Source organism: Papaver somniferum, chromosome 1 (genome assembly GCF_003573695.1).
Source record: "Papaver somniferum cultivar HN1 chromosome 1, ASM357369v1, whole genome shotgun sequence".
NCBI classification, from domain to species: Eukaryota; Viridiplantae; Streptophyta; class Magnoliopsida; order Ranunculales; family Papaveraceae; genus Papaver; species Papaver somniferum.
The window spans coordinates 71,788,808-71,860,896 of record NC_039358.1 but is presented as its reverse complement, the minus strand read 5'-3'; the positions used below and the strand labels follow the sequence as shown (position 1 = coordinate 71,860,896).

General features: G+C 36.2%; 8 protein-coding genes, 1 non-coding gene and 2 pseudogenes across 9 annotated transcripts; 2 read left to right on the top strand and 9 right to left on the bottom strand.

The window, feature by feature from the left end:
- The first annotated feature begins 17,419 nt into the window (after positions 1-17,419).
- On the top strand, positions 17,420-18,325 carry LOC113333013. Its single transcript, XM_026579534.1, has one exon. It carries the CDS (start codon positions 17,420-17,422, stop codon positions 18,323-18,325), a length of 906 nt encoding a protein of 301 aa, XP_026435319.1.
- Positions 18,326-23,030: 4,705 nt separating this feature from the next.
- LOC113290491 lies at positions 23,031-27,970 on the top strand (annotated as a pseudogene).
- Positions 27,971-31,270: 3,300 nt separating this feature from the next.
- TRNAE-UUC lies at positions 31,271-31,344 on the bottom strand. Its single transcript has one exon. It is a non-coding gene; the product is annotated as a tRNA-Glu (tRNA).
- A 570-nt stretch (positions 31,345-31,914) lies between these two features.
- Positions 31,915-33,218, bottom strand: LOC113290477 (dirigent protein 23-like). Its single transcript, XM_026540080.1, has one exon. It carries the CDS (start codon positions 32,582-32,584, stop codon positions 32,018-32,020), a length of 567 nt encoding a protein of 188 aa, XP_026395865.1. The 5' UTR covers positions 32,585-33,218; the 3' UTR covers positions 31,915-32,017.
- Positions 33,219-33,230: 12 nt separating this feature from the next.
- LOC113290470 (dirigent protein 23-like) lies at positions 33,231-34,007 on the bottom strand. Its single transcript, XM_026540074.1, has one exon. It carries the CDS (start codon positions 33,901-33,903, stop codon positions 33,313-33,315), a length of 591 nt encoding a protein of 196 aa, XP_026395859.1. The 5' UTR covers positions 33,904-34,007; the 3' UTR covers positions 33,231-33,312.
- Positions 34,008-34,045: 38 nt separating this feature from the next.
- On the bottom strand, positions 34,046-34,899 carry LOC113290484 (dirigent protein 21-like). Its single transcript, XM_026540088.1, has one exon. It carries the CDS (start codon positions 34,759-34,761, stop codon positions 34,195-34,197), a length of 567 nt encoding a protein of 188 aa, XP_026395873.1. The 5' UTR covers positions 34,762-34,899; the 3' UTR covers positions 34,046-34,194.
- Positions 34,900-35,463: 564 nt separating this feature from the next.
- On the bottom strand, positions 35,464-36,023 carry LOC113332922 (dirigent protein 22-like). The gene is made up of 2 exons (XM_026579442.1): positions 35,890-36,023; positions 35,464-35,836 (listed from the first exon to the last, which is right to left on the bottom strand). Exons 1-2 carry the CDS (start codon positions 36,021-36,023, stop codon positions 35,464-35,466), a joined length of 507 nt encoding a protein of 168 aa, XP_026435227.1.
- Positions 36,024-36,364: 341 nt separating this feature from the next.
- LOC113290455 lies at positions 36,365-38,553 on the bottom strand (annotated as a pseudogene).
- Positions 38,554-38,642: 89 nt separating this feature from the next.
- On the bottom strand, positions 38,643-39,582 carry LOC113290460 (dirigent protein 23-like). The gene has a single exon (XM_026540065.1). The coding sequence runs from the start codon at positions 39,365-39,367 to the stop codon at positions 38,810-38,812; it is 558 nt and encodes a 185-aa protein (XP_026395850.1). The 5' UTR covers positions 39,368-39,582; the 3' UTR covers positions 38,643-38,809.
- Positions 39,583-40,521: 939 nt separating this feature from the next.
- On the bottom strand, positions 40,522-41,079 carry LOC113332856 (dirigent protein 23-like). The gene has a single exon (XM_026579374.1). The coding sequence runs from the start codon at positions 41,077-41,079 to the stop codon at positions 40,522-40,524; it is 558 nt and encodes a 185-aa protein (XP_026435159.1).
- Positions 41,080-41,817: 738 nt separating this feature from the next.
- On the bottom strand, positions 41,818-42,381 carry LOC113332789 (dirigent protein 23-like). The gene has a single exon (XM_026579320.1). The coding sequence runs from the start codon at positions 42,379-42,381 to the stop codon at positions 41,818-41,820; it is 564 nt and encodes a 187-aa protein (XP_026435105.1).
- Between the last annotated feature and the right edge of the window lie 29,708 nt (positions 42,382-72,089).

Here is a 72,089-nt window from a genome sequence, read left to right as displayed (position 1 = left end):
TTTATTCACCCGAAAAAGTCCGCTGAGTTTGGAAACTAAAACCAACTCAGAATCCGGTAGCTAAGGTACGCATACCCGTATGCGTACCCAAGCTAGTTATTTCTCAAATCGGTAGTTCATGAACTTAAAACAATAAATTATAAGGAATGCAATCTTTGCAAACCGTGGGTATATTGTTCATGAATTGATTCAAATGAATCAAACCAATTTTGTTTCAATTGTGTCTATGTATAAAGACCTAAGCAATTGAACAACTCTTGAACTAGTTCTTATGAGTCATTTGAACTAGTTATGATAAATATGAATACGGTTAATATGAAAGCACTCATATGGCTAACCATTGGTCAACCATTTGTGAATCAACCAATGTACACGTTTAGGTACGGTTACTCAAACCTAAATGAATACATTTCATTTGTGCGTGACAAGCTAAGTTTCGATCTAACGGTTGAAAGATATTAGCTTGGATAAATCAGGTTTTTCATCTAACGGTGATTATTGAATGCTTTGTTACCAAGGTAACTTAGATTGCAAATCCTGATTTGAAAACTATATAAGGAGACGTCTAGCAATTGTGCAAAACTAATTCCCACACCTCCTGTGTGATACTAGTTGGTTTGCTAGAGTCGATTCTCCTTTAATCGTATGTTTCTTCTCGAGACCCTGTCGATTAACGAATGAAAGACTTTATTGGGATTGTGAAGCCAGACGAAATTACTTCTCTTGTAGTTGAGCGATCTGATCTTTCCATTTTCTATCGTACGAGTTCAATTGAATAATTGACTTGAGATTATATCTATGAAAGAGCAAGATAATAAAAAAAAAAAACATCTTCGTCTCACCGTTATTGTGAGGTGATTGATAATACTAGGTTGTTCTTCGGGAATATAAGTCCAGTTTATCAATTGGTTCTTGTTCACCTTGATTTTTATCAAAAGACAGAACAAAACATTTAGGTTTATCTGTGGGAGACAGATTTATCTATCCTTGTAGATTTTTCTGTGTGATACAGATTTGTTTACTAAAGTCTTCGACTTTGGGTCGTAGCAACTCTTGGTTGTGGGTGAGATCAGCTAAGGGAATCAAGTGCGTAGTATCCTGCTGGGATCAGAGACGTAAGGAGCGCAACTTTACCTTGAATCAGTGTGAGATTGATTAGGGTTCAACTGCATTCCAGACCGAAGTTAGTTTGTAGTAGGCTAGTGTCTGTAGCTGCTTAATACAATGTGGTGTTCAGTCTGGACTAGGTCCCGCGGGTTTTCTGCATTTGCGGTTTCCTCGTTAATAAAATTTCTGGTGTCTGTGTTATTTCTATTCCTCATTATATTTTGTTATATAATTGAAATATCACAGGTTGTGCATTTGTATCGATCAATTGTGAAATCCAAGCTTTGGTTGTTGATTGGAAATTGATTGATCCTTGGATATTGGTCTTTGGTACCATCCAAGTTTATTGTCCTTGTATTTGATAAAGACTCGCAGATTTCTATTTGCTTGAGTAAAATCAAATCAAGAGAGAGATATTAACTCCTCGATATACTTTTCTCTAGATTAAGTCTGACTGTCTAGTTGATTCTCTACAAAGTATATTGGAGTTAGTCCATACAGATTGCTAATCGAAATATTAGGTGTGGTTGTTAGACCCCCGCATTTTCAGAAACACTCATTCATTCAGCAAAACTCTTCCATACATTTATTCATGTCACAGCAGAGACTAAGAGGCAGAAATCAGCCACTTAGGGGGAAAATGCCTCGAGCGGCTGATTATTTACCTTTGAAGCAACGTCTTAGTTTTTTTGATTGATTCAAACCTTTTTGACTTGGGTCCCATACAAATTTAATTGTTAAACTAACAAAAATGTAAAGTTTATTCACGGGCCAAAATTCATAATTTGCTACAAAATTAAAGATCAAATAAGGTCAAAACATAGAGATTTTTAAAAGATAAGAGAACAATAAAATAGTAAAACTAATATTTATTGCCTCGGCATGTGTGCACATATGAAATTTAGTATATAGGGGACCTCGTCACAGTAAGATTCTTTAGATAAATCTTTGATCATCTTGGACTTTGGTTTGATTACTATTACACCGTCTTCATAAAAGCTAAAACCAAAAACCCCCACTGATACCCAATCATGCAATTGATGTATTAATCGACCGTGAGCAATAAGCTTACCATTTTCAATAGTAGCAATAGTTGGGTCTGTTGTCATTACACAAGTAGGTAGAGGATGAAAGGTTCACAAATGATGGATTCTTTTTCTTCTCCATTGTTGTTATCGTTGGTTTCTCCTGTTTCACCTTTACTGTCATCAGTTCCTCCATTATTGTTATAAATATCTTTGTTATCTTCATTTTCTTCATTGTTAATACCATTACTACGATTGGGGTTGAGAGAAGCCATGAGCGATGTTGAGTAAGGAGTTTTGGAATTATACTTCAAACAAGTTTAAGATTTGGGAATGATTTTGTCTAACTGAAACACGTGTTGGTTCTTACTATTTGAAAATTAATGTTGAACTTGTTTTAAATATAGGATTATTCTGATTAATTGGGAGCTTATTGTTTAGTGAAATAGTGGCTAAAAGTTATGAAGCTAATGTGAGTGGTTTGGTGTTTTAATTTCATGTAATGCATATTTATGACAATTTTTTTTTTTATAAATGTAAGTATGCAGAAGTATTTTATCACTGTATTTTTTAGTATTATTTTTGATTCATTCTCTCCCTCTCTCTGTCACTCCTCTCTGTATCATGTTGGATTTCCCATATGATATTAGAGTTGGGGCAGAGAAGTAATATGAGAGAGAGTTACAAAGAAGTAAAAAAAAAAATTGAAAAGAAGAAAAAAGTTATTTTGATTTCTTTGATGTTTGTTTATTATATGAGCGAAAAAAATTGAGAAGAAAATTGTTATGATGAAGATTTTGTTTTTGGTGAAACAAGATGATTTTGATGATGGAAACTTGTTATGAGGAAATTTGATGAAGATTTCTTTTCAAAATATATAGAGGGTTTCAAATATTTTGTACAGGTTATATGGTTTTGATGTTTTGTCTTACATGTGTTGGTTATTTTGCCTGAAAGAAAATATTGATGGTTTTATGTTACAATGAGGATGTAGATGCAAATATTCAATTCTCATAATATATTAGGTTAGTTGTGTTGGAGCACTGCTCGGTCGAACTCGCAAGCGTTGCTATCTCAAGCTTGTTTGTCAATGTTAGTGATCAAAACTATAAGTCTTGATTTCTAGTCTACTTATAGTGATGTCTCGGACTAGGATAGATTGTGTAGTTGAGCATTAGACTTCACGGCGTTTATCAATTGAAGACGAAGAAATTCTAAGGAGAGCTTGTGTAACTTCATCAACAAAAGGTATGTGGAGACTAAAACTCATCTATCACTTGGAAAGTCTATTTATACTCTATCTCCTATATTGAGACAAAAGTTGTATTACTATATATTTGTCGATTATACACATTTGAGATTTCGAGATGAGATTAACTCGCTTACATATTTCCTCGAGATATGTGTTAGTAAGCTTTCGCTACAACCAAGTTCATCTTATATTCTTGACGAAAGTCAAAAGATGATCATGTGAAAATCGCCGAGTAACATCTTACATGGTTTGTGTGATACAATCATTTGGTGTAGACTTGGAATGTTTCGTTATGATTATTTCAATAACTTGAAAATTGATTTGATGCTAATAGTGTGTGAAAACGGCTATTGTCATCCTCTAAGAAAGTTTCAATGATTGAAGTAAGAGTTTAGAATACTTAACCATCACTGGATTGTAAACATAGTGTGCATTCTTGCATGTATGTGATCCATGACCGGAACTAAAGTATGCATACCCATATGCATACTTGAAGTTGTGAAATTCCATGTACCAAGTACACATACCGGTACGCATACTTGTTTAAGGTATAGGTCCGCAAATTTCTGTTGGGTTTTGGAAGTGTACTTAGGTACGCGTACCCGTTCGCATATTGGCGAACCCAAACTCAGACCGGCTACTTAGGTATGCGTACCCGTATGCATACTTGAGTGGTTAAAGTTCCAAAATCAGTTGGCTCATGAACTAATACATTTATATATATTAAGGAATGCATTATTTACAAACTGTGGCTATAATGTTCATGAATTGATTCGAGTGAATCAAACCGATTTTGCTTCAATTGTGTTCTTGTATACTTCTATGAGGATATAGAAATTGAACAACTTTTTAACTAGTTTCATTTGAGTCATTTGAACTAGTTATGGTTAAGATGAATAAGGTTGATATGGAAGTGTTCATATAGCTAACCTTGGTTAACTACGGTTGAGCCAACATGGTGTACACGCTTAGGTGCGGTTACTAAACCTAAATGAAGGTACATTTCATTTGTGTATAACAAGCTAAGTTCGATCTAACGGTTGAAAGATATTAACTTGAAACTAATCAGGTTTTAATCTAACGGTGAATATTGAATGCTTTGTTACCAAGGTAACTTAGATTGCAAGCCCTGATTTGAAAACTATATAAAGAAGAACTCTAGCAACTGGGAAACCTAATCCCCACACCTTCTGTGTGATACTAGTTGTATAAGATAGAATCGATTCTCCTTTAACCTTAGGTTTTTCACGAAACCCTGTAGGTTAATGACTTAAAGACTTCATTGGGATTGTGAAGCCATACCCAACTATTTTCTCTGTAGTTGCGTGTTCTGATCTTACTTCTTCTATCGTGTTTGAGTACTAGATTCTCTAAGATTTGCTCGAGATTATATCTCCAATAGGTAAGATTAAAAGTAGTCACAAACATCTTCGTCTCATCGTTTGTGATTCCACAATATCTTGTTTCGCTAACATACGATTAAGATTATTGTGAGGTGATTGATAATATTAGGTTGTTCTTCGGGAATATAAGTCTGGTTTATCAATTGGTTCCTATGCACCTTGATTTATCAAAAGACGGAACAAAACTCGTAGGTATTTCTGTGGGAGACAGATTTATCTATTCCAATAGACTTTTCTGTGTGAGACAAATTTGTTTATCAAGTCTTTGACTTTGGGTCGTAGCAACTCTTGGTTGTGGATGAGATCAGCTAAGGGAATCAAGTGCGTGGTATCCTGCTGGGATCAGAGACGTAAAGAGCACGACTGTACCTTGAATCAGTGTAAGATTGATTAGGGTTCAACTACATTGCAGTCCGAAGTTCATTGGTCGTAGGCTAGTGTTTGTAGCGGCTTAATACAATATGGTGTTCAACTCTGGACTAGGACCCGGGGTTTTTATGCATTTGCGGTTTTCCTCGTTAAAAAAATTCTAGTGTCTGTGTTATTTCTTTTCCGCATTATATTTTGTTATATAATTGAAATATCACAGGTTGGGCATTGAATCGATCAATTGGTAAATCCAATCTTTGGTTGTTGATTGAAATTGATTGATCCTTGAACATTGGTCTTTGGTACCGTTCAGGTTATTTCTGTTATATTCAATCGGGCTCGCAAATTCCTATTTGTTGATTGCATATTGAATTGTAAGATATAAATATAAAACTCTTTGATATACTTTTCTATAGATTGAGTCTGTCTGTCGAGTTGATTCTCTTGAAAGTATATTGGAGTTTGTCTATACAGATTGCCAAACGAAATATTAGGTGTGGTTGTTAGACCCCCCGCTTTTTCAAGTTGAAATGATACGGGATGCTGATATGCTAATATGATGATCATCATGACAACGACGACGATGATGATGGTGAAAAATAATTTAAGATGATGATATTTATGATGTTGACGATGATATAGTGATGAAGCCAATGATATGTGAATTACAAGTGTTTGAATTAAGGTAAGGTATTGGAATTATAATTCAAACACGTTTATGATTTGAGAAATATTTGATTTGGTCTGTTTGGAATATGTGGCTCCCTAATATTTGAGAACTAATGTTTGTTAGAGCATCGCTTAGTCAAACTCACAAGTTTTGTTATCTCAAGCTTGTTGCCAATGTTAGATGTACAAAACTATATCTTGATTTCTAGTCTGATAAAGTCAAGTCTCGGTCTAAGATTACAATATGGTAGTTGAGTATCATAAATCACTGAATACCCTTGAAGATTGAAGACTGAGCGACAACAAAGATATCAACGAGAGGATTTCATCAACAAAGGTATATTGATACTGATTTCATTTGCAATTAATTATACCTTTCTAATCTATTAAAACAAGTGCTCACTCAATGAAACAATTCTTATGACGGTAAATATACATTTATGTATACACTCGAGGATATTTGAGAGTAAGACTTTAATGAGAAGGACCTTTGTCCATGGAAATGTCCTCATGTTGTAGTGGATGAAAATTCTAATCTACCGAGCCATGAATTACTCAATTCCAATAACAAAGAAGTTATGAGTGATTTATTAAAGAAACATTTATGATGTCTTGCTAAGGCAGTTCGTGAATAAAAAACAGTCCACGAACTTTCAGCGACGGCTCACGGACTAAACCGCAAAAACGTGAATGTATCCTCTTGTAGGAAATATGGCTATTCTTCCACACTCAATCTATTGCAATATTATAGTGTGTGTGATGTTTTATAATCATTCCTAAGTTAAATTGTGATTTATCTTACTAATTAAGAGACAATTACAAAAATACAATTTACGCTAAGTAATTATTTATGCTTGAGTTGTAACTTAGGAAAGACTCTCAAAATGAAAAGAGTCTTGAAAAAGAAAATAACTCACGAACTTGTTTAGGATTCGAGCTACCTTACTTTGGTTATTCACTATAAATGGGTGATTGTTGGGATGTATGTTCTTAAAATATTTCTTTTGTACATTTATATTAACAAATAGAGCTTGGCCCAGTGGTTAAATATTTTGTGCCTTAAGAAGTTTTAAAAGATATCTCTAGATTTATTCTAGTTGTTCTTGTTGTATAATAAGTTAGGCATATGTACAAGTTTTGAAAAGTACAACCCTAATTATACAAGTTTATTTTGATATCTACTTTTTAGCTGGTACCATTCGAAGAAACACAATATCTCCAAAACATTGATTCACATCTAAAGGGAAATCATACATGTGTTTTGTGAAAGCAAAATATCAAAAACAAAGTCTTCACTGAGGTTGAAGCATCTCTTAGGTTGTAAAGGACGCCAGCTGAGCTAATCAAGTGCGTACAATCTTGCTAGTTTCAACAAACGTAAGGATCACAATTGCAGCTGAATTTCTTGGAGGGTGCATTCGGTCCCAACTACATTCCGGTATGAAATCCGATAGTAGGTTAGTGTCCGTAGAGGTTTAATATAGTGTGGTGTTCAAAGATGGACGAGATCCCCGGGTTTTCCTGCACATTGCAGTTTTCCTCATTAACAAAATTCTCCGTATCTTTCTTTACTTCTTACTTCCGCATTATAATCGTGTGTTATAATTAAATTTATAACAAGTGATTCGATAATCAACCTAGACAGTTTTAACTCAAACCGTGTAGAACCTACAAGACTTGTTCTTATGAATTCATATTTTAAAATATAGATTACAAGACTTGTTCTTGTTCGGTTCGTGTACAGTTCAGGTAGATACTAAGTTTACCTTGTTGAACAATCCTGTATACAATTTCATAACTATATACATTGTACAAGGAACTTGTTTTACAATTTAGGTACAAGATCTCAATTGTTGATCTATACTACTGATTGTAACAAGTTTGTCTTATAGATTCACAAACGAAGAAGTTGGCGGTATATTTTGTACCCTTTCCTTTTCAATGTTGAATGTGTTATAAATGTGGAAATAATTCCTATTAATTATGAGTTTGATATTTAATAAATGAAACAGAAACACTAACCCACTCACATTAACTCCCTAATTTTTAGACACTATTTTATTAAATATCAACGAAATCTAAGCAATTAATAGGAATTAATAGAATTAAATATCGAAATTTAGAATTGTTATAAATGTGGAAATAATTCCTATTAATTGCTTAGATTTCGTTGATACATGGGTACATACTCAATTATTCAAAATTCTAAACAATTCTAAGCATGTAAGATCAGTGGATTGGTTGTTATACACTAGATGGCTTAATATAGGGGTGTGCAACGGATTAATGGATGCAATTTGGTACCACCCGCATCCAATCCATTAAAATGACAAATTTTAGAAATGCACCCGAGTCCAATTCATTACCCGACGGGTTTGATATCCGCATGGTGAGCTGATGAATCGAATAGATGCACATGGATATGCATATTTCAAAACAATACATAAGTAGGTGATCTCTCATAAGCAAGATATCCCACAATACCATCAAAATAACCCAAAGTCCAGCCACTATCAGTGTTTATGCTTATTTGCAAACATACTGTTTAAATAGAGGTATTTCAACTTTGATTACATAATTTTACCCCGCGTTATTCTTTTACTCTCTAGGAGTTACAATATATTCTAATTTGTTAAAAGCGAAATGTAGGTTTCAAGTATTTGGCATTTGTTATTTAAACCGAAGCAGAGACCAACTGTTTTTCTGGAAGGGATAAACCCGTACCTTAGTGGTTGAAAACTTGAAATGATAAAACATAACATATATTACAGTGTTTGTATATTGTCATTGATGATGGTTACATGAATGTTCTTGTTTGCAGTTGTTTTTTTCTCGGAAATCATTAATCAAGACCGTGACATCTGACAAGAAGTGCGTGATTTCAGGATGCATGGAAACCCAAGGTTAATCCATGAAGATTGTCGATTTGTTGTTATCTGTTTCGAGCCTGCGAGAATAGTAAGAATTTGATGCAACCTCCCGTTATGTTGTCTAGCAGTCTAAAGCTAGGAAACCATATACGTATTACCTAAACAGTAAGGAAATATTTTTCAATAATATTCTTCCTACTTATGATGTATGTGTCACGTAGGAATATCCGTTAACATATCCGTTATCCGAAATTCTAGAGAATATCCTAAACATTCAGAACGGACTCGGACGGATCCCGAATATTCGGTATTCTGTTGACAGGTTTACCAATCACATATAGCATTCCCCAAAAAGGTTGGTCATTTTCACCGGGCCAAGTTTAAAATTAAGAAACTTGTTTGGCCCAGCTTTGACCTATAAGTAGAGAATAAAAGAATTGAATTTTGAAGAACTGTGTTTGGGGCATACACAAAACTTTTATATGTTCTACAAATTAATAACCATATCCTAGAATTGGTGATAAGAGGTGTCCTAGATCTATGCAAACTACTTAGTTACCTATGGTTATTTTGTTTATTTACCTTTGTAATTTATCTTAGTTTTTTACAAAAATAATAATAATTATTGTTAGAGCACTGCTCGGTCGAACTCGAAAGCGTTGCTATCTCAAGCTTGTTTGTCAAGTTTACTTGCCAAAATTATAAGTCTTAATTTCTAGTCTACTTATAGCTAAGTCTCGAATTTGGATAAAAAGTGTAGTTGAGCTTTAGACTTCACGGAGTTCATCGATTGAAGATAAAGAACTACTAAGGGGAGCTTGTGGAACTTCATCAACAAAAGGTATATGGAGACTTGAACTCATATATCACTCAAAAGTCTATCTACTCTATCTCCTATTTGAGATAAAAGTCGTATAACTATATAGACTTCGATTATACACATTTGATATTTCGAGCTGATTTTAACTCGCTTACATATTTCTCGAAATATGTGTTGGTAAGTTTTCGCTCTAACCAAGTTCATCTTATATTCTTGACGAAAGTCAAAGGATGATCACGTGAAAATCTCCTGGTAACATCTTATATGATTTGTGTGAGAAAGTCATGTGGTGTAAACTCGGAATGTTTCATATTGATCTATCGATCACTTGAAAATTTCTTCGAAGCTAATAGTTTGTATGAGACAACTATTGTTGTCTTCCAAGAATGTTTCAATGATTGAAATGCGAGTTTAGAAAAATTAACCATGATTGGATATAACACAGTATGCGTACTTGTATGCTAACTGTTGCAAGTTATTCCAAGTCCGGGAACCATAACATGCACACCCGTATGCGTACTAAATGGTTTGATGAAAGCCCGAGAACTTAGTATGCATGCCCGTATACGTAGTGGCGTAAGTTCATGTCCGGAAATTTAACTGAGTTTGGAAGGTATGCGTACATGTTCGCATACTGGCGAACTCAAACTAAGTCCGACCACTTAGGTATGCGTACCCGTTTGCATGCTTGGGTAGGTTATGTTCTAAAATTGGTTTGTTCATGAACTAATACATTTATATAATAAGGAACGCAATCTTTTGCAAATCGTGGCTATAATGTTCATGAATTGATTCGAGTGAATCCAGGGGCGGAGCAAGAATCATAAGAAGGGGGTGCAAAAATTTACTATGGGTGCAACCAAAAATTCTAGGGGTGCAAAAGTGCAAAAATGGGTTTGTTTGTTAAAAAAATCTTATAAGGCTTAAAATGGGCTTTGGAGCCAGCTGGGCAGGGGGTGCAAGTGCACCCCCTTGCAATGGGCTTGCTCCGCCCCTGAGTGAATCAAAATCGATTTTGCTTCAATTGTATCTTGTATACTTCTATGAGAGTATAAACAATTAAACAACTCTAGAATTAGTTTCATTTGAGTCAATTGAACTAGTTGTGTTAAGATGAACAAGGCTGATATGAAAGTGTTCATATGGATAACTTCGGTTAACTATTGTTGAGCCAACAAAGTGTACACGTTTATGTACGGTTACCCATATGTAAATGAAGTCACTTTTCATTTGTGTGTAACAAGGTAAGTTCGATCTAACAGTTAAAAGATATTATCTTGAGTCTAATCAGGTTTTCATCTAACGGTGAATATTGAATGCTTTGTTACCAAGGTAACATTGATTGCAAACCCTGATTTGAAGAATATATAAGGGAGAACTCTAACAACTGGGAATCCTAATCCCACACCTCCTGTGTAATACTAGTTGAGAGTCGACTAGAGTCGATTCATTGGGATTCTGAAGCCAGACCCAACTATTTTCTCTGTAGTTGCATGTTCTGATCTTGCTGTTTTCTATCGTATCGAGTACTGTCTTCTTAAGATTTTCTCGAGATTTAATCTCCGATAGGAAATATAAAAAAGTAGTCACAAACATCTTCGTATCATCGTTTGTGATTCCACAATATCTTGTTTCGCTAACATACGATTAAGATTATTGTGAGGTGATTGATAATATTAGGCTGTTCTTCGGGAATATAAGTCTGGTTTATCAATTGGTTCCTATGCACCTTGATTTATCAAAAGACGGAACAAAACTCGTAGGTATTTCTGTGGGAGACAGATTTATCTATTCAAATAGACTTTTCCGTGTGAGACAAATTTGTTTATCAAGTCTTTGACTTTGGGTCGTAGCAACTCTTGGTTGTGGGTGAGATCAGCTAAGGGAATCAAGTGCGTGGTATCCTGCTGGGATCAGAGACGTAAGGAGCACGACTGTACCTTGAATCAGTGTGAGATTGATTAGGGTTCAACTACATTGCAATCCGAAGTTCATTGGTAGTAGGCTAGTGTTTGTAGCGGCTTAATACAATATGGTGTTCAAATCTGGACTAGGTCCCGGGGTTTTTATGCATTTGCGGTTTTCCTCGTTAACAAAATTCTGGTGTCTGTGTTATTTCTTTTTCGCATTATATTTTCTATATAATTGAAATATCACAGGTTGTGCATAGTTCAATCAATTAAATAATCCACCCTTTGGTTGTTGATACAAATTGATTGACACTTGAACATTGGTCTTTGATACCGTTCAAGTTGTTTCACATAATAATCAGGCTCGCGGATTTCTATCTGTTTGATTTTCTAATTACATTGTGAAACAGAGATACAACTCTTGGATATATTTCCATTGATTGATTCTGACTGTCTAGTTGATTCTCTTGGAATTATATTGGAGTTTGTCCATACAGATTGCCTAAACGAAATATTAGGTGAAGTTGTTAGAACCCCACTTTTTCAATTATTTTTTAATTTATTTAAAAAATCTTTTTTGTTATTCGGTGTTCTTCGTATATAATAAATACCCAGACGTTGGGCAGACAAGTTATCAGCCGAACTTCACTTTGTAACTGCCAAATTTAGGTTTGCACTGACAATTATCATTCAAATCTAGGCATGTTTTTAATATACTTAGGTTCGGCTGATAACTTGTCTGTTCAGGTACATACTAGGTTGTTGCTTGGATATTGGTTTTTGAAATCCTCCAAGTAAAACACGTTTGCATATCTGGTATCAGATCTTCACTCTTGATATGTGCTACCGATTATGACAAGTTTGTCCATATATATTTCCGAACGAAAAAATTGGTGGTATATTTGGTACCCTCTCATAGAGCAGGCAAACATCAGAAAGACCTAATAAGTCTGTGTTTATACCAATCCAAACCTGTGGTATACCGTACAAAGATGTTTCGTAGTAATCCAAACATGTGACATATCGTACAAAGATGGTTTCCATTATAAAATGGATGGAGAACTCACTTGATTCACCCGCTGGTAAGGCTCTTAGGCCAGTCATGCTAGCTTCTATTTGCTGGTCTATTTGGAATAACATGAGTAAAATTTTCTTTGAGGGTAAACTGCAGTATCTACAAATTAATTGATCAAGTCAATCCTCAAGCTTACTTCTGGAAGAGAGAAACTCAATGAATGATGTTAATCTTAACTTTGTACTGAGCAGTTGAGACAAATTTTTCGTAATCTAATTTTAGCTTATTTGTTTCCCAACTTAAAACTCTGGATGGTGGGTGAGGGATTGCTTTATGTGTCATCTTGTAGTCTTTTTGCTGGGATTGTATGTTATTTTAAGTTTTTCTTGCTTCCTGCTGGTAAGCCTCGGATATAATTCCTAATAAGAAAACAAATCACTACTTAGGGATGTAATAATGCCCTAAATTATTCAACCTGCCTATACCTGCCAGGGCCCGTCTGTACACAGAGAAGCCCAAAGCCTGTTACATCCCGCTATGAGCCTCCTGGTCTGGTTAGCTTAATTGGGAGGGCTCGGGCTTTCCCTAAAATTTAATAGCCTGGTCTGATACCTTCCCAAACAACCCGTCCTGATACCCGTTTGAATTATCATTAGAGTTTTAGTTTTGCATTAAAGTAAATTATTACGTATCTTAGTTATATTTTGGTTTAAAATTATTATTTTCATTTCTATTCTGCATTTAGAAGATTAATTGCATATTTTTTTTAAACTATAGTTCATTCAGTCTCAAAATTCCAAACATGAATTAAAACAGTTATTACAAAACTTTAAAAGTACAAAAGACCCGTAGCCTGTTTGGCATGCCTGACCTAACCTGGTTAATAAATGGGCTTTGGACGGTCTTTGGGACTCAAAATAAGTATCTTTATCTGGACTGCCCGACTTGACAGAATTTTTGGGTAGCTGAATATGAAGCCCGCCTGGCTTGGATTAAAAAAGAACGATTTTTGGACACTACCCCATTTTGGTGGGGGACTACTATTTCTTTTTTGGGTGGATATTTGGAAGTAAAGTGAAACACCCCTTATCCATATATTTATTTTAGTACCAAAATTACCCTTTCTAATTAAGTTAGTGTAGTGATTAGTGAGATTAAATTAATAAGTTGATTTTTTTCAAAAAAAGAATTATTGAGATGGAGAAGAAGAAGATGAAGATGAAGATGAAGATGATGATGATGATGAAGATGAGGGTTTTAGGAAAAAAAAAAGTTAGATCTTTTTCTTTAAGAGCCACAAAAGTTCGGTTTTATTAAAAAAGTTCGGCTTGATTAAAAAAGTTCGGCTACGACATCTGAAGAACAGGTAGCCGAACTCATATGCAAGTGTACTTCGGCTAATGTCTCAGAAAACATAGGTAGCCGAACTCAGCTTTAATGGAGTTTTTTCTTTCAGGAAAAAGTTCGGTTAGGATAAAAAATTGCGACGTAACCGAACTTTTTGCGATGTAACCGAACATTTGTGATGAAACCGAACTTTTGCAACATAACCGAACTTTTTGTGACGAAACCGAACTTTTTGTGACATAACTGAACTTTTTGTGACGAAACCGAACTTTTGCAACGAAATCGAACTTTTCACGACGTAGCCGAACTAAACTAAAAGTTCGTCTGAGACATTTTTTTTGCGATGTAACCGAACTTTTCTCTGAAAAACGAAAAAAACTCCATAAAGTTGAGTTTGGCTAGTTCGACAAAGTTTTTCACATAATTCCTAGCCGAACTTCTCTCTACAACTTCCATTTTCAACTCATTTTGATGATTACTTCTCATTTTTCAACAAAAAACGAACGGCAAGTAATGGGTTTGTGAGAATATCTTTGTTGATGATTTAAATTAAGCTATATATATAGAGGTGGTGGTGGTAGTCGGAGGTGGTAAGTGATTGTCGGTGGTGGTGGGCGGTGATAGTGGTGGGAGCAGATGGTGGTTATATATATAGATGGTTATTAGGTTGGCTTTAAATTAAATTAGATTAAGGATATGTTAGTCATTTCCACACTTTAAGACACCCCTTATAACTATAGGGTGATATTTTTGTCACATAGTAGTCCCCACAAAAAAAGGATAGTGCCCAAAAAAATCGTTCTTAAAAAACGGCCAAGCTACCCCGCCTGGCACAAATTACGCCCCTGACACTATTGTAGGTTCTCATGGTCCTGGACTCTTAAGATGAAGGAATCATGAGATTCGATAGGAAGCTTCTCAAACTTCCGATTCCAAGAATATCCTAAAAAAGAAATGCAAATAAACTTTTGGAGTAAATTCGAAACTTGAAAAATAAACTTCCAATTCTAAGATGACCCACCAATTCGGGTATGCTCGTGGTTGTGTTAATGATTTAGTCGAGGCATATCCAAGGAATTATACGTGCAATGTACGTACTACCAAATTGGACGGTAACACCAACCCCCATTAACTATCACTGATGAAATCTCTACACTCTGTATAAGCAAGTATAAATTATGCACCCGACATGCAACACGAGCAAACTGTGGGCGGAGATCATAAAAAAACCGATTCCACCTTTTATAATTAAAAAGGTTGAAGGAAGCTCTAAAAGTTTGGAATAGAACGGTCTATGGTGATTTGAAATTCCATTTGAAGCAGGCTGAACTAAAGTTTGAACCCGAGAATGATTTTTTGGATTTTGATGCCGTTAATGAAATTCAGTTTGATAAGGTAATGGAGGCAAAAAAAAAAAAGTTGATGATGTTCGTACGACCCTGGCTGTTCAACTCAAAACGAAATCGAGAATTACTTGGTTGGAGGATGGCGATCAAAACACTAGATTTTTTCACAGTAGTATTCGGATGAGGAAGAGCCAAAATACAATCTTAGAACTTAAGATTTCCACTAACTCTACTTTGTTTTTACAGGATGAAATAAAAGACTATATAGTCAATTATTACAAGGACAAGTTTAATGGTGGCACCACTGATATTGATCCAAGTTTATTTGATATTGAACATGAAAGCATGTCGGCATCTGAAAGTGCTTTTATGGACGCAATGTCGACTATGGAGGAAATAAAAGAGGTTGTTTTCGACTTGGGAGGTGATTCTGCGCCTGGCCCAGATGGTTTTTCAGGTTGTTTCTACAGACATTGTTGGGATATTATCTCAAGTGATCTTTTTTGTGCCATTACAAATTGTTGGGCGATAAGAAAAATTCCTAATGACATTATTTCTAGTTTTATTGTGCTCATTCCAAAAAATAATGCTTCTGATGCAATCAAGGATTACATGCCTATTGGATTGAGTAATTTTTTCTTCAAAATCATTACCAAGATTTTGGCTACCAAACTTGGTACGGTGATGAACAAATTGATTTCTGAAGAGCAAGTTGCGTTTATGAAGGAAAGAAATATTCATGAGAACATCGTTTTGGCTTCAGAGTTAGTTAATGAAATTGTGACAACAAGGAAGCATGGGAATGTTGGCCTCAAACTTGACATTGCTCAAGATTTTGATACAGTAAGTTGGGATTTCGTAATTGGAGTTTTTCGTCAGTATGGGTCTTCGGAAAATTGGTGTTCTTGGATTCTTAACATCCTCCATTCGGCTCGGATTTCTATTTTAATCAATGGCAGTCTGAAAGGTTTCTTTAGCATCACTAGGGGCTTACGCCAAGGTGATCCTCTCTCACCTTTGATTTTTGTGCTTATTGAAGATATTTTAAGTCGTAATCTCTCGAAATTGTTTGCTAATAGAAGCATGAACGTTATGGTTAGCAAGAAATGCGTGGCTCCGACTCATCTCTTATTTGCAGATGATATCTTGATTTTCTGCAGAGGTAATCATCATTGTTTGCACAATTTAATGAATATGCTTGGTATGTATCAAAGGGAATCAGGACAGTATGTTAACCGTACCAAAAGCAAGTTTTATTATGGTGGTGGCACACTTTCTCGAGGAATTGCTATCTCTAATTTCTTAGGCATGGGAAGAGCTCTATTTCCGGACAAGTATTTGGGAATTCAATTGAAGCATGGTATTATTTGACACATACATGTTAGAGGTGTGGTTGAGAAGATTATGGATAAACTTGTCGGTTGGAAAGGTAAACTTTTATCTTTTCAAGCGCGTTTGGTTTTGATTCGTTCAGTTATATCAAGTTATGTTATTCACTCAATGGTTGTATACAAATGGCCAGCTACGATTATTAAGCAAGTTGAGAGGGCCATTCGAAATTTTCTTTGGTCTGGTGATGCGGAAAAACGAAGATATTTTATTGTTCTTTATGACAACTTATGTTGTCCAAGACGTGAAAGTGGCATGGGCATAAAACGCTTGGCTATGGTGAACATGGCTATGCTGACGAAGTTATGGATTTCTATACGTGATTCAGACAAGACTTGGGCTATATTTTTGAGATAAAAATATTTCAAACTCAATGGGAATTTGATTGATTATAAACTGGGATCTACGGTTTTTCCTGGAATTCGGTGGGTGTACAACTTTGTGCAAAGACATACACGCTCTATTATTGGTGATGGTGCGAATACATCCTTATTTTTTGATAATTGGTGTGGTGATTTTTCGATTGCAAAAAGGCTTCAGATTACTTCTTTGGGCCCAAATGATATTAAGTCCAAGGTAGGTGATCTTATCGTTGATGGAGGTTGGGTGATTCCGCCTAAAACTCGTGCTTTGATGACTAGGTGTAATATTGATGTGGATAACTTTCCAATAATTTATGGAGGAAATGATTATAAAATTTGGGATTTGGATAGCAAAGGTATTTTTTCTGTGAAGTCTGCCAAGGCTGCAATTAGAACACCTTTTGAAGATCAACCGGTTGCAATGCTCTTTTCTCGTTCCATTATTCATCCTACTTTGGGTGTGCAATATTGGAAGATTTGGAGAAAAGAATGCTGCGCCTCTGAAGTTAATGTGATTAAGAAGACATGAAAGCCTATGCCAACTCGGTGCAACATATGTAAGAAGGCTTCAGAATCTGTTAGCCATATTGTTTGGCATTTCCGTTTCGGCAAACAAATTTGGGCTTGGGTTGCTGGCATTTTTAAGTTACGGCCAAGTGAAGACTTGGTAGTCTCATACAAGGCTGCCAAGGGATGTAGTAAAATGATTAAGGACTTGTGGCTGGTAGCTAATTTGGCAATCACCACGGAATTATGGAAACTTCGGAATAAGGTTTTTTTTGAAGGTGCGGTTATCAACTGGATGGGTTTTAAGGGCCGAGTATATCAGGTAATTCGCGACAATTTAATTAGGTTAAAGGGGTATATGTTCAACACTGTTGAGAATTTGTGTATACTGAATTACTTCAAAGTTCAGCATAGATCATGTAAACTTTCAATGCCAATTGAAGTTTCTTGGTCGCCTCCTGAAGTTGGTGAAGTTATGATCTGCTGTGATGGAGCTTCTTTAGGAAATCCAGTCCAAGCTGGCGCTGGTGTTTCTTTTAGAGATTTTAATTCAAGGATGCTTGGAGCATTATGTGTTAACCTCGGTTGGAGATCAAACTTTTATGCGGAAGTCTGTGCTGTCATCTACGGCCTTATGATAGCAAAAAGGTGGAACGTGCCGAGAATTTTCATTAGGTCGGACTCGATGAGATGTATCCAAGCTCTACAAAAGGGAGAAGTTCTGTGGGACTTGGCTCAAAAGTGGAGAATGGCGCGAGATTTTTATAGCAAAATTAGATACATTCATAGCTATAAAGAGGTTAATTTTTCAGCTGATTCTTTAGCCAAACAAGCGTGTTTGTTGGCTGAATATGTCTATAAGTTTTATGAGGGTAGGACTTTGTTCATGCGAGCAATTGAATGGCCTGGTGAGGTTTATTTCCGTTTCAAATAGGTCTTTTTCTTTCTAAATGGCCTTGCGACCAGTTGGAAAGTTTTGGTCTAATCTGCTTTGTAATTAATTTTTGCTTTTTTACTTAATAATTATTGACCGATTAAAAAAAAAAAGTAAAGTAGATGATCTGACACTTGTTATTTTCACGAGCCACAGATTTCTACCTACTAATCACCCATTTGCCATCGAATCCTAAGTGTCTAAACTAATCGTCTTGCATGAGATAGCTTAAGTATCCACTTCTCGTTTATCACTAGAAGTTGTATTCGTTCAAAATTAAGCGTATAAACGATGTATAACAAGACCCCTTTCTTGATAAAATCATGGCTAACTAATGGAGTCCTAATGGAGATCATATAATTGAGAAGTTTGAAAAAGCTATTGACGTCGACTCTCCTTATATAGGTGTAGTTTCTGAGGTGGAAGAACTAGTTGTTCCTGAAGAAAAAAAGGAATTGTTGGGGAACCAGAGATAGCGGAGGAAGTTATGGACGACCACATTCATATGAAGGATATTCCGACAGATGAACCAAATGTTGTTGAAGATGATGTGAAGGAAGTATCCGAGGTGACAAATGATGAAGAGAAAAAGTCTTTGAATGATGTTAAAGAAGATTGAATGGTAGTTGTGATGTCATTGACAAATTCTGTATGTTAGTTGGATATTAGCTGGTTTAGACAAAACCAAAAATTGACGTTTATTACATATCTTTAGATATTTTTGGTTATGAAAATTCCTTACTATCCAGTCTATCTTGGTCTATAAATATTGAAGTTTATTCTTCTGACAAACTTATCCTGACACATGCACTTCATTTTGCAGTCACCATGGAAGACGACTAATAATATTACTTGTCATATTATCTTAGAGAGGATAGTAACCTAATTGGGCGAAATTTCTTGCATCCGCTAGTTTAAAGACTTCAGTGGGATCAAAAAGCGTCTAGATAGTACCGTTGGTGGGAAACTAGAATTTGCATTGTTTTTAATTTTTTATTGTTGATTTGGTTGACTAACGGTGGTTAAACCTTGATTGCACCTAGTTTGATTATTCTTGAGAGCCTTCTCTTCTGACATAAGGTCACTCAAACTAGATCAAGGATTGACAGGAGTTCATATCTGTCTTTAGATTTGATGATAGACCTGTGATCATCCATTATTAACAGACTCCTTCTGTGCTTGATCGATCACAGGGGAATCAAGTTTTTTTGTGAAAATATATTGAATACATTGAAGATTTGAAGACAAAAAGATTTCTTATTGGTTTATCATCTTTGTGATTTACTTCGTGCACAAACTTCATCGACTGGGATCCGACATAGCTTTGTTTATCTATTGATAGACATCTTATTGCTAGTCGTGTGGATCGACGATCTATCATTTGGTGGTATTCTTCAGGATCTGAATCTGATAGATTGTAGACCTAGATCTGATTATCCTGATAATCTAAATCTTGGATTGATCTAACTGAACAAAGGAGCTTATTAGTTTAAAGAGCCTTTGTTTGACTCAACATAAATCTACGATTTACTTCTTGAGATTAATAGAGCGGTTACCGAATACATATTAAACCTTTATTGTTTCGGAATACGATCCAAAGAAGTTGAGTGTAAGAAGTCACCCGGCTGGTGAAGCAACTTAAGATAACAGGCTCTATCTTAGGAATCTTGTTGTGTGCTTTTTTACTTTCCTCATTATAATTATTGTTTTAGTTATAATATAGTAGATGTACTTGTACGTTAGTCAAAACACTTGGGTAGATCCCTATAGTTAAGTTCGGTCTCAATACTTATTCTATATCCCAAGTGTACATCTTGTGGTTGCTATCTTCTTGACAGTCTCTGTCTATATTAAATCACGCTAGTTGTGTGTCGTATAAGTTGATATCGAAAAGATTGTGGTGTACTTAGTGCCCTCGTCATTTCAGAAAATGCAGATTTCCACATGGTTATTTATCAAGTCAAATCCCAGGCTTACTTCTAAAAGAGAAACTAAGTGGTACTAATCTTAACTTTGTAATGGGTAATTGAGAAAATTTCTTTGTAATCTAATTTTAGCCTCCTTGTTTTGTCGCCTTCAGGCTCTGTACAGTGGCCAGTGGATGAGGGTTTGTTTTGCATCTAGTCCAGTCTTTGAGCTTTTCTTACTTAGTGCAGGTAAGCCTTTAATATAATTCCTAAAAAATAAACAAATCACTACGGTAGATTTTCACATGCAAAATAATCTTAACAATGTTTTAATAACCGGACCGGAGGTCAAACTAGTAAAATTACTGAATCAGGGTCAATTGGTTTAACCAGTGGTTTACCTGTCAATATATATATGTATGTACATAAGAAACGACAAACTGTAGTGTAGAATATCATGTTCGGATTTCCAATAGTATCTTCTTCTGTGTCATCTCCGCCAACTTCCAGGTGTCCCCCTATCCCAGGTGACCTTGCTTCACCTATTCGTACTTCACTATCCAAAAATAAAATAAGTAATTATTACTATATTTTACAAGATCTCAGTTTGAGAATATCCTCATTTGGTCCTTCATTTTCTTTCTTCTTCTTCTTCTTCTGTTTTCTGCTTCTGTGTCATCTCCGCCAACTTCTTCTGTGTCATCTCCGCCAACTTCCAGGTGTCCCCCTATCCCAGGTGACCTTGCTTCATCTATTCGTGCTTCACCATCCAAAAATAAAATAAGTAATTATTACTATATTTTACAAGATCTCAGTTTGAGAATATCCTCATTTGGTCCTTCATTTTCTTTCTTTATTCTTCTTCTTCTGTTTTCTGCTTCATACCCCCTGTATAATCCAAACCCACTCACTCTCATACGCAATCCCTAACAATTTATCAAATCATACCCTTACTTACTCTTACCCGATTGATTGAGAAATGGAGGAGTAGAAGAAGCGGAAATCTAGTTCTTCATTTCAAGGTTAATTTATGTATTTAGGGTTCATGAATAAATAGATGGATATCAATTGACGATGTTGATGAGAGGTTTATACATACATTTGTTTCGTTAATTTGGTGGTACATTGTTGATTGATTTTGTTTCAATGATTTCAATGAAATCAAGAAAATTAATGAATTCAGATTCAATGTTTATAATAAAAATAATAATTTGAAGTATAGATTCAATGTACCATTATATATATATATATATATATATATTTTATTATTAGATAAAGAGTATTAAATTAACTAGTTGGAAGCCTAACAAGCTAAGCCCCAACGACGTACTATTACATGAATTGAACATGTTGCCGTGATAGCCTACCAACGAGCCTCATGGGTAACCTAACCAAGTGAGTCGAAGCGGATGGGGAGCTGAGATTGTGTCACAAGGGGGACAAGCTAACTCTACCTTCCATGTTAATTCCTGCAATATTACGTCATTAGGGGCTCGAACCTGGGACCTCTTGGAGCGCATGAAATTATGAAAAACGGGGATGACCAGCTGAGTTAGGTGCCCGTTTTAGAAAGGACTGTGTCAAACCAATTTTGGACCGGACTAGGTCTCATGGATTACTGGTCCAACCATCCGACTCACCGGACTTACTGGTTATTTAATATGTTAGTGGATCAATATTGAACCAGACCGTTTTTTCCTCCGGATTCAATGATTTACCGGTCGAACTCTTAAAACACTGGATCCCTACACGGGGTTATGAGAGTCGTGCAAAATCGGTAACATAAGGAGCTTCTCAAGCTTCCAATTCCAAGCACATCCTAAAAAGAAGTGCAAAGTAGACTTTTGGAGTAAAGTCGAAACTTGATCACCAACCAATTCTGGTATGCTTTTGGTTGTGTTAATGCTTTAGTCGAGGGATATCCAAGGAATTATGCGTGTAGTGTACGTACTACTAAATTGGACGGTAACATCAACCTACATTAAACTATTCTCTACACTCGGTAAGCATTAGCAAGTAGAGATTATGCATCCAACGTCCAACACGAGCTCATTGTGGGGCGGGCATCATAGAAAAATGGTTCCCCATTTTTTAATTTGTAAAGAAGATGCATTGAAAATGATCCCACAGCTGTTATTTCACGGGCCACGGCTTTCCACCTACTAATCACCCATCCTTGCCATGAACAACTAATCGCCTTGTGCGATGGCTTAAGTGCCCACTCCTCGTCAATCAACAGAAGGCCAGTGTGCAAATGAACAACTTGCATTCATTCAGTTCAAAAAAATTAAGCGTATACACGATGCAAACAGAGACCCCCTTGATGTAATATGGCTAACTAAGTTTTCTTTGTCGTTGACAAAATCATGGTTAACCGAGTCAAAAAATCAATCATGTTGAGAAGTTTTTTTTTTCTTTTTTGCTACCGGCAAAAAATTTGGTGTTGGTGAGTTGCAAATTCAGATTACTGATATTATCACTTAGTGACTTTGCCACCGTATTACTGTGACGCTGACATAAAATCGATTTTTACCTGTTGACAACGTGATCTACTTTCATTTCTTTGAGATTTTTTTCTTTTAATACAAGACTTTTTTTATTTTTTATATAAGTGATTACACATCAAATTACTTAACAATCAACGGCAGGGTTCTGTTTGGAATATATTACTAAAAACATAAAAAGTCTTCATTAAAAAGTTTAATATCTTTTTCTTTCTTAAAAAATCAATTAAAAATGGTCATAAAATTAGCAAAAACGGGAAAATATATATCTCAGACCATTTTCCTCGTGACACAGTCGATGCAACAAACTCCCCGTAAAACAATAACATATCACATCACATTTTAGCCGTCGATATAAATTTCTTATCCAAATCTCTTCTTCTCATGAATCTCTTTTTGAAATTCAATTCGAGAGTAGAAAGTAGAAACCCTTAAAAACGAGAGAAATAGTCAAAAAGCACGAGATTTTTAGATATATCCAACCAAACCAGCTCTCCAAGAAGCTGAAGAAGACGAAGAAGAAGAGGGTTTTAGATCTTCTTCACTCACTCTATCAATACACACACCTCGTATCTCTACCAACACCAGGTTCGATTCGATTCTTTTCTTGATTTTGGTTTCGATTGTTTTTTTTTTCCTTTAAACCCTAATAATGAACCTCATAATCGATTGTTCTCAGATCTGTAAACTTGTTTGATATGCATTTCTAGATTTTTAGGTGAATATATGTTGTTTGTTTTTGAATACGTAGTTGTCGTATTTTAGGGTTTTAGTAGATCTTAGTTTGATTGGGTGATATCTTGGTGTTTTTTTAGGTTACTGTATAAAATACTGTGATGGAAAACGGTGTTGAGAATATTGATAGAGTAGCGCTTCCTGAAGAAGAAATAACAAAGACGGCTGATGGAGGAATTTCTCAGTTGAAATTAGTAGATAATGTTGTTCAGGTTTTTCTTGAACCGACTGTTTCTGAAGCAGATGCTGATGTAATTGAGGAGAACGGAGGTGGTGGTGAGAGTATTGATATCGATGATAAATCTGTTCCCGTAGTGGAAACGAAGACAGCTGATGGAGGTATTTCTCAGTTGAAGATTCCAGAGAATGTTATTCAAGTGTTTCATGAAAGAAATGTTTCAGAAGGGGATGAGGTTTTTGAAGAGGCGATGGATGGTAGTCCTGAAGAGATAAATGTTCGGCAAACACCACAGTCAGATGAGGCTCTTGATATTGGGGATGGGAGTGTAGAGAAGAACAGGGATTTGAATGTGTTGGAAGTTGATGAAAGTCCTAATGGAGATCATGCAGTTGAGAAGTTTGAAGAAGCTATTGATGTCGGCTCTCCTTCTGTAAGTGCAGTTTCTGAGATGGAAGAACTAGTTGTTCCTGAAGAAAAGAAGGAATTGGTGGGGGAACCAGAGATAGTGGAGGAAGTTATGGACGACCACAGTCATCTGAAGGATATTCTGACAGATGAACCAAATGTTGTTGAAGAAGATGTGAAGGAAGTATCTGAGGTGACAAATGATGAAGAAAAAAAGCCTTTGAATGATGTCAAAGAAGATCTGAATGGTAGTTGTGATGTCCATGACAAGTCTGAAAATGGGGATGTGGAGAAGCCTCCTGTTACAAAATCATTGGATGCTGACCATGTAAATTCTGATGGGTCTGATGTTTCTCATGGAAATGAACAGATTGTTCGTGAAGATGACAGAAGTTGGGAGGTCAAAGATACCATGGCTTACGAGGATACTTCTGTCAGTGATGAGAAGGAGATTTCAGAAATAAAAAACACTACATCCAGCATTGGTGATTCCATCAGTGAAGCGACAGAGGCTCAAGAAGATCCTCTTAACGTGGAAAATTTCCCTACTGTTGTAGAAACTAGAGCCGACGAAGTAGAATCTGATACAAAAGATGGCAAGAATTCTGGGACTCAGCATTCAGTTCAGAGTAATGAGGAAGCTTCTAACAGCCATGCTGTCCTTGAGGCGTCTTTAGGGCATGAAACACAAAATGAGCCAGAGAAAGAACGTCTTCAGACTAACGATTCCAGTGAGGTCATCATGGCAAAGGAGGCAAATACAGAACCCGAGGTTAAAAATCTCGCAGAGCATGGAGTTGAGAATGATCAAGAGAAACAAGACTCTGAAGTTAAAGCTTTCAGTGAGTCAAGTATAGCCGAGGAGGAGACAAAACTTGTGGTCTCACACCCAGAAGAAGATGGTGCAGAAATTGAGCAAGAGAAGCAAGACCCTGAAATTAAAGATTTAAGTGAGTCTAGTATGGTGGAAGAGGAAGAAAAAATTCAAAGTGTGGTTGAAGAATCCAAAGAGGCAAGTACAGAAAATGTACAAGAGAAACAAGACCTTAATACTACAGAGTTGGGTGAGTCGAGTATTGCTGAAATGGGAACGAGGGCTCTGGTCAAAGATGCCGAACAGCATGAACAAGATAAGAAGCAAGAGAAAGAAGATTCTACTCCATCAATTCGTCCTGCTGATCCTGTTCATCCAGCTCGTCCTGCCGACCCTGTGCTTCCCACTCGTGCTGCCAACCCCATACTTCCCACTCGTCCTGCCAACCCCATACTTCCCACTCGTCCTGCCAACCCTGTTCTTCCCGCTCGTGCTGCTGCCTCTGTTCTTCCCACTCGTCCTGCTGACACTGTACCTCCCGCTCGTCCTGCTGGCCTAGGAAGTGCAGCTCCATTGTTGGAGCCTACTCGTGCACCTCAGCAGTCTCGGGTGAATGGAGCTACACCACAGAGGCAGGCGCCGCTTGTTGAAGACCCTGTGAATGGTGAGGCTGAAGAGAATGATGAGACACGTGAAAAACTCCAGAATATTAGGGTGAAATTCTTGCGACTCGCACACAGGCTTGGGCAGACTCCTCACAATGTTGTAGTAGCTCAGGTGCTATACAGGCTTGGACTAGCTGAGCAGCTTCGAGGGAGAAACCAAAGTCGTGTTGGAGCATTTAGCTTTGACCGAGAGTGCCATGGCAGAGCAGCTCGAGGCAGCTGATCAGGAACCTCTTGATTTCTCTTGCACGATAATGGTTCTTGGAAAATCTGGAGTGGGTAAAAGTGCAACTATCAATTCAATATTTGATGAAGTGAAGTTCAACACAGATGCATTGAAATGGGTACGAAGAAAGTGCAAGATGTGGTGGGAACAGTCCAAGGTATAAAGGTGCGGGTGATTGATACACCTGGCCTTCTACCATGCTGGTCAGATCAGCGACAGAACGAGAAGATCCTCCATTCTGTCAAACGGTTTATCAAGAAGAATCCACCAGACATTGTTTTGTACCTTGATAGGTTGGATATGCAAACCCGCGATCTTGGTGATATGCCTTGCTGCGTACTATCACAGAAATATTGGACCTTCGATTTGGTTCAATGCAATTGTGGTTCTTACGCATGCTGCATCTGCTCCACCTGAAGGCCCGAATGGAACTCCTTCTAGTTATGAGATGTTTGTCACTCAGCGCTCTCATGTTGTTCAGCAAGCTATTCGCCAGGCTGCTGGGGACATGAGGCTAATGAACCCCGTCTCACTAGTGGAGAATCACTCGGCATGCCGAACAAATAGGGCCGGGCAGAGAGTCTTGCCAAATGGCCAGGTCTGGAAGCCTCATTTGTTGTTGCTCTCTTTTGCTTCTAAGATTCTTGCTGAAGCAAACACACTTCTAAAATTGCAAGACACTCCACCAGGAAAACCTTTTCCAACTCGGTCAAGATCGCCTCCCTTACCATTCCTCTTGTCATCTCTTCTGCAACCAAGAGCACAGGTGAAACTGCCTGATGAGCAGTTTGGCGACGAAGATGGTATTGATGATGAATTGGAGGAGCCATCTGACTCGGATGATGAGTCGGATTATGATGAGTTACCACCATTTAAGAGTTTGACGAAGGCCCAGCTTTCTAAGCTGAGCAAATCTCAGCAGAAATCCTACTTTGATGAACTAGAATACAGGGAAAAGCTTTTCATGAAAAAGCAGTTGAAGGAGGAGAAAAGACGAAGGAAGTTAATGAAGAAAATGGAGGCTTCGGCCAAGGATTTGCCGAATGACTTCAATGACAGTAATGTAGAAGAAGAAAGTGGTGGTGCAGCTTCCGTGCCTGTTGCCATGCCAGATTTTGCCCTACCGACGTCTTTTGACTCTGATAATCCCACTCACAGATATAGGTTCCTTGATTCAACCAACCAATGGCTTGTGAGGCCTGTCCTTGAAACTCATGGCTGGGATCACGATGTTGGTTACGAGGGTATTAATGTGGAAAGGTTGTTTGTCGTGAAGGAAAAGATACCAGTATCTTTCTCTGGCCAGGTTACGAAGGATAAGAAAGAATCCAATCTTCAAATGGAGTTAGCTGGTTCTGTAAAGCATGGGGAAGGAAAATCAACTTCTCTAGGTTTTGACATGCAGGCGATTGGAAAGGACATGACATATACTCTGCGCAGTGACACAAAATTTTGCAATTTTAGACACAATAAGGCAGCTGCTGGTCTTTCAGTTACTCTTCTGGGTGATGCCTTAACTGCTGGAATGAAGCTAGAAGATAAACTGATTGTCAACAAAAGATTCCGGTTGGTTATGACTGGTGGTGCTATGGCTGGTCGTGGTGATGTTGCATACGGTGGCAGTCTAGAGGCAACATTGAGAGACAAGGATTATCCTCTGGGACGTGCTTTATCAACTCTCGGTCTCTCTGTCATGGATTGGCATGGAGATCTAGCAATCGGGTGTAACATACAATCTCAAATCCCTGTAGGTCGGAGTTCGAATTTAATTGCTCGTGCCAACTTAAATAACAGAGGGTCTGGACAGGTAAGTATTCGCTTGAATACTTCAGAACAACTTCAGATAGCACTAATTGGACTGCTTCCCCTAATTAGAAAGGTAGTTGGTCAGTATCAACAAATGGTGCGTGGGGAATGAGATTTATACACAGAATGCTTTTTTGTTAGTTATGGCTATCTCGAGATCAATAAAATCCTTATGTCAAAAAATTTGGCCATTTGTCAATGGATGCATCACATCTGAGTGCAATTTAAGCTGCTGCTCTTGGTTCTCTTCTCTTTACATCTCAAGAATACTCCTTTGATGTTAGTAGTTTCTTTTGCGATATATTTTTTTTTTTATTTGGTGATTTCTTTTTGAGCTTCTGGTATAGAATCTGAGTATTGTACTGTGTTCCAATGCCTTTGAAGGAAATATTTTTTCTATCAGATTGGTTTCAATTTTATAAATAGTGAAGAGAAGTTCTATCTGCTGTTCAGCCATGAGTTCCTCCAGCATGGAGTTCAATGTTTACTATATAAGCAACCTAGGTTTTTTCCGATACGAAACAACTGATTTATATTCATAACTTAAGTTGACAGACTTGCTGATCATCCCTAATTGCAGTTCTAAATTTGTCCGGGATGTTATCAAAATAAACAAAAGACTGTCTGTCAGACCTACTAGAGCTGGCTATTACATGGACGACATTGTCTGCCGATCTTTTAACATGGTTTATTGAAATATAACTAGTAAGAGATAACGTATGCCTTATTTCATCTACAAGACCTTGATTCATCCACTGAACTGAAGGTTTGGCGGATCTGATAGAGTTCATAAGATTTTGCAGTCATTGTTGAAGCCGCAATCCCTAGCTCAAATGATAGCTTCTTTCATGGCCAGGCATTCAGCTTGTTCTGGGTCTATTCCTCCATTGAAGTGTTTGCCTCTGATGCCGTTGCAGTTCCCTGTCGTGTCACGAATGATCAAACCAATAACAAATGAATGAGTATTATTATCAAAAGAAGCATCCATATTAATTTTTAACTGACTAGGTTTTGGTGGAGACCAAACTTCATGTAAATTGTTTCTAGGACGTGCTTGACCATGTTGTTAATGTAGTGCACCGTATAAGGCAAGTTCCCTTTAGACATCTGTTCTTCCACAATGACCAAGCAGTGATCATGAGAGTGAGTATTCGGATTTGTCTGTTCTCTTTATTCAAAGTTGAGTTTAAGTCTGTGTTAAACCAACTAGCAATCCAGTCACAAGACTACTATCCACGCATTTAGGCTATATAAGCAACCCAGGTATATAAACCTTCTTTCTCCTGTTAAGAGTTTTAAAGTTATTGTTTTTTATAATGTGATTGCGTTCTCTAAACATGCCACCATAGTTATGCCCTGAAATCCTGATTACCAGAACGACAAAACTAGGGTTGCACAACGGGTAGGGTGGGTAGGATATGGCCTATACCCGCCACCCTACCCGTTTACTGGCGGTTAATAAAAATTTTACCCGCCACCCTACCCGCCATTAAACGGGTAATATCCTACCCAACCCATTCTCTGGCGGGTCGGGTAGGGTAGGGTGGCGGGTATAACCGTTTTTTTTCCCATGACTTTCTGAAGTCTGAAGTTCAGACTCTGAACAAGTTCAACTCCGGCCTCTTGTTCTCTGTCTCTGCTCACGGCTCTCTGGCCGATCCTCCTCCAAAGAATCCCCGTCCGGCCTCCTCTTTCTGAAACTTCTATCGAGTTTTTATATCAAGTCCTGCGATCACAAGAAGTCCAACGATTAATACCTAGCAAAGTTGCCAGGCACAGTCCGAACACCAACTCTAGTTTGCAAATTCAGGCTCTCCTGAAGTCCGACCACTCCGGCCTAACCCGACCATAGCCTCTGCTTCGGCTAGTTTCAACTCCTTTCCATATGCAAGCGTCAGTATCTTCCATTTATTCTTAGGCCCTAAAACACCTTCGGTTCAGCTGCAGTACATTAATTCGATCACAACAAGAAATCCCCAGCTTGTGTTCAATGCAGAAAGCCTTCTTGTTCTTCTCTTCCATTTAATAGATACGGATAATTTCCTGGCATGAAAAAGAAGATCACAATCAAGGAACCCTACAAGTAACCAATAAAAAAAGATATTGAAGTACAAATACAAAGCAGGTATTTTTTTGGCATAGGTTTTGTGGTCCACTATTATATACTGACCAGCAGAGGGAACCAGATGGTCAGCCTAACCAACAATATGGCTAACGAGGATTTAATGTCTTCTATAACTACAACGATATAGTATTGCATTTTTAGGGGAACAATGGAAACTATTATTAAAAGCTTTCTTATGGATCCATTTTTAGTGCAACAGATTCATAACTCGAAAGTTATGGCTCTTAAAGAAGATTACAGGCTTCGCCAGACGTGAATGAAGTTTAGAATGCAATAACGGAAGAGGGTATGATATGGGTTTTGTTACGCTGGTAAAGCAGAACTGGTTAAGATGAGAAATAAAGTTCAACCGCTATGAAATGTGATTGCCTATTGATGAATCAAAAAGAATACAACAATGCAAAAGAACGCAGAAAACAGTCAATCCAACAAATATTGCAGAATACAACTTCCCTTAACCCAAATTTCAGGACACTTACTAAACACAGTCTATGCCAAGATGCTAAGATAGTTCAAAGTTATATGAACAAAATCTCACTGAAATTGTTTGAAACATTAAAACTTTTTACATTTAAAGACATGGGTTTTAGCTAGAAGTCATGAATTAATGAAAATCTATACAACCATGAAGAGACAATTTATCAATCAGTTAACATATGACCTGAGTTTTTAAATCCCATTCAATTGCCTTTTTGCTCCCATCCCTAACAGAATCCTACTGAAACTCGTCCTCCATGTGGAACAAACTAAATTTCTATGAGAAATTCATCATTCAGTTAACATGCATGTTAATTTCTCAACTAATTCCTAAATCATATTACTCAACTGATTACTCATATGAAGAAAGTAGAGGAAAGCTCTTGGCAATCGTTGTAAACTCTAGTTAAAAACACTACGAAGTCATCAAACACTAGTTTTAACACGCCAAGAATTACTTGGTTTCGGAGGTAAAAACAACAGCATCAATAAATCGATTTCCGATCTGAAATTTCAGTTTTTGAGGAGTTTGAATAGTACCTGAAGATGGGGTTAGAGAAATGTGAAACCACTTAGAACCAAATTACTTATATGGAGATGAGACTTTTTTGATCTTCTTCTTCAATGGAGAATTTTGAATGGGGTTTTCACTTTTCATTTTCAGACGACAAAAGAGAGAGTAAATGGTTCGATTTGGGGTTGAGTTCTCTGAAGAAAAGATGAACAAAAGTGTGTTTATATTTTACCCCTGATATCTTTAAAAACAACGAAAAAATGTGCAGGAGAAAAAAACAATGGAAGGGTTACTTGGTCTTTTCAATATATCATGCGGGTAGACGGGTAGGGTAGGATAATTTCGAGCTTTACCCGTCACCCTACCCATTTAACGGCGGGTAAGAAATCTTTTAACCGTCACCCTACCCGCCAAATAGTGGATAGGGTAGGATACGGTTAAAACATTGGCGGGTATGGGTAGGGTATGTGCACCCCTAGGCAAAACCAAATCCAATCCACACCGAAAGGAAAGGTGGACCATGAGACACAGTACATACTTTGGGATCAGTAGTATGACCAAAAACTTTAAACAAAAAAGAAAAATTTTCCATTGCCGGGATTTGAACCCGGGTCGCCTGGGTGAAAGCCAGGTATCCTAACCGGGCTGAACTACAATGGATTGATGTCTACTTGTGCATTCATAATATATTCAAACAAATAACAGTTACCAGGTGGATGGTGAATTCCCGAATATACCGACTTTAAGGACTTGTTGGAAATTGGACATTTTAAGGACCCCATATCATAAACTTTTGGAGCTAGAGTTTACTACTGGTGAAATGCTTAAGCTAGTTCCACTATTATTAATTCAAGCGAAGTGCTGGAGCTGACATGCCGGTAATTGTTACCGCTATCTATTATAATGGTACCGGAAAACATGACATAACGGCCGTCTTAGTCTTCCATGTATGTTGTTTTGTTTGTGAGAAGGGTGCTCAAAGTCGGAGGGTAAATATGAATCGTATAAACCTCTAGATCTATTACCACCCCTTGATACGACAATAACGTCATACATCATCATGCACTCCATATTGTTACACATCATGGTCAGACTTTAAAATGCAGATCTTAACTGAGCGTCCCACTTCAAGGAAGTGACGGACCACTTCCAACGACCTCTTAATTGAAGGTCCCCCACCCCAAATAATTTTGATTTCCTCTTGTTTTTTGATGGAGAGATCTTTATGAATTCATGTAAAATCAAGGACTTGGTTAAACTTAACCAGTTCAAAACACAGATTAATAAAACACTAATCAATACAAATAATTAGTAATAAATTATACTACAGAAATCAGTAGTGAAGAACTGTAACATTATACTCAACAATGGCATCACCAGTAGTGCCGTCAAACCAATGGGTCTTAGCCACAGCATTTCCACGCGCCAACTGAAACACGCCGGTTCCACCAACAATCGGCATCTCACGCACCGGCTTCATAGCTGCATTCCTACCCATAACGCTAAGTGTACTACCATTGTAAACACCTTCAGTGAATCCAAAACTCATAGACATAATCAAGCCCAAAGACTCTTGTCCAGCCGAACCGTACAGTCCTTGTGCTCGGCCGATAAGTTTAGAAGTTGGTTCAGGTCCTTCAGTTAATGCATCATCAGCCATCATCAGAACTCCAAAGAAAGTTGGAGATTTATCAGTGTCTTTACCTTGTGCAATTTGTACCGCACTTGGTTTCTTCCCACTCAATATGTCATGGAAGTAGAAGTGAAGCTTTGTCATCTTTTCTTCCCCTAAACTTAGATTATCTTTCCAGTTTTTCACCTCTTCAATCTTGCTTTCAGCAATTGCTGCCATCGCAATCCAAACAATGAGCACTACTATTACACAACTCATGTTTGCCATAATAGCAGACCAAAGAAAGAATTCAAGTTGATATGTAGTTTTTCACAAACAGAACTCAAGACCTAACACCCTTTAAATACTACTGCTGCTCACAATAGTTTCCTAACACAAATCTACCGACTTCCTGACATAGAGTTTCCTAATAAAACCAACTTTATTAAACTAAACCAAAATACCAAATATTGTTCACTATCCTGATATAACTGAGATTCTAGAATTTATCTCCAGATTTCTGAATTGCGACTATAGAAATGTAGACAGCAGGCTGTATATGTAGATCTTCTAAAGAGCTAAGTCAGTCATGTGATGACATGATTATAGCGTATTTGAAGGGCAAAAATACTTTTCATAATTGTTAGTTTCCACACGTTGCTTACCCAACTTTTCTTTGTTGACCCACCTTTAAGATTACAGAGAAGGACAAGTCTCTGAAGTAGGTACACGGTCTGATAGACGAAAATTAGCTAAATGGAGAATTCTCTGTCTTTGATTTGGTTCAAGCACATTTCCTTTTTCTGGAGTCTTAGGAGTAAAGCGTGGTTCAGGGTTCGGCAACTCCTATGATAAGTCTACAACTTGGTAGAACTTCTTACATGTGAGGATGCCACCCTGTTTCGAGTCCTGCACGTTGTTACGGTCAGCTATGGAAACTGAATGTCCGAGAACTTGTTTTCTCATAAACATGATCAAACATACAACGCTTTACCAAATAGATGTTCACATCAATATCAGTAGTGAACTACAGTTACATAATATTCGACAATGGCATCTCCACTTGTAAGATTGAAGAAAAGGGTCTTAATTTGTGCAAATCCACTAGCAAAGCGAAATGATCCAGTTCCTCCAACAACAGCTAATTCTCGAACGGGGTTTAATATCGGGTTATGGGAAAGAAGACTGAGACTGCTCCCGTTTTTAAGCTTCTCATCAGTGAAAACATAACTTACCACTGCAATTAAAGATAGCTGATCTTGACCTGAGAATCCGTACAGCCCTTGAGCTCGACCCACGACTTTTGAGCTAGGATCCGATCCTTCTGTCAATGGGTCATCTATCATTCGCAGTGTCCCAAACATTGTCGACGACTGATTTGTAGTAGAAGCTTGAGCAATTGGAATAGCAGTTGGATTCTTTCCACTCACCCTGTCATGGAAATAGAAGTGCAGACGAGTCACCTTGTTACGGAATTGCTCTTCGTATGGTACAGTCTCACTCCAATCAACCTTTTGAGCTTGGATTTGGTGAATTATGCTCTTTGAAACCACTGCAACAATAAACAGTATGGGATGTAGAAAAACTCTGGCTGCTACAACACCCATCTCTTTTGATCTCGCTCGCTCTCTCTAGCTCTTGGTATAGTGCATATCAAAATTTAAACTTATCAAGGAACTAGTGACACAAAGAAAGAAAGAAAGAAAGAAAAGACGTGATGAGTTGAAGCATCAAATTATTTTTGGTGTATTTTTGGACTATTAGCATATAATTACTTTACTTGAAATACAATTTTTATTATGTTTTCCACAATTGAGATGATTATGAAAGCGCTCACACAAGATTAATTAGAAAACAATTAAATACATTGTATTAACCGGGATGACTCCTATTGTTCGCTAATAGTGAATAATGGTTACATTGTATTCGACAATAGCATCTCCAGAGGTGACATTAACCCAAAATGTCTTAACATTTGCAAATCCACGAGCAAATCTGAACACTCCGGTTCCACCAACGACAGCAAACTCACGAACTGGGTTCATAATGGGGTTCCTAGTGACAATATTAATTGTACTCCCATTGAGCTTACCATCCGTGAAGACATAAATAAGTGCCATGAGTGAAGCAAATTCTTCCTGTGATGCAAACCCAACTAGACCTTGAGCTTGACCAATACGTTTCGAAGTGATTTCAGGTCCTTCTGTTAATGGATCGTCTATAATTGCCAACAAGCCAAACGCCGTCGGAGATTGAGCTGTTGTATTAGCTCTAGCAACCACCACCCCAGTCGGATTGTTTCCACTTATTGTGTCATGAAAGTAAAAGTGCAGCTTTGTTACCTTCTCTTTACCGAAAACCTCCGTTGGTTTGGATGGTATTGTGTCATGCCAATTCTTTGTTGCTTGGGTTTGAATGATCAACAAAAAAAAAATTACAGCAATCCATAGAGCTTGAATACCCATGTTTCTAATAAACTCTTCCTCTCTATGTTTTTGTTTGCAATGAGAAGTAACTCTATGTTTTGATCAGTATCCACTGACTTTTGTCTATAAAAGAGACACTTCTGAAAAAGTCAGTGAACCAAATAAACCAACAATTGATCCAAGTATACTACGAGTTATCATCATCCTCTTAGCAAACAAGCAACAATTTAAAAATGAAAATTAAAAGAATCTTCATACCTACTCCAAGGAGACCAAAATGGTGCAATAGCTGTAACACTCAAGTGGGTACAAATATGATACGACTTTTTTTATTTTAAACTCAACTTGTTCTATCTTATTTTATTTTATCTTATTTTCTTTTTGTGATATGTTTTGCCGGAAATGCAACCAGATCGGAAATTACACGTGAACGGAGTGTGATGCCTAAACCTCTCTGTTTATAAGGTACATTGCGGAAACAGCGTTCTCGAGCAGTTAGATTTGCATTTACGCACTATAAATTATGAAGAGTACTAGAGTAGTTAGACAATTGAGCAAGGCCATTTACGCACTTACACCTAGACTGCAAAGATGGAGCTATAAATGTAATTTTGTGTTCATCAAACAAATTAGAAGGAAAAGAAAGAAAAAAAAGCAAACATATTTCTAACAAGTCAGAAAAACCAAAAATCATTAAAATAGGTGATTACATTAGCCACAGCATTGCAATATAATTTTTCATTAATAGTGAACAACAGTTACATTATACTCGATGGTAGCAATTCCAGCAACAGGATCCAACAGAACAGTCTTAACATTTGCAAATCCACGAGCCAATCGGAACAATCCAGTTCCACCGACAATAGGAAATTCTCGTTCGGGTATCAGTATAGGATTCCTGGTGACAATAATGAGAGTACTCCCATTGAATTTGCCGTCTGTGAAAGCATAACTAAGCCCCACGAGTGAAGCCATTTTCTTCTGTGCTGCAAACCCAATCAGACCCTGAACTCGACCGACAATTGTCGAATTCAGTTCAGGTCCTTCAGTCAATGGGTTATCCACAATATACAGTGAGGTAAACAAGGTTGAGAATATATCCACTGCCGCGTTTCTAGCCACCAAAACATCGTTAATGTCTTGGAAATAGAAGTGTAGCTTTGTTACCTTCTCATCTGCTGGTTTATAAGGCACTGTTTCGCCATACCAATTCTGATTTGCCTGGGTTGAATGATCAATAAAACCACTATTACAACTACTGATGATAATTGCAATACAACTCCTCTGGCTTCAACACCCATCTCTCTGCAAGTCTGTCAATGAAATGTCTCTCAAAGGGAAATATATAAAACCATAGATTAGTTTTCAAGATTTTTGTTAAGAGATTTCATTGACCTTTACCTGTAAACAGAAAAGATAATGTTTAGTTGAATGCATGTTGGGTTATTTTAAGTTGATGGTGGGCATTGCTTAGTCAGAGATGGCTACGAGATGGGTATGTGATGTGACATAGCCATAGTCAACTGATAATGGTAAACATAAGCATCTGACTTTTCCACGAGAGATAGTTGGACCATGTAAATATGAGCCATATTTAATACCCAAAGAGGGTAAAGGACTTCTGGTTATAATGCTAACAATAGAAATAAAATTGATGATTGATCCTCAAGTGATTCTCACATAAATCAAGCTAACAAATTTAGCTAAAAATATCCATATCAATTACACAAGGTAACAGCAATCTTTCTGGAGGGGTCTTATGCTTGACCATAACTGAATGTCACTTGTCAAACTGCACAGGCTACCACTTCGTATTATATGCATAATTGGTGCCAAGAAAACTGAAGTCGAGTAGAAACTCTAAGAAAATACCTTTGTCAATGGCTAGGATAGAAGACCAGAAATATCAGCATCTTCTGCACCAAGAAAAGTATACATCATGGTAAGAACAGGCTACTGATAGACACAAAATATGTCAGCCGATAGCAGAAAACTTCAAGCGTGCTGCACTTTTGTCGATCAACAAACGTGAAGCTAATTGTAAGATTATAGCAGTCCATATCCTCGGTTCACACTTATCCATTTAGAATGTCCAAGTCAGAGATGGGTTTGGGGTGGAGAGTAAGTTGAAAAACTTCAGAAAATTCCCTTAGTAATGATTCATGAGCAACATCCATTAATTGACGAGCATATAGTTAAACATATCTCTGGCACCTCTCTCTTCGGATGATGATACTGATTCCTTCAAAACAGATTCAATACTCCCAACCTGGCGGTCCCTTATGCCGCAAGGGACAATGTATTGAAAGGGAGTTAGATCCGTGGTCACATTTAGTGCTAAACCATGATACGATATCCATCGAGATACCCTTATTCCTACGGCAGCAAGCTTCTGGTTCCCTGACGATAAAGTAAAATTAGATGGATCAAATGGACATGACCAAAATGAAACTGAATATTCAATCCGTCTAATAACTATAGAGCTGCGCTCTCAACTAGTTGACACCAAAAGCTTAGCACGTCGCTCCATAACCAAATACCAATGTAAGAAGATTCAAACAGCAGAAAACAATGAGAAATCTATAAGAATTCTAGAGGATGATAGCTTACCAACCCAACTGCCAGTTAAACCATCAACTCGGGAACCCTTAATGGAGAATGCTAAGGAAAGAACTCGTATGACAACCTCCTCAAGCGCCCTCAAGTACCAGTGAAGATCCATCTTATGGTACCGCAGATTGATTACAGGGTACATAACAAGCTAAATAGGTAAGCAAACAGATTAGTGATAATCCTGAACGTGTAATCTAATTGGTTACAAAAAAATGCACCACAACAATGCTACCAGAAGTGGGTTTCGCTCAATACACACTTTTACACGCATTAAAAAAGAAAGAAAAAAAAGACCAGGAGGGGGAACTACAAAGCAACTAAGCTAGTTTCACTAAAAACAGGAGATAAACAAACAAATGTAGCTTAAACATACACAAATTGAGCTAGTTACTCCAGCCGGCAGCAATTCAATGAGATTAATTCGTCCATTTCCCCTATCTATGTTCAGCATCATTCAAGTTCCAGCAAATGTAGTTAACATTTCGAATAACTTGCGAAAGTGAAACTAATCATAATGCAGGAATCAAAGCAATTTTACATTACCCAATTCAATACAGAACACAACAACATAGCAAGATATCTACTAAACTCGACAAACATAAGCAAAATGGAATTGAAAATGAATGACGAACCTGGCCAGGTCCATGATAAGTAACCTCACCACCACGTTCCGTTCGATAAACATCATAAGGAGCATCATCCCTATTAAAATTCAGAAACTCCTCTGAACTGGCCGTCCCCAATGTATAAACTGGATAATGTTGAAGTATAAGCAACGTATCTGATAAATCTTCTTCATCTTTTTCAATCAATGTTTGTCTTTGTTTAAGAATTGATTTCTGCCAATCCCATGCTTTCTTATAAGGTACTAATTCTTTACTAAGATCATAGTATTCACACCTTCTCTTTTCTTGTTGCTTTTGATGATGAATTGCAGGTATTAAGGATCTATTATAATCTAAATTTGAAACTTCATTGTAATTACAATGAATTTGGAACGATCTCCTCCTTTGATGGATTGAAGTGAGAGTGGAGTTAAAAATAGTAGGAGTTGCCATGACTGAGCCACCTAAACAAAAACCCCTAATTTCTCAATTTTATTCCCACCATTTACCAATTTCTAGATTTTAATCATCCATTGTAAATCTCGCTCGACTCGGTGGTGACTGAGTCATTTTAATCGAGTCTGAGTCGTCAGATCTAGCACAATGGAGTCAGCTTCATCTGACTCATTTAGAAAACAAATGACTGTGTACACTTTTAAACGAGCGGTCATGTAGAGAGATCAGTTGTTAATTGAACTAATAGAATGGAAATGGAAATGTCAGATTAATTAACATTGTGCGCGAAACTTGATTTGCAGATTTTTTACAGGAAGAGATAAATTTGTTGGCAAGTACAATCCATTATTGTCCAGCAGTAATTTTTCACTTTTAACCGAAGAAGATTGATTACAAATCTAAGATGGAATCCATCAGTGGTGCATGATTGTTACGTGGTATTCTTCGATCAAATCATGTGTAGTTGCATTAACCCAATGCGTATTCACCACGGCAAACCCACGGGCGAATCTGAAAGCACCAGTTCCACCAACAACCGGCAATTCACGTACCGAATCAATAAACGGATTCCGTCCCAAAACACTCAAACTACTCCCACTGAAATTCCCGCCTTTGAACACAAAACTTGTAGCCATCACAAGAGTGAATTCTTCTCGTGAGGATGCAGCTAACAGACCTTGAGCTCGACCCAAGTATGTTGAGTTCCGTTCAGGTCCTTCGGTCAGTATGTTATCAGTCATTCCTAGCAAACCGAAGAAGGAAGGAGAATTTTTAGTTGTTGGTGCTTCGGCCATTGTTACCACGGTTGGATCTTTGCTGCTCGACGTCTCGTGGTGGTAGAAATGTAACCTAGTTACCTTCTCCTTCCCAATTGCCCCGTAATTGTCGTGCCATTCATCAACTTGGCTTTGTGCCAGTGGCACTACTACTAATACTAGAAATAACAAGTACTTGAATGGAATCAAACCCATGTTTTATTTCTTTTGTATCCTTTTTTCTTTTTCTTTTTTCCCTCTGGAGTCTGGATATTCTCTGGTTTCTCTGTTTGTTTAGTAGTAGTAATTGCAGTGCTTAAGTAGGAGGAAGCTAGCACTGAGGCTATGTTTGTTATGGATACCCAATAAGATAATGCTTCCCCATAATAGGCTGGAATTTTCTTCTGTATATCTTGACCGCCAAATTTGTCAAAATAAAAAATGTAAGACTGCCAAACTTGACTACTGACTTTTGACAAGGAATATGGGAGAATGATAAAAAGTCTTATTACGAACTTAGTAAAAGGTTGTCAGAAAGAGATAAAATTGAATGCGTAGAAAGCATGGATCTTGTTGGAGACTTCAGGTCAGAACTTCAGATTGAAGCATCTGCACACGAGCCTCACGTTCTTAACCACGGACGGCATGAGCATTTTTTTCTTTTAGTTTGTCTGACCGTGCGGATTTTTTCATTTTTTTTTTGTTGTTAATCACGTTGGGCATCCCATGCGAAATTATTAGGCAAGGGTCAAATATCTGGAAGACGTCAAATACGTTATTGGTTTCAACTTACGTTTTGTTGAAGAAAAATTGGTTCCGTCATCCTAAAATTACCTATTTTCATCTTATCTCAGTAAAGAATTTGGTGCTAACGAGTTTTAAACTCATGTCATTAACATCATCGATTTATTGAAAATGTAATGTCAATATTTAATCTAATCATAGTCTGATTTTGGTCCAGTTCAACTTGTTATGTGGAGCGCCTTGTTCGCAGAGGATCCAACAATTTGAGCGTATGTACCATGAGGGGAGTTCGAATTCCGTTGTCTAGCTACTTGGTCTTTGTTAGCTCTTCTAACTCCAACAAAAGATATTTAAAAAAAGAAAGAATCGCACTTTCATTTCTCATATCTGGTTTTTCATTATGACGCAACAATCCTTTTTATTCAAATTTTGATTCCGGATACACAAGAAATGCACAAACCATGAAGTTATGAACATCTGGATCACTCATTGACATAACTTAGAAAAGAAAAACATAAACACTAGATCAGAGCATAATGCAATGTGGCCGGCAAGGAAAAGAAGCAAAATCCAATTAGTACGTAACTGACACAATTAAAACTTGACGGGGATGTCCATTTAAGTACTCAATAGTGCATGACTGTAACATGGTATTCTTCGATCAACTCGTGGGTAGTCGTATTTTGCCAGTAAGTTTTCACAGCAGCAAACCCACGAGCGAATCGGAACAAACCAGTTCCCCCAACAACAGGCAGCTCACGAATCGAATCCATGAATGTGTTTCTACCAAGAACACTTAGACTACTTCCACTGAAACTCCCTTCTTTGAACACAAAACCCGTAGCCATTACCAGAGTCCATTCCTCTCGAGAAGACGCAGCCAATAATCCCTGAGCACGACCCAAGTACTTAGATGTAGGTTCGGGTCCTTCTGTTAAAATGTTGTCCGTCATTCCCAGTAAACCGAAAGAAGAAGGCGAGTCTTTTGTTGTTGGTGCTTCAGCCATTGTTACCACAGTTGGATCTTTGCTAGTTGATGATGTATGCATGTAGAAATGTAATCGAGTTACCTTCTCCGTTCCAATACTGTCGTGCCACTCATCGACTTCGCCTTCAGTCATCCTTAAAGTTGCTGTCATTACAAGAACCAAAAGGGATAAATATCTCACTGAACTCAAACCCATATCTTGTTTCTGTCTCTGGAGTCTAGACTGATTTCTCTTTCAGGTTTTTGTGATACTGCTTATACTACTATAACTGAAGTGTTCGCTCTATATAGTTTGCAACACTCTAGAGTCTAGTCTTAGACTGCCAAGTTTGATTCTTGACCAAATAACTTTGCTGCATAGATATGGCTGAGTATGATGGAAACATCAAACATGAGGTATGGCTGCATTCGGAGCTACCGTGAACATAATTTTGTCATTGCTTGACAAAATTTGTCAATAATTGAAGATCAATGAGAAGAAACTTTTTAAGAAAACCCACTTTAGACTAAGACTGATGAACTCTTCATTCATTGAATCATCGACTTCATTTGGTCATGGGGAGTGGTTGGTTGATTTGAAAATCTAATGGAATTACTCAATACGGAATAAGAAAAATTAGTTTGGCCTTGTAATGCTCATTAAATTACATTAATGCATTTTCAGTAGTTCATGTACTTAACCAGTCAATAAATAGCATTACCGACTTTTCTCATGTATAAATTTAGTTTGTCACATTTTTGAGGATAAGCGCAACCAAGATATATATATATATATATATATATATATATATATATATATATATATATATATATATATATATATATATATATATATATTGCATTATTAACCATTTAAGAAATAGACATAGCAAGATTACAAGTGAAATGTAGAAATAGTTTTTACATTAACTCTCATTTCATCTCACTTAATTTCTCAGTAGTGCATTATAGTAAGGTGATATTCTTCAATCAAATCATGAGTGGTAACATTAACGCAATGCGTTTTTGAAACAACAAATCCACGAGCAAATCGGAAACTTCCCGTTCCACCGATAATAGGCATCTCACGAACCGGTTGAAGAATTGGGTTCCTTCCAAGAATACTAACGGAACTACCTTTAAACTCCCCGTCTGTGAACACAAAACTCATAGACATGACCTCTGCAAACTCTTCTCGTGAAGCAAAGGCGATCAAGCCTTGTGCTCTACCTATTGCTTTAGAAGTGGGTTCAGGTCCTTCCGTTAGGATATCGTCAGCTATGGCTACAAAACCAAAGAAGCTTGGTGAATTGTAGGTGTTTGAGTGATCAGCCACTTTTACTGCAGATGGGTTCTTTCCGCTTACCATGTCGTGCAAGAATAAGTGTAGCCGTGTTATCTTTTGTGTTTCAATTCCGTAACTTGTTTGCTGCCATTGATCATCTACTTGACTCTCAGCAAAAGGTACTGCTACTACTATGACTGACAAGATGATCATCATCGACTGAACCAAAGCCATCTCTAGCGAAAATGCTTTCCGGTCTCTCTAGTCTCTATGGGGGGTGGGAGAGGATTATGGATTTGTTTGAAAATTTGCCATTTTATGGGTTCAAAGTCAGTACAGTGGAAACCTGCCTTCTTTGACTAGAAATGAATAAATGTCCATGTCTCCGATTCTATACTATTGACTGATGAAGGATTTTAGTGACGTTTGCTAGTATTCTAATCTCACGGGCACATTAAGTTTGCTTAGCTGATGAAGAAGACTGAGAAGTAGACACGTCTTAGCTTATTGGACATAGCAATAGCAGGCCCTATTTCTTTTTCTTCTCAAGTTTCTTTTGAAGGCCCAGTAGAAAGTAATGTGTATATGTGAGAATTTCAATCAAATGGACATCATGTATCCTTTTTCTGAGCATTTCCGATGCTAGAGGTCAGTGTCTTACTGAGATTTAAGTCTTTTATGTAACAAAATGTACATGCTTCTGTACATGATTCATATAGGATTAGTACGACCCGCTGATCAAATTTTAGGTGAAAATCATCAACTCTATAATGTTTTAATTACAAATCTTTGTCATGGTTATGCCGGTAATGATTGTTGGATTTGGGAATGGGTTTATTCTCATTCTGATAGGTGCACCTGACATGACATTTTCAAAACTAAACAATATCTTTTCCTGGTTGTTACCACCAATATATCTTACTCCATAGTAATAATTTTTAATGGCATTATCATCAATTATTGCCAAAAGAAAACGGGAAATGTCCACTCTGATTTTTGGATGGTGTAAAAATTTGGACTCAAGTTTTATGCATAAACACCACTAGGGCTGCACCAACGGGTAGGGTGGGTAGAATATGGCCTATTTCGCCACCCTACCTGCTGACTGGCGGGTAAGAAATTTTTTACCCGTCACCTTACCCGCCACTAAACGGATAAGATCCTACCCGACCCATTAATTGGCGGTTCAGGTAGGATAGGGTGGCGGGTATAACCGTTTCTTTTTTGGGGGTCCGACAGTCAAAATATGTATCAATGGGGGAAGGCCTTCATAGATGCCAGGGAAGGGGAGTTGGACCACTCTGCAAGTTTAGAGTCTACCCTCCTTCCACCACTATAACCAATTGGCAAACACTTGTGAATATTAGCTGGATAGATTAAAAAACAGAGAAGATGATGCAGAAGAAAACAAAAAGGCCTAATAAAATGATATGACTGATAATATGATTCCCCTGCAGACATAAAAGACTAGGATAGATATGACAATGACAGGGAAAAACAAAAGCTACCAAATGCAGATAACAATATCATCTTGAAAACCAGCCTAATAACTCTATCAAAATTTAGAAATAGCTTCTGCAGGGCACAAGCTGAGCACCAAAAGAACAATTCTCTTTTCAATAGTAACCAACAGGATAAAAAACTGATGGTAGGGTCCTGTAAAAGCATTAGTATCATCACCAAAAACTCTTCATATGACATTCTTCTTCGATCTTCATCTACGATGATGGAATACGTACTAAGATCACCAAATAAATCTGCAAAACAACAGATAAAGCCAATCAACGTAAAAATCTGTAAATTACTACAAACAATTGAACCACTTTGCAAACTAAACGAAGACAAACGTGTACATTGGGTCCTTCTTCTATGGGTCCCCGCTATTATTTAATAATACATTGGGTCCTTCTCGTCATACTGTAACAACAACGAAGTAATACTGTGTATGTGCATAGTAATTTGGAATCACTTCTTCTTAATATGCAAACCCTCTCCATAGCAGTTTAGGAGTTCAAAAAGCAAGCAATTCAGTAAAGGTTCGGAAGTGAGGAAACTCCTGGCATTCACTGTTGGTGATATTCTTACTCATCTTTCAAATCACAGGAGGAGCAGCAGTACAATTATTACAAAAAGCTCTCATGGCAATGCACAACCTATAAACTTGATCCGACAAAAGTGACTAAGATTATGAGACTAATAATGGGTTTATGAACAAATATTTCAAAGATATGTTTGTATAGAAACTAATACAATACATATCATATATTATAACCGTGTACAGAAGGAAGAAGCTGACATAATCAATATTAAATGTACTGAATCACTTGATCAAACTCTATCCAACCACAAGCCTATTAATCTCTCCTTCTAACAGAAGTCTGCTATTAGATAAGATGCAGACCTCCTGAACTTAAACAAGAAAGGAATACATACATTCTACAACTAGGCTTAAGGTAAGACTTGATCATGAACATGTACTGTACAATTGATTTTTTTTTTCTTCATTAAGGTAAGAAATAGTAAAGACAAGCATAGGCCATAGAGAGTGTATAATTTATCTTCCTATTGTAATTCATGTTTGTATATTCTCATCTTCTAGTTTTTCATGTATGCATATACAAGTTGTTAGTGACTAATAGATGTGCGCAGCTTAGCATATTTGCATTCAACTATTGAGAATCTCAATGCACTGAGGTAGGTAGCAGAAGTATAGTGTATAATGAGTTAGAAGGATCCATGTAAAATTAAATAGCAGCAAGTTCCATACCTGAATCTAAGACGTCATCCTTATCTTCAGCTCCAAATGTATATGGATCCATATCAATTGGTGTCCTCAACCAGTTTTGTAGGAGAATCAATGCTTCCACAGTTCGGGGTCTTAAAGAACTTCGGAAATGACCAAGTATTCGATTTCCAGTACTGAAAGCGGATTCACTTGCAACTGAAGAGACGGGAATAGCAAGTATGTCTCTTGTTATAAGTGACAGAATAACAAGTATTCTAGTGTTTTCAAATACGTTTGACACTTAGTCAAATGATAGTTCAAATTGGATGTTCCATACTCCTTACCACCAACCTTATATTTAACACCTTCACAGTAGTTACACTTCCCCCATGTAATACCATCTTCATCAACACTCCTTTCGAAATGCTCTCATACCCAAGATGTCCTCTTCTGCTTCATACTTTCTCTAACCTCAGGTTGAGAAGATGGTGGAGGTGGAGGTGGCGGAGATGCAACAACACTGGCCCTTCGTTGCACATATTGAGATGCAGCTTGAGAGGGAATATGAGGTCTCGTTGACATCACTTCTGTAATCTCAACCATGTTTCCTCACACTAAGTCTATTTTATAGGGTACCACCAGTCAAACTCCAAAGGAATCCCACTAAGTATCTATACTGAACTTTAGTGTTGTTTAAAACATCTAAAGTTCACTGAGAAATAATGAGATTAAAGAAGAAGAGCATATCAAATTCAGCTAGAACTATGCTCAACCAAGACAAGTACACTTGTTCAATAATATATAGCAGAATAATCCATAAACCAATTAGAGATAGCAAACACAATTGAGAAAAGTGCAGAACACAAACCTCGTCTATGAGCTCCTTTGTAATTTCCTTGTTAATGCTTGGAGAAACATCATTTTCTGCATACAACCAAACATTCTCAGCAATAATAACATAAATCCCACTTGTAAACACAATGTTAACAAACCCTAAAATTCAACAAAATTTCTAATTACCAACAAACATTCTAACCAAATCGAAATCAAACACAAATGTTTAACTTCAACACAAATGGTCTTACATATGACCAGAGATTTTAAATCCCATTGAAACTCGTCCTCCATGAGGAGCAAATTAAATTCTTATGAGAAATTTCATCAATCAGTTAGGATTACCTAAGACTGGAACAATGTCTACTCCATCAGGTTTTGGAACTGTCCTAATCAGTTAAGATTACCTAAGATTGTATCCTGCAACATGCATGAAATCGTCAAACTCTAAGATTTTTTCAATCAATTTAACACAAAAAAATAAAATGAAATAAAATCAACTTTGCAGTTAGATCTTACCTTGAACCAACCGAGTAAAGGGTTTAAACGAGACCCTGAAAGATGAACATGAGATCGAGAACAGTAAGGTAGAGGAGAAATGGTTGAAGCCTTGAGGGAGAAAACTAGGAAGAAACATTTTCCGCGTCCGATCGATTTGGGCATAGAGATAATGGAGAAAATAAATTTAAAATTTCACCCTGATTTGTTTTAAAATAACAAAAAAATGGGCACGAGACAAAAAGAAAACAAGGACTATTTGGTCTTTTCGATATATTAGGCGGGTAAGCGGGTAGGGTAGGATAATTTTGGGTTTTATCCGTCATCCTACCCATTTGACGGCGGATAAAATAATGTTTACTCGTCACCCTACCCGTCAATGACGGGTAGGATAGAATACGGGTAAAAATTCTGACGAGTAGGATAGGGTGGCGGGTAAGGATAGGATATGTGCACCCCTAAACACCACCACACATTCAATGTTTCAGATGCATTCACTACTTTGGTGCGTAGACAGAAGACCGATAAAAGTTACTTTAATTGGAAAAATCTACAATTTGGTTAATTATTAGACAAACGGAAAGAAAAGAAAAGAGACAATACACGGTAACACAAATTAGCGAAGTTGTTTTACTTGAACATTGTCACATAAGAATCACATAAGAGAATTAAATGTGAAATATTGATGTTAAATGCGAACACAAAGTTTGTTTTTTTTTTGTGAAAAGAATTTCATTAGATGAAATTAAGGTATTAGAGCATGAGTTATAAAAATACTAGAGCCATCTAATATAGAGGTTTGTGTTCCTCTCTTATTTTATTTAAATACTAAGAGTTTTTGAGTTATACGTGCTTATGGATGATGAGTCCAATCCACTTCTGAAGAGAAGGTTTTTGCAAGTTTAGCTAAGGAATAGCTATTTAATTTCCTGTTCTAGGGACAAAATAAAAACCTAAAAAACCTATGCAAGATGTTGCCACTTTTTCGGCTTTTTCCAAAATAATCATGCTTCTCCAAGAGTTTCTGAGGTTGTGACGTTAAGATGCTTGTAGAGGCTTTCGCGTTCTCTTTCTATGCTGAAGTTTGTGATTCTTTTTAGCCCAGTAAGCTGCCTAAAGAATTTCTACCGCCTCTGCTTCTTGTGGGTCTGAGCTGGTAGAAGAGCCTTCTCTACCAAGCTACATATACATTGATTTTGAGACAATTTGTAGCTGGGGATGTCCACGAAATCTTTAGCTTCTTTTGTTTCTTGTTGTTAACTGTTTGTTGAGACTTTTTCCTGTACCAGTATAAGTTATGTTTCTGAATGTCTATGGATAATTGAAAAGTTGTTCTAGATTTTTCTTCAAAGACTCTGTTGCATCTTTCCTTCCAGATGAACTATATTTTTGTAAGAAGAAGTTCCATTAAAATTACTTGGTTTATATTGTGAAGTGTCTGTTTACATGGATCAAGAAAACTAACCCTAGAGTCGAATTGAATTTTGATAGGTGTAGGTTTTTCCCATACCAATTTTGCGTAACTACGGTGAAATAAGAGATATTCTGTTGTTTCTAGTTCTTCACCACACATATGACATGAAGGGTAGATATCTTTTACTTTTCCATTTAATTTTGTGTTAGAGGCCAAAGCATTCTGAATACATGTCCAAAAGAAAACTTTAATTCTTTGAGAAATGTTTAATTTCCACATAGTTGTTCCGAATGATTCTGGAAGAGAAAGACTAACTATGTCAGTACCTACTTCATTTAGTTTATCATTTATTGAATTAACCGTATAATCTCCTGATTTAGTAAGTGTTAGAGCACTGCTCGGTCGAACTCGCAAGCGTTGCTATCTCAAGCTTGTTTGTCAATTTTAGTTGATCAAAAATATATACTTGATTTCTAATTTACTTATAGCTATGTCTCGGATTAGGATAAAAGTGTGTAGCATCTGCACACGATTCAACCGAGCTAGCTAGACTGAATCATGTTGAGTCAGAAAAAAGTATGTATATGAATGAGAATACACAATTATGAGGATATGATTATTCCAACTTACATGAATAGGACTGTAATTGAAATTAAATTTAGCTTCTCGATGCTTAGTTAGAAAGCAAGGGTAGTTATGGAATAATTTGTTGGAGACTTCAAGCTAGAACTTCAGATTATAGCATCTGCACACGAGCTTCACGTTCTTAACCACAGACGGCATGAACATTTTTCCTTTAGTTTGTCTGATTTGTGCCGACTTTCTTAATCATGTTTCCTAGCTAAACCATGTGAAATTAGGAAAGGGTTAAATTTCTTATGGTTCCACCTATTTTTCACCCACACTTTTTCTATTTTCCACCCACCTTAATTGCCACCCCTGTTTATCCTATTTACCATCCATGTATTTTATATAATATATATCTTAAATCTTTTTACCATCCATTTATTTTATATAATATGTATATCCTAAATACTACTCTTTAACTATTTATTTATACCCAACATTAAAACCACCGAAATCATAAACCAAAAAGAAGAAAAAAAAACTAACCCCAAAACAATTGTTTTTCTTCTCCCACCACCGTCACTTTCTCCCCATCTCTCCCACCGAAAATACTACTTTAAATAATCATGGTATAATATATGATGCAAATACAGTTTGCGCTGAAGATGATGCCAACAATATTTCCACAACCTTCTTGGATTAAATGAAATCAAGATGATGTTTTGTTTCTCTTTTCTTAATGTACTCAATTGGACGGGCTTAGGAAAATAATTTTACCATTTTTTTTATCTTCTTATCTCTATTTTGTTCATCAATCTTTTAGTCTATGTTACAAGGCATTATCACTGCAAATGTTCAGCAGCACGCGACATTTGAATTTTATATGAAATCTTATTTGACATCACTTTAATAATAGGGGATTAAAAAATAATAAGCTTCTGCTGAACAATCATGGTTAAACAGAATTCTAACTACATTTTAATATTTTATTAATTAATATGTTTTTAACGAGAAGGGAGATCTTCCCTGAAGAAGACAAATAAGAGTAGTTAAAGTTATAGTCAGAATTTGTTTAACTTTTCATGGGTGGTAAATAGGAAAAAGTATAATTGAAAAGTACAATTGTTTTAGAAATTTTAATGTAGGCGGAAAATAGGTGGAACTTTTATTATTTCTTATAAAAGGCATGTAGGTGACATCAATTACGTTATTCTCGTATAGCATGTAGATGCTTGATTTGGGTTCCAACTTATATCGTGTTGAAGAAAAAAGGGTTCGGTCTTATAAAAATTACTACTTTTTTTCTTCTTATCGGGATAAAGGAATTTTATGCTAACGAGTTCTGAACTAAGGTTGTTGACAACATTTTCAAAGACTTATTGAAATTGTAATATCCATATTAAGCTTATTATAATCTAATTTTTATCTAATTTACTTTGTAATTTCCAACGCCAACCATTAAGCTGATGCTTCAAAAAAGTAAAGAAAATAAGAAAAAACAAAAACAAAAAGTTGGTTAGGCAGTTGGTTTACTTTACAAAGAGGCATGGAGTTTGGATTCTGCTGTGAGCTGAGTATAGATTTTCTAATAAAAGAGATTTAAAAAAGAAAGAAGCGCATCGTTTCATATCAAATTTTTCAATATGATCTTTTTCATATCAAGTTTTTCAATATGAAGCAACAATCCTTTTTATTCAAATTTCGACTCTGGGTACACAAGAAATGGAGAAACCATGAAGTTATGAACAACTGGATTAATCATTGACGTAAACTTAAAAAGAAAAAAAAACACAAACACTAGATCAGAACATATGCAACCTGACCGGCCAGGAAAAGAAGCAAAATCTAATCAGTACAACTTAAGAGTTGGCCACAAATGTCCACTTATGTATACTAAAATCAATATTGCATGAATGTAACATTGTATTCTTTAATCAACTCATGCGTAGTCGTATCTTTCTAGTAAGTTTTCACAGTTGCAAACCCGCGAGCGAACGGGAAGGAACCGGTTCCCCCAACAATATGCAGCTCACGAATTGAATTCATGAATGTGTTTCTACCAAGAACACTTAGACTACTTCCACTGAAACTCCCTTCTTTGAACACAAAACCGGTAGCCATTACTAAAGTCCATTCCTCTCAAGAAGACGCATCCAGGGCCGTCTCTGACATTTAAATGACCCTGGGCCTGGGCGAAGAACGCCTTTTTCGCAGAGTTTTTTCCCCACACATATAAACTATATGTTTTCCTGAAAATGCTTATAATACTAAAATAAAAAAGTTTATACTAGATATATAGTTTGCCTCTTTATTAATTATAAACTTAGTTACATTTATACGTAAAAATTGAAGTTATCAATATGTTAAAATCCGACTTCCCATAATTAAAAAAAAAACTTTCAAAAGTAATTGTGTCCGAAGAACTAACATCGTTATTTATCACAGTTTGGCTAAGTTAGCCTATGTAAGTGTCGGTTGAGATTTACTCTCCCAATACGTAAATCTATGGCTGGAATTTCTCTCATAAAACTATCATTTAATGACTCAATAAGGGAAATCTAATATAATAAAACATGAATAAGAATACGAAAATCATATAAAGCTATTGGTTGGCAACCTAGCAACAAGCTCGGAACCAACCCCCCTCTGAATAGCAATGCCTAATCTATCTAATATAATAAACTAACTAGTGTTTCCCACTAATTGCTGATAATAAATGATTTATTAATTCCTCATAATAATGTTTTTCACTAATTAGTCATAATAAATGATCTATTATTTTTTTTTCATTATAATTTTCCCTCAATTAAATTAATAAATTTGTATCTCCACTAATAAGTAATTTTTGGATTAAGGATCCAGAATTTAAGATTGAAGATTTTGAGGAAGAAAATGTGAAGTATTTGCGGTTGAGAATGGCGTAAGTAGTGTTGTGAAATTTCGTGCATGGTTTTAATTATGTATTTGTTGCGTTTGTTAGTTTTTCGATGCACTCTATTTATTTTTTTTGAAAATTCCTACTAAGTTGTAGTTGTTCACCCATTTTCCTACCTTTCCACAGAGAACGAAGAAAGACTACCTGACAAGAAATTATTATATATCGCGGAGATTTGGGTATCGCGTTTTAAATTTAATCGAAGCGTTATTTTTTTTAATTTGATACTTTTGATTTTGTAATTATTATTTGAACGTTTTGTAATTTTAAAACTAAGATTACATTTCATATAGTAAATTTAGTTGAGCTTGAATTATTGATTTTATTTATTGAAATCTTTTAAAAGGAAAATTTTGGTCCTACACGAGTGGCGGTCCGGAAGTTTGGCCTTGCTAGCTAGATCGGACCCGACCCACAAGGTCGAACCTATGTCCGCAAAAAGTCCGAAAATCCGGACTGTCACACGTCACCACAACAAAATCATCTGATACCACTGTTGCCACCACCCCTCTACTGGGCGTGCTTTTAATTTTTAATCACAAACGTCATATACAAAACTTAGATTGAACAAACTTAAGTCTTCAATTATTTTTTTATATTTTTTGTGGTTGTTACATTCTCTTTTATATTGAAATCCAATATATTTTAATTCAGCTAACTTTGCATGTGTTAGTAGTTGTCCAGATTTATCCTAGGGAAAGATAAATAAATGACCATGGTTATCCAGACCACACCCATTTTCTGGTCGTGTGTGTTAGGTTTTTGGGAGATGGATTCGTTTTGTACAAGTATCCAAAATCGTCTATCCTAGAATCTTAATACCCCAAGCTTCACTGTATAAAAGCTTCCTTCACTCTTTGCAACACCAACTCCAACCATATCTGCCTAGAATATCGGAATAATATGCGCTGAAGATGAGACTGTGGCCGATAATGATCCACCTCGCAAGAAACCCCTCCTTCAGATTATGCCCGATGGTTTCTCGGCATCTACGTACCATTGCCGAAGATTAAGCATTATGAAGCCTTGCACCAAATAAAACAATACCTGGGAATAATATATCATGTTTCTTTGTATATCTGCAATTTCTTTTTTTTTTTGGTGTGTTTCCCTTTCTGCATTTTATTCTGGTGTGTTTCCCTTACTGCATTTTGTTGACGTGTAATCTTTTTTTTTTTTTCGCATTTCAGTATTAGTCCCTTTGGTCATGATCTACAGTGGCATTGGTGGATCTGATTTATCCCCTGTGTAACCATGCTGATATGATAATCTATTTATGTTCTCAATCTTAATCTGAATATATAGTGGTTTTGAAGGAAATTTTCTGACACTGGCATCACTAGCTAACGTATTCAACTTCCTAAGCATATGATTTCACTTTTGGCAAAAGTTAAATCAATAAGATTGCACTTTTGGCAAAAAAAAGAAAAAAAAAGACGCTAGCAAATGTTATGGTTTCGGATAATGCACCCGAACCTATGTGTTTTACTCTACAATTGTTTCAGTTTTCTTGAATAGGTTATAACGTCTCCGTGTTATATTCTTATTGATAGCAATTCTCCGGATTGATATGCGGTAAAGAATGAAAAATCAAACAATGTCATTGCGATGACCATCACGAACACTGGAAGATCGAGTTATTTATAATTTGTTCTTTCTGAGTGTACAAAAATATCGGAGATCGACTGTTCCGCATTGAAAAGACAGAAGATTGTTATGCCATACGCATACCAAAGAGGTTGACGATTCTAGAGACGAAAATGGGCACCTAATGTCAGGTGTAGAAGATTACCGGATTGTACGAGTGACTTTTCAAGATAAGTATATGGTCCTACAAATCAGCTCGGTAACAAAAAAGATATACTCGATCATTGAATCATGACAATAAGGGAACTTCGATGTTGCCTCCCCAATTACATATTAGTCGGTTTTGAAATTTCTTTCTCTCCAAAAAATACATGTTGCGATTAAGCCGCATACTCCTCAACCATAAAAAGCCATGCAATGGTTACGTCAAACGGCTACCAAAAAGGATGATGATTCTAGACGTGACCATATCCACTTATCTGCCAAAGAGACTTCGCAACATAAGAGTATATATATGGTCTTACAAATCAAGATATATATTTCCAGAAGTAAAATTTCAATAACATATATTCCAATAAGTAAAAAAAAAAATCCGAGAAAGTACAAATTATGTACAATTTTTTTTAAATCGGAAATGGAGAAGGAAATAGAAAATCACGGAGGTGAACTCATTTTCTTGATTTGAGATATTAAACACTTATAAAATCCCTTTAATTTGTAGTATATATTTTTGTGATTTTTATATGGCGACAACGCGTATAATTTTAGAAAGCATTTATGATCTAATGGATGTGTGTCAACAACATTAGTCATTTACCCGATAGAACGAAGAAAACAAAACAGGGGACACGATATATATGTCAAAGTCAGATTTAACATACATCGGACAAGAAGGAGTTTATAAGTATTCGGGACACATTTTATATGATATTAAAAATGAACCAACATCAAGAGTGGGTTAAGAGCAACAATGGAACCAAAATGGTTTATCCGTAAATCAAATGTTGATGTTGTGGAGAAAATCCATGGAAAGATCAAGAAAGAGGAACCTTATAAAACATGGTTAGCGAAGAATAAGAGATTACAATCAGTTTTCTTCCTGAGCCTAGTAGAACATGGAAAGCCCATTGTTAGAAGAATGAACTTATATGGGGAGACTAAAGCTATTGAAGTTCTTGACTTGGACGGGGATATCTCAGACGACTATAAAAAAAACTGAGGGAACATTTACGATTAGTTGTTTTCCCGAATCCTTTACTAGATCATGTAGCCTGTGCTATGGTAGATTGTCTGAGTAGAGTCACTAAGAAATCCGAAAACCCTAAAATTGGGAACGCAACGGTTGGTGAAAGTGGCGAACTATAGACCATTCAGTCTAACTCCAATAGATCTTATGTGCCTGGCTATGATTTTAAACTTCCTTTTAAGTGTAAGTTCGTCAGAGAATGGGTTACTAGATACATAGTTTGTCTCTTTATTAATTATAAAGCTAGTTACATTTATACGTAAAACTTGAAGTTATCAACCTGTTAAAATACGACTTCCCGTAATTAAAAAAAAACTTTCAAAAGTAATTGTGTCTGAAGAACTAACATCGTTATTCAGATTTTGGTCTACTAGATACTTGTTATCAAACTCACCAATCAAATTTTGAAAATCATTTATGTCTAAATCTTATTATATTGACACAAAGCAATCGAAAGAAAATAGAAAACTTATAAAATAAAATAAAAATATATTAAAAACCTAACTTTATTGACTAAGATGCCCTTGTATCAAAGGTTATGTTTCTATATACTAAAGGATTAAAACTATGTAATTACACACACATGAATATAGTTTTCTCATCTTCTTTCCCTCTAGTTTTGTCTCTTTTTTATTTCATAACTAAGATCCTTATTTCATTGAATACATCAAGTATTATCTATTATTTTATTCATATATGCTAGTTTAATTTAATTTTTTTCTTAGTGTTATATAAGACTTGATGAGAAAAAGATACCATTGTTGCGATGTACAATGAAGGCACAAGCATGTGTTTTGCTCACTATACATTAAATTTTTAATAGTTTTTTATTTCATCATACAATATGATTGATTTTTTGATTCACTGTTATATGCAATGGGTAATCAACTTTGGCTATAAGTTTGATTCTCTTTTCTCCTCTTATTCATTTTATAAAGAAAGAAGAAGAAAAAAATGTCGAAGGATGGTGGATGGAACTACAAAACTGTCGCTAAACTTTTCCGTACTCAACACTACTATTGGCGTCTCTGGAGTCGTCTGTGTAAGTTTTTTCCCGATTCATTTAGATTTCGAGTTATTTTCAACCTTTATATTGGGATTGGTAGATAAACTGCTGCTGTTTCGGTCGCAGGTTTTCAGGTATATCAATCACACACTCAACGCGGGTCGACATTATCCCTTGGAAATGGTAAGAGAAAATCGAGCTTTGTGTTTGGATTTGGCCAGAAGGGTTGAAGATTTGGAGAAGACCGTTTGAAAGGTATCTCTCATTTTAGAATTTCCAAAATCTGATAGTTAAATGTTTTGTAGTAAAACAACCTAATAAATTCGGATTTCTAAGCAAGTCTGTAGAGCTCCTCAATTATAGGCTGTCACAAATGCATTTTTGAGGGAAATTCACACATGTCACAACCATTTTGTTTGTTTTTAATCCTTTTTTTAGTAGCTGCACACTGTGACTACACTGTCTCTAATGGTACGAGTAGGCCATTTGATCTACTTCTTACAAGGATACAATTTTCATACCACTAAAAGAAAATATAATCACAAAAATTTGGTGGCAATGCTGACTTGATTACCTTTTACGGTAACTAATCACGTACATGGATCATCTAATGTTAATTAAGTTTGATATCTTTGTCAGTTGGACGAAGATCATGTGATTTTTTTATATGGGTTCTATTTACTTACAAGAAACGACGCGTCAACCAAAAAATGAATTCTCGGTATGCGTGATTGAAACGACTTATTTTAATTTGGGTCGATTAGATTTCAGTAGTTATACAAAACATTGATGTTAGTCTTTCTCCGTGGTTTCTAAAATATGAGAGAATCTAGATTAGCATATTTTATATATATTTTTTTCCAATATGGTGTGATTCTTTCGTCGATTTTAGAAGAATCACACTGATCGCTTAAAAAAAACCTTTTACCACTGGTTATGGTTTTCTTCAATGACGATTGGTTGTATATCTTGCAATAAACCATTCATAACGAACCATTGGTTTCCATTCCTTACAAGAAACCATCCATCAAACACCAAAGTGGATTTTCTCCATACAAAATAAATAAATAACGGTAATAATTTTTATGTATTTTTAACAAAGAAATGTTTTTTCTTATGATCCTAAAAGGATGAAATATTGTTCTAATAATAGAAAATACCAATGAAATAAGTAATTGTTGAATTCTTGAGGGATATTGAGAAATTTTGATTAAAAAAACAAGTATGGTAATAATCTCCAAAATTTGGTTTCATTCCACTTGTAATTGGAATATCCAAGGAAAAATGTTAGAGCATTGCTTGGTTGAACCCACCAAGCGTTGGTATGTCAAGTTTGGTTGTCATATTTTAGTTCCAAAATTTGATCCTGTTTGATTTGATTACTATAGTCAACTCCGTTAGGTTAGACTAAGAAAAATAGAAACGTTGAGACTTGCTCGTGTTACTCATAAGAACCTGAAGACGTATCGACATCAAAAAACATAACATCCTTCTGTTCGAGGTTAATAAAAAAGACTTAACTTATTCTATTTCTATCTTAATTTCTTTCAAGTTAGTTTATATTGGAAACATAACATACGAAGTATAGTTTGTTTGCTTGTCTCTAATTATTGTTGACTTGGTCATTCTAAGATTAAAGTTCCAAGGAAGCATATACTAGTTGTTTTACATAACTTGGGTATATTGGATTACAAAGTATAATTTAGATATTTGGACTTGTTAAATTCGGCACACCATAAATTGGTAACTTGTTATTATTTAGTGTGTTGAACTTTGTGTTTATTCCATATCTCAAAGACTGTATATAATTACATGGTTGAAGGAAGTAGACTTGCGGGAAAAAAATCGTAGTTGAAAGAGAGTCAAGGGATTTATTTAAGACTAATCCTTTAAATAAGGATCTTTACTAGGACCGATCCTAAGGATCTCTAGTAGCACAGATCTCTTACCAATCCCATGGGTCTTTAGTAGGATCGATCCTTAGATAAACCATAACGTGCATTTTCAGTTTGGCTATTATCTTACGGTTTGCATAGCTTTCGAAATGTAGTTTGGTTACTATGAAAAGTTCAGAAGATATCGACATAGTGTTTTAACATGTTTTAAACTATTATTACTTAAGGTGAGATCCCAAAACCGAAATATTCTAAATAACTTTTTGATATTATGAATTAATATGCTTTTCATATCCCAATGGATAAACATATCTCTTGTTTTTGTATTAGTAAATGTATGTTATATACTATCTAATATTAGTTGCATCCAAGAGTGATTCGATACACGAGTTGGATTACAGTTGGAATTTTGACAAAACCAAAAATAAACGTCTATCGAATATCTTTAGTATTTTCGGATTTGGTAATTCCTTGTTGTACAAACTACCTTGGTCATTATAAAACAGTGAAGCTTGTAATTCATAAAAACTTATCCCTTAAACACGCTGAACTAAATGTTTTTGTCGGAAGGAAACTAGTAGTATTCTCGTAATACTCATCGGAGAGGAGAGTATCCTAATTAGGTGAAATCTCTTATATGTGTTTCTTTTAAAGACTTTTGTGAGTTTTTTTATTTCAGTTTTCGACTATTGGTGTGATTAACTAACTGTGAAGTTGAACCTTTATATATCTAGTTTGTTTCTTCAGTGATCCTTCTCTTCTATATAGGGTCACTCGAACTAGTTCAAGGATCGGCGAATTCAGATCTATTTTTTATGTGAAGTTCTGAACATAGGACTTTTGATCATCCATTGTTAATAGAATCTGTTCTGTATGTGATCGATCATTAGTGAAATCAAGTTGTTTGTGCATGCATTTTGAAGACTGAGGATTGGAAACTAGAAGATTTTGTTTATGGTATTCTGAATTTAGTGATATACTTCGGGCACACTGATTGATTGGGGTCCGACAAGAATATTTTTGTTAATTGACATCAGGCTTGTTGTATAGATCGACAATCTATCTAAGTATTTTTTTTCGATCTCGACTCTGATAGTTTATGAACTAAGATTGATTATTTCCGTAATCCTTATCTCAGTTGATCTAAGACCGACAAACGAGTTTATACTATTTAAACAAAAGAAAATTTGTACTTAACTATATTTCTGATGAAATTTTTGATCTAGGAGATTGAATAGAGAGGTTACTGAAACATATTATTCCTTTACTGTTTCAGATTACGATAAGTTGAGTTGTAAGCGTAAAGATACTGAAGAAACTGAGTAACAAAGCAGTGTTTACCTGGTCTCAACTATACGAAATTGTAGTACTCAATACACATAGTTTCTTAATTCGTAAGAGTATTAAACTGGACCAGGTCCCGGGATTTTTCTGCCCTGTAGTTTTTCTCGTTAACAAAATCTTGTGTGTTGTGTGATTTACTTTACTTCCGTATTATATAGCTTTGTCTTTATAGTTAAAGTAAATACACTTAAACATTAATCAACACTTGGTTTGATCTGATCACATAAATTGATTTGGATTCGAACTTATGCTATATACCAAGTGTACATCTTGTTTAAGTAATCCCCTTGACAGTTTGTGTCTATATTAGATTACACAAGGTATATCTTGACTCTTGCATAGGTTGATACCGAAAATATTATGGTGTATTTGGTAACCTCGTCATTTAAAAAACCAAAAGTCAGTGGGTGTGTACCCGTCTTGTTATTATGTATCATTAGTCCTTGAAGTTACCTAATTAATTGATTTTGACTTAAATTTATTTCGATAAAAAAAGTTTCCATAATTTCATTTTATTGGAGATTTGATTACATATTTTTTATATTTTTGTTGGATGTAACCTGAAAATGATGGGGGTACCAAGATTCACCACCAATTCTTTCACAGGAAATCTGTATGGACAAACTCAACACAACTCCGAGAGTAGATACTCAATCAAGGAAATTTTCTAGAATTATATGATCGCTGTCGTAGGCGTCAAAAATAATTACACTTTCTTACTACTCAAAATATATAATGAAGCAATGGCAAGAAAGGATCGTTCCCACAGAGAGGACTAAGGTTGTCAAGTTGTTTCGGTTTCCTATAATAACAATGAGGGGTTTTATAATTTTTATAAACTAAAAACTAAAATAAAAGCAAACAAAGAAATAAACAAACAAATCAATAGTATAAAGATACTGGTTAAGGATTTCATTTTCAGTCTCAAACATGTTCTTTTCTTAATAACTAGAATTGATATTTAATCTCTCATTATCAAAGGCCCTAGGATACCTTGATCGCAAGTTTATCCCACAAATCTCCTCTTATCATCAACAAACACATTAAAAGATGCGAAATATGAATTCTATCTAAGAGAACAACCTAACGTGTAAAAGCACTAATCAAGTTTAATTCCCTAGATGCATTAAGTTCTATGAAATCAGGCCAATCAAAGCAATCGAACGTGTAAAAGCACTAATCCGATTTAACAAAGGTTATGATTCACTTGTGACTATTAGGATGTATCACTACAAGAAATATCCACAATTATGCTACTTGCAATCAGAAATTTATCACTTTTGCGTATGATAAACTCTAATCTAGCAATAAAGATGAAAGCAAACTCAATCGATTCGCGACTCGACTAAACAAGCATTCAAATCATGTAAAAATATAATGGTGAATCATAAACGATAATACTGAGACAAAACTAATATATCAAACAAGGATTCATGTTATGTGAAATCAACTTTATCCATAACCAAAAATAATAATCTAGCTCATGTTCATGGAGTTCATAACAAGAAGAAAAAGAAAAGCCTTCATGTTGTAAAACCCTAGAAGAAAAGTAGAAGTAAAAATCTCCCCCAATAATATATAACCCTAGAGAGCTTATATAGCCTCTGTTCTCTTGCCAGGTTAGGAAGAATTCTGATTTCCCAGGTCTCAGCCAAGGCCTGACCACTTCCGCCTAACTCACGTTCCAGCCCATTACAGGCCCATAATGCCATCCAAAATTTACTTAAGCCTGTCAGTCACCTGGAACTAACAAGAAACTCCAGCCATTTGACTGCAATACCACCACTCCACTCTGACAGATCAACATCAGTCATGAGCCTTTATTCTTCTACCTAACTTACTCTGAATATCAGTACATCATTCTTCCATGTCTTCTCGTGGTCTCTTGATGCAACAAGCAACTACACCACCAGTGCCTCAAACCCATTCAGTTATTCTTATCTGCATCCATTTCCTTCAGTTCAAGGCCATCAACTGACTTCCAAACCCATTCATTCTAGCCCCACCTGACTCGAGCACAATCACAAACTTATTGCAGGAACAACTTCTTAACCACCTGGCAGCAATAGCACCACCAGCAATCAGTTGTAGCATTCCTCTATCCAAGGCAACAACTTCTCACTTGGTCTCAGTTCCATGTTCTCGCCATCGACATTAGCTTATCTTCTTGTGCACCACCAGTTTCACATCATTCATATCCATTAGTGATATTACCACCAAGACCATTATCAACTAGCACCAGCTCCCGTAACTCTTCAGAACCGAAGTCTTGTTCATATCGAACTCAAGCATATCTGCCATTCACCACTACCTCCAGCTCAAAACCAACAACCCATATCAACTCCATACACAGCAGCATCATCTTTTTATCTCACAACCAAGAGAACTGTACTTCAATATCTTTCTTACAACCAACACAACTCAGCTTTACATGGCAACAACTCCCTACAACATTCAACAACTCAACCAGCAACTCTACACCTTCCATTACCATAAACTGATGGAAGCAACATCATCTCTGAGGCCTCCTAATACTCCAACACAACATCAGCTCCTTCTCTGGTTCTTGCAAACTTCATTGCATCGCCTTCTAAGAACAACAACTACTTCCTCCATCAACTTGTCCACTGCAACCACCTTGTTCACTGCAATTGCAATTGCAGCTGCAACTGATTCTGCCATAGAACTCAACTCATGTCTTTTGTAGCTCAGACCCATATAATCCCAGCTCCATTATCTCAGTATCACAGTCGAAACATCACCCATCAAGACCAACTGCATCTCATGTTCTTCATACAACTCTCACCAAGCTTCAACTGACCATCTTCTCGAGCCATAAGCTGCAATTCACTTCAGGCAACAATACACAACAACATATCTTGAGCCATTATCATCTTCAAATCATCAAAACACAACCATTGCACCTAAACATACATCTAATCATCTTGCAGTTACCAACCCATTTCAGTAACCTTCTCCTCTTTCGATTCACAATACATACCACTCAATAGAGCAACATCAACTCCAATTCCAGTTCGAATTCAACCCTAGTCTTCAATTATCGAAACCATCACTGCCAAATGCAAATCCAACACAAACCCATTGTTTACAAACCTCTGAATCCACATAAACTCGCAACTGCTTGATGATTCTACTCCCTTCATCTCCATTTTCTCTGACATCAGCTTATTGTTTTGGAAAATTTGTTGTTTGGTCCTAGGCCCAAAATATTAGTTATAACAGGGTCCAACCGGAGAATAATCTTAGCTTAGGGTCCATATTTGCTTAAAATATGGAAAAGACATATTTAGCCCCTGGCGTCGAGCGTGTCAAATAAATAAGAAAATGATCATTTAACAAGACCAAGACGTAAAACAAAAACATAAAAAGAAAAATAAATAACATAAACTTTTGGACAACTAGATTCGCACTTTCCTCCTCCAAGTTACAAAATTTACCATTGACATTAGTTACTGGAATCCTATTTTTTCAAGAATCCTCATAGTAGGCAGTAAATCTGGACATGCCTCCCATAACATAAAACAAACCTTAGTGGAATATGCTTAGTGCCACGAGTTTCCAGCTTTCCCTACCACCCTTCCAGCTTTCCCTAACACCCAACGAGCCACTACTAGCCGAAACACTCCCTACTGCTCCACTTCCGTTGAACCTTATCCTCCCAAAGCACCAACAGCCTCATCATAAGAAATGTCGAAAATGTCAGATCCAATTCAACCTGTCCTCTTCGAGTCTACACCAACACTGTCAGCAGCGACCTCATCATTATGAGGCACCACTCAAGATCCAGGGAATTGAATGAGGCACAATTGTTAGTACAACATATATGTACTGTTTAATGACTACTCTGCAAAGTAGCTTGAGAGATTCCACTGTAGTGCTAGTGGCTTCATGGGCTTCACGATTAGTGTATTCGCAATGTAAAGAATATGTGTTTAATTGGGGCACATAATATGTATTTATAAAATTGGTGCAGCAAATATGTACTCAAAACAAGAGCATATTCTGCCTGCACTAGAAAATGATGACAATATGTTGGAATCTTGCAATCAGCATGCTAGTTAGCTATCAACAGTGGTGCCGCAAATTAAATTACCATGGTTTAAAAGGGGCAACACACCCTTGATCCCATTTTCGATTTCCAGTTGCATAAAATGCTAAAAAAATTAAGAATATATCAGCATACTTAACTACCCTCAGTAACAACCTATGCGTTACACCTTCATCCAAATTTACAGCTAGTTTGGAACTAATCACTGATTGTTAATCATTACCTGACCATCGGAACCAACAAAAAAATACTTTATTATGAATAGGAGAAGATGCCAAAGCATTGACATTACCCTTGTGGCAAAGAATGTGTCTGGAAAGGAATTTTTTGTTCACCGTCCCAAAACTGTACCAGTACTATCTCGGCTAACCATGGTACTGTACCTAGAAAAAAAAAGACAATGATTAACGACTGCAAATCGAAACAAGACAAAATCAGTAGATGATTGAATATTAAATAACTTCTGCCAAATCTTTTTGTTCCTGCAATACAAACAAAATGGCAATATTAAACAGTCGAGATTTGGTACACAAGTTAAATCAGTCTTACTGGTAACCACACAAGTTATTGAAGTCTAACACTCAATGCAAAGTAAAACTTTGGAATTCATCTAGTGCAACTGAAAGATCCGTAGTGCGATTACAAATCCACAACGCCTAACACCAGCTAACCAAATAGCAAAAAACGAAATGCCAAATCCGACAAAATTAGTAATTAAGAGTGCAACCTCAGTCATATTGTCTAAAATATTTGTTTTGGCTCCTCCAATATATTTGAGAAATAACACATAACAACATTTATACAGTGATTTTTTCTTGAGTGTGGCCGATGGCGATTATACACTGAGAAGTATTACAGTACATCATTTATACACTTATTTTCTCAGGAGTGCAGCGCTTCTACACTGTGATTTTCTATTAAATTATGGGCCAAAGGAGGTAATCTCCGTAGCTCACCAAATACGTCAATTGTCAATTATATACTCTATAGTTATACTGCAGAGAGACCAGAGGTGCTTACACCCATGTAATTCACAATTTTTATTTTTATGAATATGAAAATTGTATTCGGAATTTCTTGTTTGCAAGGTGGCTTGGCAAGTTACTTTCTCAATTATTACATGCATATGCACCATCGGCTAATGAACATGTTATCGATAACTTAAAGAAATGCTTCTAAAAAGAGTATTTAGTTATGTGCAAGTGTAATCAAAATAAGATCAAGTGGCAGATACAATAGTAACAAATGGAAATTGATTTTTAGGAGTACGTCATTTATGTACTATGAAAAATTCTTATTCCCCGATTCATAGAATGCCAGCAAATCTACAAAATTTCATAGTAACATTATTGGTATGTTTACACAACATAACCTATGCGTAATGCAAATAAAGGAAATTCTTCTTGTCACAACGGTCAGTACATATTAGCTACACTCATACTTTCATTGGATTTTAAACATCATAACAGGGATTGCATTCTAAAATACAACTAATTCCATCTAAAACCTTTGCATAATGCTAAGATAACAATTCTTCCTTTCACAACTGTGTCAGTACATATTTGCTACACTCATATTTCAGTGGATTTTAAGTATCATAACAGGGATAACATTTGAAAAGATAACTAATTCCATCTAACACCTATGCATAATGCGACACAAACACAAATCAGGCTAATGTAAATTTCATTTTGGAAAATGGTGCACTTGTATTCACAACAGAGAGATGAGTCTGTAGTAAATCATGGTGTACTGTAATTTACACAATAAGAGAGAATAGACTTACATATCTTGTAGATGTTTTCTTTAGATCTCTTGTTTGTTCATCAAATGCTTGTAAAGTCTAGTAGCACCACCACCTTTTGAGTACAAAATGAACAACACCATCAACACCATTAATGAAACGGAATAGAAAAAATTTAAGTGAAGTCGTGGCGAAGATCTCAAAGATCTAATTTAACAAAACCAAAAATTACCAAAAATAAAAAAATAAACTCAAGATAATCCTCTGAATATAAAATCAAAAACAACAATATTAGAAGCACTAGTGTCAGCTAAATCATTGACAAGGACCACTACTCAGTCATTGGTTTAAACTACTCCTGACAGTAATGAAATCTGTACATGTGTATGAAGGCTTCGCCACATATAAAGTTAGGAAGTACGAAGTACATCGTTTATGCAACGATTTTCTCTTGAGTGTAGAGTTTTCAGCAGTGCAACATATATATACATTGTGTCTTTTTAGCAGTGCAGTGTATATACACTGTGACTATCGAATGTAAGCTAAACGAGGTTCAGGATTGTGGAAACATTGGCATTAACATATGCACAAGGTTAAACTAATACTCCATAACATTAATCTTTCACGAAATAACTACCATTCTAATCAAATTTCTAAATATTGTAATTATGGGTGAACCTGTGTATGAAAGCTTGTCCTATACAAGTTTAGTAAGCATTGAGCTGCTGCTGCTGCACTTTCATATCCATGTAGAACGCATTTATGCAGGAGATACAAAGACTATCTCTCCATGCCTGTAAAAAAAGAAAAAAATGCAACATCAGAAACATATAAAATCTAAAAATTCAAGTACAGTTGTTATGCATTGTTAAAAAAATCCAGTACAGCTGCTATGTAGTGTATGTTCTACTCTAGTCTCAAACATACTGCGTTGGGTAGTAGTGTGAAGACGGGTATGCAGTAAGAAGAAAAATTACTTCAATAACAAATACAGTATAGTTGTTATGCACTGCTCAAAAATCCAGTACAATTGTTATGTATTGTATATGTTTTATTCTATAATTTTGAACATACTGCATTGGGTAGTACTGTGGAGATTACCAGCCTCTGATTTTTCAGTAAACCAAATATACTCACATCAAAAATTAACTCGCATGATGGGTACTATACTCGCATCAAAAATTAACAACAATTTCAGAGCCAAAAGCACAAACATATACAACCAACAGAAACATAGGAATATATCAGAACCGAAACACTTTCAATTCAGTATTTCATATGTACTGATAGATCATATGAATTAACTGAGTATAACTATGAACACAACAGAATTACAAGCAATTATTTTCAGTATTCCATATATGTACTTCTGATTCGTAAACTAAAAATCAATTGCATGTCAAAAATAACTTATAAACCTATGAATCTAACAGAATAAAAACAACTCCATTCCAGTATTGGATACAGGTACTTCAGGATCAAACAAAAAAAAGTAATAAAACAATGAATATAACAAAATTAAACCAGTTTTTTTCTTCAGTATACCGTTTATGTACTGCTGAATCAAATAATCTGTAACAACAAACAATCATGATTTTAACAAAAAAAAAGAAACAAAAAACAAAATTATGGCTATATTACTTAATAATCTAAATAATAACAATTTTTGTTCTTAAATCAACAGATCAATTCTTCCTATAATGTTTCAGTGGCTAAAGTGAGATCCATTAATCCACTACTAAACGTAACAGATCATTACATCGAACCAATTCACGGATCAGCAATCAAACATCAAAATTAGATCTATTTTACTAGACTGTAACTAGTATATCGAATCTAACAAATCACTCAAATTTTAGTAAAAACCAATTAATTGATGATAAAAAGAACTCGAACAGCAAAGAAGAAGATACTGAAAATATCAAAACCCTAAGAAAATAATAAAAAGAAGACTAAATTAAGAACCTCACCATTTTTTAGGGTGTTAGAAATGATCAATCGAAGGAAATACAGAGGAATAAATATAGGGAACAAAATCTTGCGCGGAGAAACTGATTAATCGATCAAAGACCTCGTAAGAATCTTCATCGCAAGTCGCCAGAGCTCTTCAAATCGAGAGAGATATAGAGAAAATGAAGAATGATGAATTGTGAATTGGTCTGTAAAGTAGAAAGGTTATTTCTGGTATTTTTAAATTACACATAAATGTTCCCGCACGTGTACATGATCTGGGATTAAAAAGTTGGGTCCATTTTACGGTTTTCTTTTTATTATGGACCTCTGGTTACTGGGCTTTAGTGGGTGGACCTGCCACTAACCAATACTAGGATATTAGTACCTATAGGTAATTCCTACTATTGTTTTTGATAGAGATTTCGTCTGAGAATTCAGACACAAACTACACTCTTACAAATTAGACTTGTCTTACCCTTTTACAACTCTCTGGTACGACGAAGTACTCCACCAGACCTGAGCTTTCCGGCATGAACCATTCTCGGCAAGGAACTGAGTGCTTCTACTAGATTTGGCTGAGAGAAGAACTGTTCGTTTAATGACCAACTCGACCTAGTTTCTAGGTTATAAGCAAAACGGATTTACAACACCCACTCATTAAGATAAGGGCCACCCAAATGGAGGTGTTTTCAACTGTCAGTCTTGGAAAACTGACAACTCAGTTCCCAGCATAATTCTTCTCGCTGTCAGTTTAGTTCATTCGTCACCTCCTTCTTGTGAAACCTAGCCTGCTCCAAATATAAATATCCCATGTGAATTGACCTTTTTGCGCTTTTCGCTTCAAATGTCTAATTTCTCCTTCTTCCGCTTCAAACGACTTCATTGTACCTAATAAACTCAAAAGCAAACATAAGATACATATTTTGCAAGAAAACTCGCAAAGAAAGCATAAACAGTAGATAAATATCAAGGTGTTTACGACACCTATCAAATTCCCCCACTCTTAGACTTTGCTAGTCCTCGAGCAAATCAAACAAAACTTATTCTAAAGGATACATACAACTCCGTTTCGTCGAGGCTACGGTCACACTTAGCACGTATAACAAGCCTTTAAACCCCTAGGTGTCCCTAATGGACGAGTTTTAGTCTCGTGAGGGTTTACTAGAGATATACCCACAAACCCTACTTTTATAACTTACAAGTTCTCCGAAATGATAGCATCCAACGCGCTAAGAAGACATAGAGATTCTGCACACTAGTAATAAGAAGTTAGACACATATATGAACACAATCTCATCCTTAAAAGTTGAGAGAGAAATACCCATCCCTTATAGAAAGAAATTCAGGTTCGGAGTGATCGAAAGTCTCGACTCTGCCTCACCAGAAAGGGTTTTATGAAATTGCTCTCAATAATAAAAAGCTTTTTTATGGGTCACACATGTGTTGTCCACGTAGGAATGAAGAGAGAATTGATAAGCACGAAAGTGCGACACATTTTAACCCATAAATACATTATCAAGGACTCATTATTTCTCTAATAAATTTATTTTAGTTGTTTTTGGAAGAATAAGCTCTTGTGGAGAATTGGCTCGATAAAAATGTTATTCGCACCCGGAGGACACGTGTTATTCGGACTCTCAGTTTTGGTTAAGGGACACCTCAATTACTAAGGGCATCTCAACGGATAAGGGGCACCTTCCTTACTATTTACACCCCCATAAATGTGATAAAAGCACCCCAAGAGTTTTCACTATTTACAGCCCAAAATCACTCTTTGTACCCCATAAATTACTATTCGTACTCCAAGAATTTCTATTTATACCCCAAATTGCTAAAGGGACACCGAAACTGGATAAGGGGAGGTCATCTTCAACCTTTTGAATTTTTGAAATTTGGCGGTAAATGGGTTTTAATGCAACAGAATTAGGGTTGAAGATTTGAAGGTGTTGTACTGAGATTCAATCGCTGAAATTTTGTGGGTCTTCTCGATTGAGCTTAACAGAGCTGGTAAAGGTCTTGGATTCGTCTAGAATTGGCTGGAATGTCAAGATTTGAAGAAAACAGTGTTCACTGATTTTGGCGGGAAAAGCAAGCTTCAAATAAACAAAAAATATGATATCTTCTGTGATGATTCTGGTCGAGTTTTGATGAGATTTAATCGCGAGTTATGATCGGTATTAGCCTGTTAGACTAAAACAGGGTTGGTATGAGCTGTGATTTCGAAAATATAGGGAGATTTTGTTCGGTTCAAGCAAAATAAGGGAGAATTATTGCCGTCCTTCTGTTACTCGACTCGGGAGAGTTTTAATTGGTTTTAGTCTCTGTTGTGGATTGATAATGACTGGTAGAGATTAAAAAGGTATGGTAGGTTGGTCAGATTCGAAAAAATAGGCGGTCTACGACAAGTTTGGTTAAAACAGAAAAGGGGGTAAACTCGGTGTTTGTTTTCACGGGAAGTTACGTGTAGATAGTGTGTTGTACGAGTTTTGACTATGTCTAAACTGTATATTGGACGAGTGGAAATGTGTTGGAAGCAATTAAGCACGTAAAAGACAAAGGCAGAGAAGAAAATGGAAACAAAATCTTCATAGCATGCAGAGAAGGAATATTTCAGAATTTTGGTTTATGTTCGGTTTATCGCTGAGGATAAAGAGATATTATCTCTTCTAAATATTCTAATTATCAATCAGCCAGTTTTGGAAAGCTTTGACAACTGCTGTTGACGCGTGAAAGGAAGGAAAGAAGAATAAAATCTCTGAGACTTTAAAGCAAAAATATGGGGCATTAAATCGATGATTTGAGGGTCATGTGAGCATAAATACAAGCCTTCGCTGTCACAAAGAGGCATCGAGAGTTGGGGAGAAGAACCGAGGGTTGCAGAGCAGATTTCTCTGCTGCTGCAGAGAAGAAGAAGAAGAAGAGCGTTTGACGCCTACGGACTGTCGCAGAGAACTGTCGTTTATTGACATTACTCGTAACAGTCTGTTTGGCACGCTTAATTTGAATTTGCAACATCTATTGTAACTGTGAACCTCTGTAACGCCAATACAGCGTTGCAGATACATTGTATTATTAGTTTTCTTTAATAAAGACACCATTTGAGCTATGAATTATATTTTTGAGTGTGTTCTTATCATGAGAAGCTAAACCCCAACACTGGGTCGACGGAGGAAGTCGAACTTCATACATGGTGAATTTATTTTATTTTCTATACGACTTTTGCACTAATTAAAATAGAATTATGATTTGAATTAATTAGTTATCATTTTATTAGATGGGCCATGCTTGCTTAGATGTTTGATGTCCCATGCTTACTATTTATAACTAATATTTTGAGAATCTACCTTGGCAAAAATAAGAGTCCTTGTTGTTTTCTTTATTGAGCGATAATTGTTGAGAATAAATAATTGATCCTATTGATATGAATTTGGTGGAATCCTAGACCCAATAACTCTCCCTTTTATTATTTTCATTAAACCTTTAAATTTAATCTTCACAAGTCTTAGAGTTCGAATCCTATTTACAACAACAACAATTAAAAATTACATCATTTTGGCGCCGCCGACGGGGATTTGTTTTTAGATTAATTTTTAGTTTTTTTTTTGTATAGTATTTTCATTTTATTTTTTTTGGATTTTTTTTCCTTTTTATGCGTTTCTTTTAGTATTTCTTTTCAGGGACATTTTGAGGATGATGACTTCTTCTGAGGAGACGTCACTTACGATGACGCTGGCGGAATATAAGCGTAAAAAGTCAAATTATCAGGAAACCTCATCTGAGATGACACTTGCTGAATATAAGCGTAGGCAATGGTATGGAGTTTCTGCTTCACATGAGGTAAGTGAAGAATCCCCTCTAGAGATATATGAGAAGTACTATAAACACACACCACCTAGTTTGGAACAAAGACTGAGATTATTGGAATGCCAAAAATTATTTAATGATGATGATGATCAGTCTTGTAGTGACTCTCTGTTCCAGACAGAATTTGAAGATGACTCTGTGGATGATTGTGTTGATGATTTGCCTAATTCCATAGATGAATCCATCCCACAAGATAATTCACCCAACTTAGAAGATTTTTCTAGACCCCTAGACTTCCAAAAGTTGCCTAATTCAGGGTTAGAATTGCGTGCTTCTAGAGTATTGTTGGATTACTTTGCATCTAAGTACCCAGAGGACTTGCCTATTCCTGATACAGTGCATGAGCCGATTGATAATTCCCCAGTCTCAGTTGAATCACCATATTTTGTCCTTTACGCACTACCATGTGAAGTAAAAACTTGGTTTAGGGGTAAATTTTGGTTTTTGATAGTTTCAGTGTCTCCGCGTTTTCATGACATAAGTGTGAAGCTTTCGTTTGTAAATATTGTATTTTGGGTCGATCCCCAAGTTTTCAGGTTATTACTTTATGGGGATTCTTTTTGTACATTCCAGTAGGTGTATTTTTATTTTTATACTTTCGTTTACTTTTTTGCATCTTATGGATTTTCCTTCTTAAGTTTTGCATTGGATGACTCAATTACATTGAGGACAATGTAATGTTTAAGTGTGGGGGAGTGGTTAACGTTTTATTTTTCTTTTTCAGGAATTTTCTTGCATATTATGACCAGCTGTGTAGCGGGTCTACCAATTTTATTTTTTTTTACAGTTGTTAGGATTATGACCAGCTGTGTAGCGGGTCTCAAATTTTTTTTTTTTTTACAGATGTTAGGGTTATGACCAGCTGTGTAGCGGGCTTTTCATTTTTCTTGCATGTTATGACCAGCTGTGTAGCGGGTCTTCAATTTTTTTTTTTTGAAATGACCAGCTATGTAGCGGGTCTTCTTCTGTTTTGCTCGAGGACTAGCAAAATGTAAGTGTGGGGGAATTTGATAAGCACGAAAGTACGACACATTTTAACCCATAAATTCATTAGCAAGGACTCATTATTTCTCTAATAAATTTGTTTTACTTGTTTTTGGAAGAATAAGCTCTTGTGGAGAATTGACTCGATAAAAATGTTACTCGCACCCGGAGGACACGTGTTATTCAGACTCTCAGTTTTGGTTAAGGGACACCTCAATTACTAAGGGTATCTCAACGGATAAGAAGCACCTTCCTTACTATTTACACCCCCATAAATGTGATAAAAGCACCCCAAGAGTTTTCACTATTTACAGCCCAAAATCACTCTTTGTACCCCATAAATTACTATTCGTACCCCAAGAATTGCTATTTATACCCCAAATTGCTGAAGGGACACCGGAACTGGATAAGGGGAGGTCATCTTCAACCTTTTGAATTTTTGAAATTTGGCGGGAAAATGGGTTTTAATGCAACAGAATTAGGGTTGAAGATTTGAAGGTGCTGTACTGAGATTCAATCGCTGAAATTTTGTGGGTCTTCTCGATTGAGCTTAACAGAGCTGGTAAAGGTCTTGGATTCATCTAGAATTGGCTGGAATGTCAAGATTTGAAGAAAACAATGTTCATTGATTTTGGCGGGAAAAGCAAGCTTCATATAAACAGAAAATACGATATCTTATGTGATGATTCTGGTCGAGTTTTGATGAGATTTAATCGCGAGTTATGATTGGTATTAGCCTGTTAGACTAAAACAGGGTTGGTATGAGCTGTGATTTCGAAAATATAGGGAGATTTTGTTCGGTTCAAGCAAAATAAGGGAGAATTATTGTCGTCCTTCTGTTACTCGACTCGGGAGAGTTTTAATTGGTTTTAGTCTCTGTTGTGGATTGATAATGACTGGTAGAGATTAAACAGGTATGGTAGGTTGGTCAGATTCGAAAAAATAGGCGGTCTACGACAAGTTTGGTTAAAACAGAAAAGGGGGTAAACTCGGTGTTTGTTTTCACGGGAAGTTACGTGTAGATAGTGTTTTGTACGAGTTTTGACTATGTCTAAACTGTATATTGCACGAGTGAAAATGTGTTGGAAGCAATTAAGCACGTAAAAGACAAAAGCAGAGAAGAAAATGGAAACAAAATCTTCATATCATGCAGAGAAGGAATATTTCAGGATTTTGGTTTATGTTCGGTTTATCGCTGAGGATAAAGAGATATTATCTCTTCTGAATATTCTAAATATCAATCAGCCAATTTTGGAAATCTTTGACAACTGCTGTTG

Bases quoted from the DNA above. Each gene is read 5' to 3' on its own strand.
- LOC113333013 (XM_026579534.1), top strand. From the start codon at position 17,420: ATGCCAACTCGGTGCAACATATGTAAGAAGGCTTCAGAATCTGTTAGC.
- LOC113290477 (XM_026540080.1), bottom strand. From the start codon at position 32,584: ATGGCAAACATGAGTTGTGTAATAGTAGTGCTCATTGTTTGGATTGCG.
- LOC113290470 (XM_026540074.1), bottom strand. From the start codon at position 33,903: ATGGGTGTTGTAGCAGCCAGAGTTTTTCTACATCCCATACTGTTTATT.
- LOC113290484 (XM_026540088.1), bottom strand. From the start codon at position 34,761: ATGGGTATTCAAGCTCTATGGATTGCTGTAATTTTTTTTTTGTTGATC.
- LOC113332922 (XM_026579442.1), bottom strand. From the start codon at position 36,023: ATGGGTGTTGAAGCCAGAGGAGTTGTATTGCAATTATCATCAGTAGTT. The intron at 35,837-35,889 runs GTAACAAAGCTA...TTTGGTGGCTAG, and splicing joins ATAAACCAGCAGATGAGAAG to AAACGCGGCAGTGGATATAT.
- LOC113290460 (XM_026540065.1), bottom strand. From the start codon at position 39,367: ATGGGTTTGATTCCATTCAAGTACTTGTTATTTCTAGTATTAGTAGTA.
- LOC113332856 (XM_026579374.1), bottom strand. From the start codon at position 41,079: ATGGGTTTGAGTTCAGTGAGATATTTATCCCTTTTGGTTCTTGTAATG.
- LOC113332789 (XM_026579320.1), bottom strand. From the start codon at position 42,381: ATGGCTTTGGTTCAGTCGATGATGATCATCTTGTCAGTCATAGTAGTA.